This window comes from Triticum aestivum, chromosome 7D (genome assembly GCF_018294505.1).
Source record: "Triticum aestivum cultivar Chinese Spring chromosome 7D, IWGSC CS RefSeq v2.1, whole genome shotgun sequence".
NCBI classification, from domain to species: Eukaryota; Viridiplantae; Streptophyta; class Magnoliopsida; order Poales; family Poaceae; genus Triticum; species Triticum aestivum.
This window is the reverse complement of record NC_057814.1, coordinates 7,932,650-8,004,738: the sequence shown is the minus strand read 5'-3', so window position 1 is coordinate 8,004,738 and position 72,089 is coordinate 7,932,650. Positions and strand designations below refer to the sequence as shown.

Sequence of the window (72,089 nt, the reverse complement as noted above, 5' to 3'; positions counted from 1 at the left end):
ACAGGATCCAAGGTTCCGCTAGCCCCGAAGAACCAAGTCCGGCAACGGTCTGGCCAGTTCATTGTCTCTGGTTCGATCCCTTTATCAAGCAGATCCCTCTCAGACTTGGCCCACTTAGGCCGGGCTTTGAGGTAGCCACCTGACCCCGTGCGATGGTGAAGCTTCTTCTTCACAGCATTCTTCTTGTTTGTCACTGACATCTTCTTACTCTTTTCTGATGTCTTGTGGGCCACAAATGCGGGCCAGTGATCTCTGATCTTCTCATACCGGCCGATGAATTCTGGTGTCTCTTCTTTGTCGACAAACGTTTTCAGCTCATTCTTCCACCTCCTGAATAGGTCTGCCATCTTCTTAAGAGCATGAGACTTGATTAGTTGCTCTATAACTGGCTTCTCCGGATCCTCCTCTGGCGGTAGGGTGAAATTTGCCTTCAGCTCAGTCCAAAGATCATCTTTCTGCATATCATTGACATAAGACACCTCAGGGTCTTCCTTCTTAGGCTTATACCATTGGTGGATGCTGATCGGGATCTTGTCCCTAACTAGAACCCCGCACTGAGCAGCAAACGCATCCTTTGTCCGGAGGGGTTCAATCGGTTGGCCGTCGCGCGCGATTGCTGTGATCTCAAACCTTTCATCCGAGCGCAACTTTCTCTTCGGGCCTCGTCTCCTTACCGCAGTTGTGCTCGATCCGGAGGGCTAGAAAAAAGAAGAAAGACGAATGTTAATTAATATGTGTACATACCAAAACAATGAATGCATCAATTAGCTAGTCAGCACAGGCTTAACTAATATATTTACCTGGCCGGACTCTGTTCGGTCACCGGAGCCGTCACCACGGGCTCCTTCTTGCACCAGCATTGGGTCACCGGAGCCATCATAATCATGTCTTTCCTCCTCCACTCTTCGATCACCGTAGCCTGCTTCTTCACCCTGTTCTTCCAGACCATCATTGTCGTTAAGATACGACAAGATATCACCTCCGGCTAAGATTATGTCCCCCAACACCTCTTCTGCTTGCTCATCTCGTCCGTGCTCCATTGTTTCTGCAAATATTACAACATGGCAATTATTACACAAACATGACAGCAGGTGGATATATTAGTGCAAACGTAGACCTAGCTTATTCCGGGTTTGGGGTGGGCCTAGGCAACGCTTCAAGGGTAGGGGCGCGGCGGGAGGGGGTAGGAGACCGACATCGTTTTTTTCTAGGGTTTGGGTGTCCTCGAGAGTTTTGGTCGAGCGAGAGGGCCGGGGGGTGCTCCCGTGGTATAAGTTATCACGGTCGAGAGGGGGTATACATATCGACCGTCCATCATGTCGAAGTTATCTGGGAGGGAGTTATATATATCGACAACGACGACATACATACACGGGAAAATAATGTTATCGGGGAGGGGGTATATCGACCCCCCCCCACGTGTTGAAGTTATCGGGAGGGGGTTATATCGACAACGACGACATACATACACGGGAAAATAATGTTATCGAGGAGGGGGTATATCGACCCCCCCTCGTGTTGAAGTTATCCCCCCTCGTGTTGAAGTTATCGGGAGGGGGTAATATCGACAACGACGACATACATACACGGGAAAATAATGTTATCGGGGAGGGGGTATATCGACCCCCCCCACGTGTTGAAGTTATCAGGAGGGGGTTATATCGACAACGACGACATATATACACGGGAAAATAATGTTATCGGGGAGGGGGTATATCAACCCCCCCTCGTGTTGAAGTTATCGGGAGGGGTATATATCGACGACGACAGACCCGATAAAACATAAGAAAACGAAGAAGAAATAGAAAGAGGAGAAGAAGAAAGGAATAGAGGAGAGGATTGAAGAAAAAAAAAAGAAGAAAAAAAAGAGGAGAAGAAGAAAGGAATAGAGGAGAAGAAGAAAAAATAGAAAATATTCTATTTTTCTTCTTCTCCTCTATTCCTTTCTTCTTCTCCTCTTCTTTTTCCTCTTTTTTCCTCTTCTTATTTATTTCTCCTCTTCTTCCTCTCCTCTTCTTCTTTCTTTCCTCTTCTTATTTTCTTCTTTCCTATCCTTCTTTTTCTTCTTCTTCCCTTCCTAGCTAGATATATAAAACTTTTCTAAAATTGTAACTTTTGCATATATAAAACTTTTCCATGGATCATCATTTCTCATATATATCGAATATATATCCATTGTCATATATAAAAACTTTCTACATATGAACAAAAAACTTTGTATGAACAAAAAAACATTTTTGACATATATATTCATACATTTTGAACATCTACATACATACAAAAAAATATTTTGTTCACATATACATTATAGCCACATACACACATACATCACATATGAACAAAAAATTAAACTAATAAAAATAAAAAAATATAACCACATATGAACAAAAACATATAGCCACATACATACACATATACATTATATATATATATATATATATATATATATATATATGATCAAAAAACAATTAAACTAATAAAAACAGAGCCGGGGCGGCGGCTCTCACAGCGGGGGCGGCTAGGACGATGGCGACGGTGGGGGCGGCGAGGGCGCCGGGGAGCACGCGCGGGCCGGGCAGGGGGCTCGGGGCGCCGAGGCGGCGCGCGCGAGCAGGGGAGCACGAGGCGGGGCGGCGCGTGGGGGCAGGGCGACGGCGACGAGCACCGGGCGGCGACCCGTCGGGGTAAGGGCGCGAGGCGACGGCGACGAGGAGCGGGCGGCGACGGCGAGCACGGGCAGCCTGGCGGCGTCGGGGGCAACTGGCGAGGGATCTGAAAATTTCCCAAGTGTTGGCTTATATAGGCACACCTTTGGTCCCGGTTGGTGGCACCAACCGGGACCAATGCCACCCTTTAGTCCCGGTTGGTGCCACCAACCGGGACCAAAGGTCCCTTTTCAGTAGCGCAAAGGGCGGGAAGTGGCGGCCTTTGGTCCCGGTTGGTGGCACCAACCGGGACTAAAGGGTGGCATTGGTCCCGGTTGGTGCTACCAACCGGGACCAAAGGCCTTGCGCTGCCCGCGGCCAAAAGTTTAGTCCCCCCTCGCTAGTTGAGAGGGGCTCGGAGTGGTTTATAAGCCCCGCTGCGGCTGCTGTCTCGAACTCCTCTCTATAGTAGGCTTCTGGGCCTAACTTTGGCGCGCTGCCCGTTGAGCCCTCTAGCCCTTGTGGGCCTGTATTTGCAAACCCGAGGCTTGGAGGGCCCAGCGGGCAGCGCCCCAACAATTTTTTTTGCTGTCCGCATCGCGGCCAAAAGTTTAGTCCCACCTCGCTAGCCGAGGGGCGCCCGCACCAGTTTAAATGCCGCGGCGCGGATGCTGTTTCGAACTCCTCTCTATAGCAGGCTTCTGGGCCTAACTTTGGTGCGCTGCCCGTTTAGCCTCCTAGCCCTTCTGGCCCTGTATTTGCAAACCTGAGGGTTGGAAGGCTAAGCGGGCAGCGCCCCAACATTTTTTTTGCTGTATTTAGTTTTTTTGTTTTCTTTTTTGCTTTATTTATTTTGTTTTGTTTCTACTTACAACAAAAAACTTATTTATTTTATTTTATTTTGTTTCTAATTAATTATTTATTTTACTTTATGATAATTCTTTTTGCTATTAAAGTTTCTATCAAAAAAAGTTCTTTATGAATTTTATTTTGCTGTATTTAGTTTTTTTGTTTTCTTTTTTGCTTTATTTATTTTGTTTTGTTTCTACTTACAACAAAAAACTTATTTATTTTATTTTATTTTGTTTCTAATTACTTATTTATTTTACTTTATGATAATTCTTTTTGCTATTAAAGTTTCTATCAAAAAAAGTTCTTTATGAAAATTCTTTTTGCTTTTAATGATTTTGAACAGAAAATACTTCGATAATTTTAGTTGCATCAGTTTTATATGATTTTAGTTTCAATAATAATAGAGGTTTCTTATAATGTTTTGAACAGAAAATACTTTGTTAATTTTAGTTTCATAAATTTTATTAAAGTTTATTTTATTTTGTCGGAACACAAGAAGTCCGGAGTTGTAATAAGTTATTAAAAATAAAAAAGAGGCGCAATGCACGTTGATTTTCTTCAAGCCTTTCGGAATAGTGTAGACTGCACTGCACATAGCTCGATGCAGTCTACCTTATTCCTCAAGGCTTGAAGCTAAGCAACGTGAGCATTGCGCCTCTTCTTCATCGTCTCTGCACTCAGGGCTTATAAACCGCTCCTAGTGCCTCTCAGCTAGCGAGGTGGGACTAAAAAACTGCTTAGCTAGTAAGAAACTCTAGTACCGGTTCGTGCCACGAACAGGTACTAAAGGTGCTCGTGGGGCCACAGCCTCATTAGTACCGGTTCGTGTCACCAACAGGGACCAAAGGGTGGAATTGGTCCCGGTTCGTGCCACCAACCGGGACCAATGGCCTTGCACAGCGGCGTGGTGGTGAGTTTAGTCCCACCTCGCTAGCTAAGAGAGAGCCGCACCTGTTTATAAGGTGCGGTGCGCCTGAGCTGTCGAGCTCCTCTCTAAAGCAGGCTTACGGGCCTAACCTCTCTGCACTCAGGGCTTATAAAGCATTTCAAATGAACTCTGAAAAGGTTGAAAGTTGGCATGGTATCATCATTTCATCCACATAGCATGTGCAAGAAAGTTGAGAGGGTTACGGCAAAAACTAGATGCACTTCTTGTACAAAACGGACAATGGTATCATACTCGTCTATTACAAAGTTGGCATGCTATCATCATAATAGTTGCGGGAGAAAGTCTTCACTTTTTCTTCGCTTGTGTCATTTGCTTATTGCGCCGTAACCATGGATAATCTTCATCGTTTATCAGGATGCTTGGGTCAGCCTTGACTTTGAAGGGAGGAATTTCATGAAACTTTTTATAATCTTCAGACATGTCTGTCTTGCCCTCCACTCCCACAATGTCCCTCTTTCCTGAAAGAACTATGTGCCGCTTTGGCTCATCGTATGATGTATTCGCTTCCTTATCTTTTCTTTTCCTCGGTCTGGTAGACATGTCCTTCACATAGATAACCTGTGCCACATCATTGGCTAGGACGAACGGTTCATCAGTGTACCCAAGATTGTTCAGATCCACTGTTGTCATTCCGTACTGTGGGTCTACCTGTACCCCGCCTCCTGACAGATTGACCCATTTGCACTTAAACAAAGGGACCTTAAAATCATGTCCGTAGTCAAGTTCCCATATGTCCATTATGTAACCATAATATGTGTCATTTCCCCTCTCGGTTGCTGCATCAAAGCGGACACCGCTGTTTTGGTTGGTGCTCTTTTGATCTTGGGCGATCATGTAAAATGTATTCCCATTTATCTCGTATCCTTTGTAAGTCAATACAGTCGAAGATGGTCCCCTGGACAACGAGTACAACTCATCACAAACAGTGGTGTCACCTCTGAGACGTGTTTCCAACCAACTGCTGAAAGTCCTGATGTGTTCACATGTAATCCAGTCGTCACACTGCTCCGGGTGTTTGGAGCGCAGACTGTTCTTGTGTTCATCGACATACGGGGTCACCAAGGTAGAGTTCTGTAGAACTGTGTAGTGTGCTTCAGACCAAGAATATCCGTCCCTGCATATTATTGAGTTCCCCCCTCCAAGCGTGCCTTTTCCAGTCAGTCTCCCCTCATACCGCTATTTAGGGAGACCTATCTTCTTAAAGCCAGGAATGAAGTCAACACAAAACCCAATGACATCCTCTGTTTGATGGCCCATGGAGATGCTTCCTTCTGGCCTAGCGCGGTTACGGACATATTTCTTTAGGACTCCCATGAACCTCTCAAAGGGGAACATATTGTGTAGAAATACGGGCCCCAGAATGACAATCTCGTCAACTAGATGAACTAGGACGTGCGTCATGATATTGAAGAAGGATGGTGGGAACACCAGCTCGAAACTGACAAGACATTGCGCCACATCACTCCTTAGCCTTGGTATGATTTCTGGATCGATCACCTTCTGAGAGATTGAATTGAGGAATGCACATAGATTCACAATGGCTAATCGGACGTTTTCCGGTAGAAGCCCCCTCAATGCAACCGGAAGCAGTTGCGTCATAATCACGTGGCAGTCATGAGACTTTAGGTTCTGGAACTTTTTCTCTGGCATATTTATTATTCCCTTTATATTCGACGAGAAGCCAGTCAGGACCTTCATACTGAGCAGGCATTCAAAGAAGAGTTCTTTCCCTTCTTTCGTAAGAGCGTAGCTGGCAGGACCTTCATACTGCTTCGGAGGCATGCCGTCTTTTTCGTGCAAACATTGCAGGTCCTCCCGTGCCTCAGGTGTATCTTTTGTCTTCCCATACACGCCCAAGTAGCCTAGCAGGTTCACGCAAAGGTTCTTCGTCACGTGCATCACGTCGATTGAAGAGCGGTCCTCTAGCTCTTTCCAGTAGGGTAGGTCCCAAAATATAGATTTCTTCTTCCACATGGGTGCGTGTCCCTCAACGTCATTCGGAACAGCTAGTCCGCCGGGACCCTTTCCAAAGATTACGTGTAAATCATTGACCATAGCAAGTACGTGATCACCGGTACGCATGGCGGGCTTCTTCCGGTGATCTGCCTCGCCTTTGAAATGCTTGCCTTTCTTTCGACATTGATGGTTGGTCGGAAGAAATCGACGATGGCCCAGGTACACATTCTTCCTGCTTTTGTCCAGGTATATACTTTCAGTGTCATCTAAACAGTGCGTGCATGCGTGGTATCCCTTGTTTGTCTGTCCTGAAAGGTTACTGAGAGCGGGCCAATCGTTGATGGTTACAAACAGCAACGCGTGCAGGTTAAATTCCTCCTGTTTGTGCTCATCCCACGTACGTACACCGTTTCCATTCCACAGCTGTAAAAGTTCTTCAACTAATGGCCTTAGGTACACATCAATGTCGTTGCTGGGTTGCTTAGGGCCTTGGATGAGAACTGGCATCATAATGAACTTCCGCTTCATGCACATCCAAGGAGGAAGGTTATACATACATAGAGTCACGGGCCAGGTGCTGTGATTGCTGCTCTGCTCCCCGAAAGGATTAATGCCATCCGCGCTTAAACCAAACCATACGTTCCTTGGGTCAGCTGCAAACTCAGCCCAGTACTTTCTCTCGATTTGTCTCCACTGCGACCCGTCAGCGGGTGCTCTCAACTTCCCGTCTTTCTTACGGTCCTCACTGTGCCATCGCATCAACTTGGCATGCTCTTCGTTTCTGAACAGACGTTTCAACCATGGTATTATAGGAGCATACCACATCACCTTCGCAGGAACCCTCTTCCTGGGGGGCTCGCCGTCAACATCACCAAGGTCATCTCGTCTGATCTTATACCTCAATGCACCGCATACCGGGCATGCGTTCAGATCCTTGTACGCGCCCCGGTAGAGGATGCAGTCATTAGGGCATGCATGTATCTTCTGCACCTCCAATCCTAGAGGGCATACGACCTTCTTTTCTGCGTATGTACTGTCGGGCAATTCGTTATCCTTTGGAAGCTTCTTCTTCAATATTTTCAATAGCTTCTCAAATCCTTTGTCAGGCACAGCATTCTCTGCCTTCCACTGCAGCAATTCCAGTACGGTACCGAGCTTTGTGTTGCCATCTTCGCAATTGGGGTACAACCCTTTTTTGTGATCCTCTAACATGCGATCGAACTTCAGCTTCTCCTTTTGACTTTCGCATTGCGTCCTTGCATCGACTATGACCCGGCGGAGATCATCATCATCGGGCACTGGTTCCTCTTGATCTTCAGCAGCTTCCCCCCTTGCAGCATCATTGGGCACATCGTCTGGTTCCTCTTGATCTTCAGCAGCTTCCCCCGTTGCAGCATCACCGTATTCAGGGGGCACATAGTTGTCATCGTCCTCTTCTTCTTCGCCGTCTTCCATCATAACCCCTATTTCTCCGTGCCTCGTCCAAACATTATAGTGTGGCATGAAACCCTTGTAAAGCAGGTGGGTGTGAAGGATTTTCCGGTCAGAGTAAGACTTCGTATTCCCACATATAGGGCATGGACAACACATAAAACCATTCTGCTTGTTTGCCTCAGCCACTTCAAGAAAATCATGCACGCCCTTAATGTACTCGGAGGTGTGTCTGTCACCGTACAACCATTGTCGGTTCATCTGCGTGCATTATATATAATTAAGTGTGTCAAAAACCATTACAGAACATCATGAATAGATAATTAAGTGACCAAATTAATAGAAGTTCATCATCACATTAGAACCAAAGTACATACATAGTTCTCATCTAACAACATATATATAGCTCTCCAGGGCATCTAATTAATTAAACCATACATTGAAACTATGTAAAAAAATTCAATGCGAAAACAAATGCGATCATAATCGCAACCAAGGTAACAATTGATCCAACAGCATAATGATACCATGCCTCGGTATGAATGGCATATTTTCTAATCTTTCTAATCTTCAAGCGCATTGCATCCATCTTGATCTTGTGATCATCGACGACATCCGCAACATGCAACTCCAATATCATCTTCTCCTCCTCAATTTTTTTTATTTTTTCCTTCAAGTAATTGTTTTCTTCTTCAACTAAATTTAACCTCTCGACAATAGGGTCGGTTAGAATTTCCGGTTCAACCACCTCCTAGATAAATAAAATCTATGTCACGTTGGTCGGTATATTTGTCATAAACAATAAATGAACCAAATAGTTATAAAAAGATAATATATACCACATCCGAATCATAGACAGGACGAGGGCCGACGGGGGCGGATACCAAAACCATCGCACTATGTAATAAGAAGGAATAATAAAAGTAACAAAATTAGACAAGTAACTATCTAAAGTAAGAATTTTTTCCTTTCAGAAAGAAGATAAGAACAAGAGGCTCACCACGGTGGTGCTGGCGACGAGATCGGCGCGGGCGATCGACGGCGGTGAAGACGGGGACCGGACGTGACGGACCGCTAAACCTAGACAAATCTCGGGGAAAATGGAGCTTGGAGGTCAAGTTTCGAGAGGACAAAGATTAACTAGTGTGGCTCAGACATTTCATCGAACACCTCATGTGCATAGTAGGTGAGCTAGAGCACCCAAATGCCCTCCCCTCCCCGGCCAGAAAAAACAGAGCACTCTGGAGTGCTCTGCTGTGGCGATGGGGTATATATAGGGAACTCATTGGTCCCGGTTGGTGGCACCAACCGGGACTAAAGGCCTTTGGTCCCGGTTGGTGCCACGAACCGGGACCAATGCCCCCTTTAGTCCCGGTTGGTGGCACCAACCGGGACCAAAGGCCTTGTGCTGGAACTGGCGCGGTGCGGTGGGATGTTTAGTCCCACCTCGCTAGCCGAGAGGCTTCGACAGTGGTTTATAAGCGCAGCTGCGCTGACCACTTCGAGCTCCTCTCAAATGCAGGCTTACGGGCCTCTTCTGTCACTATTTGCCTGTGGGCCTACTGGGCCTTCTGCGGGCCTGAATCCTGGCCCATGGATGGGTTTCTAGTCGTATTCAGGCCGTGGTGGCCCAGTAGGTGGCATAATTTTTTTCCTCTGTTTTTTTCTCTTTTGCTTTATTTGTTTTGTTTTGTTTCTACTTACAACAAAAAACTTATTTATTTTATTTCTAATTACTTATGTATTTTACTTTAATTATTTTATTTTTATTTATTTTACTGCTGCTATTTTTATTTATTTTACTGCTGCTATTTTTACTTAATTTATTAAGGTTTATTTATTGTAGTTACTATAGTTTATTTTATTTTATTTTATTAAGGTTTACGAGCTGTGGGAGGCACGAGGGGTGGCGACGTGCTGTGGGACACGATGCAGGGGCCGAGGGGGGAATTTAGGGTTAAGTTTTTATACGGGAACGGTTAGACGGGCTTTAGCGGGCTTTCACCGGGCTTGTGGGGTTTTACCAGGTCATCGATGAGAGTTTCCAAAAATGTCATTAGAAATCCGTCATGGATTAACAGGTTTCTTGTAGTGATATGTCGAGCACAATGAGTGGTGATCCTCCGGCCTCCCACTCGCACGCAGCCGCCGCCACCCTCCCGCTCGCTCGCCGCCGTCGTCGTCACCAGTCCCGGCCATGGCGCCGCCGCTGCCGTCGTGCCCCTGAAGACCTATTCATCTTGCCTGAAGGTGATCCTGTGTCAGATCCTCCACTTAACCCGCGTGGAACGGCTCGTGGGTCACTGACAGTGGGTCCCTTGGGCCCACTGGTCAGGTTTGACCAGTCGCCCCTGCCTCCTTCCTCCTCTGGCCGAACAGAGGCTGGGCTCCGGCGATCAATGCCGGCGAACGGCGGCTCCTCGCAGGGTCCTAAGGGCGGGGATGGATCCGTCAGGCTGGGGCGGTCCTCCCGGTGGTCGAGGAGGTGGCGGGGATGGAGGGAGTCGCCGGCGAGCTCCGCGGTGGACGGCAGCTTCAGGAGGTTTGGGGCTTTGGCCTACGGTGGTTCCCCGACGCAGCGGAGGGTTTGGGCGGCTCCGCACGGTCGAGGGGAGGAGGATGGTGGTGCTATACAGACGGGGGGGCTCTGGTTGCGACTGAATGGACCGGAGGGCGGCGGCGGCTGTACTGGCCGGAGATGGGGAAGAAGACCCTCCCTGGTCGATTGCCTGCTATGGGGGTGCTAGGTGGGGTGGCTTGAGGTCGCCTGAGGGACTGGACGGACTCGGGGGCTCCTTATATAGGCGGCCGGAGTCGGTTCCAACGGCGGCCGTGGATAAGAACGGCGAACCGCCGTTCTCTAGCCTGCAGGACGTCGTGGCGGCGACGGGCACTAGTGGACGAGCTCGCGGATAAGCTTGGACTGCTCCAGAGGCGAGCTGGCGAGCGGCTATGGCTCGGGCGGCGCCGTCCATGGCAGGGGCCTGCTGTGGCCGGCCGTCGTGCCCCTGAAGACCTATTCATCTTGCCTGAAGGTGATCCTGTGTCAGATCCTGCACGATACCTCATCACTACAACACGTCGGCGGCGGTGTATGAGGCGTCCATGGCCCTGGTGGCGCCTTCAAGGGAGGACGCATGATCTTCAAGGGAGGACAGGCCATCAGATTCATCCACTTGGTAGCGTCTTTGTTCATCCAGGTTTGACGATTCATCTTTTCATTATCTAGTCTCTCAGGGATGTCAAACGTACCCTCAACAACTAACGTCAGCATTTATTTTATTCTGTAGTGAACCCCCTCAATGAATGCATGTCTGTTGCCGTGGCTAGAGAAAATTCTACATATCCACATCCTGATAACCAACAAGATAAGTAGCAGCTTTGATATGGAGGTATTTTCCTTCACTGCGTGCTTTTTCTTTGTGCCCTTTACTGTACTGTAGTAGCATTTGCTAAATTGCATTGAGAGAATAGGACGGCACAACAAGCTAGGGCTTCAAGAAAACCAACCGCCTTTTTTTTGGGATCAACCAACCAAATTGCTGTAATAGCACGATCCGCAAGACCTAGAAGGGATCTACACATGACATCGGTGGCTTCTCCTCCGCCTGCTATTTGCCGCTTTGACACTGTTGACAGATCCGAGTTCCACCTGCTAGGCTCGAATGGTAGATGTTACGGGCAACTGTATGTGAATCCCACTCCAAGGGATCGCCCTTCTCTATCCCAGATATGGCGGTTATGGAGTTGATGGCTCGTGTTTTTTTTCTCTTTTGCTTTATTTTTTTTGTTTTGTTTCTACTTACAACAAAAAACTTATTTATTTTATTTTATTAAGGTTTATTTATTTTATAAATATAAAAAAATGAACATAGATGCGCTTATAGAGAAAATTCAACCTAAATTCATAATAAATTTCTATGAAATTTACTATGAATTTAGGTCAAATTTCCTGTATAAGGGCATCTAATTTTCACTTTAAGAGAAGCTCAACAAGGCAGAGAGGGACGACCTTATAAACTGATGTGAGCGCCCTTCGGTTGGCGAGGTGGGACTAAACACTGGCCGCAACTAGGACCAGGCCTTTAGTCCCGGTTCGTGGTAGGAACCGGGACTAAAGGATGGTGGGCCAGGAGCGTGGCCCATTGGTCCCGGTTTGTCCCACCAACCGGGACCAAAGGGTCCGGACGAACCGGGACCAATGCCCCCACGAGGCCCAGCAGGTCCCTGGCCGCACGAACTGAGACCAATGCTCACATTAGTCCCGGTTCGTGACTGAACCGGGGCTAATGTGAAAACTGTCCTTTGACCTAAGCCCTGTTTTCTACTAGTGAACTCCGATTGCACCTGCTCTACACTGGTGCTATATGCTTTCTGCGCAAACAATTCCCATGAATCTTTTTCACTCAGACATGCTAGCTTATGGGGTCCAATGGTCTGCATTATAGAGGCCACTTTCCGGCTTCGAGTTGTCACAACTATTACACTTCCTCATCCACCAACAGAACACAAAAGAGGCTGCAGGAAATCCTCCCACTTCCTCTCATCTTCATTCCACACATCATCAAGCATGAGCATAAACCTGTTTTGGCCAATGACTTCCTCAAGTTTGTTTTGCAACAACTCAATCGTGTCAGCCATGTCACATCTACCTCTTTCAACCAACTGAATGATGGATTTCAAAAGAGAAATGACATCAAAGTTGTCAGACACACAGTGCCACATCTTCAACTTGAAATGTTGCTGGACCCCTTGGTCATTATAGACCATCTTGGCTAGAGTCGTCTTGCCAAGACCACCCATCCCAATGATGGGCAGCACCTGCACCCTCCGCTGATCGTGTTGGTCCAACAGCAACCTCACCACCACCTCCTTATCATTATCTCTTCCAAAGATCTGGGTAGCCTCGTCCAGTTTTGAGTGCGTCTGGCGGCAAGGATGTTCCTGCTTCTCCCTACGAACATAATTCTCCAGGCCAAACCTGTTCATCTCCTCAACCAACTTATTGATCTTCTCGAGGACGCTCTTGAGTTTCTTGCTCATTTCAAAACGGAATAGCAGCGGTCTGTGATGCGTGAAGTAGCCGAGTACCTTGCGGGAATTGGACATGATCTTAGATTGGCGGCGTAGCACCTCGTATTGGAAGTCGTCGAGCACGTCATTGGCCTTGTAGGCGACGGACTTGAGCTCTTTCATCCAACTCTTGACATAGTTGTTTGTCTCGCTCCTCTCCTCTGCGTTGGCCAGCTTGCACTCAATGGCTAGCAGCTGGCGCTCCAGCGTTCGGCGGTCGTTGTCGAGGCCACACATGCGGGTCATGGCCTCAACAAGTGCGTCTGTAGCCTTGCCCGCTACGCTTCGCACTAGAGGGAGAAGCAACAATTCTGCCATGATCTTGCAGATCGAAGGAATAGGAAACTGCAGCATATGAAAGAAGACGAGCGGTAAGCATTGACACAACATGAACATCCTTGTAATCCTTCTATCGAGTGGGGAATCATTCTGCTCCTAGCTGCAAAGCATGCCTTACCTCCTCGCAATGCTCCTTTTATTTTACTTTATTTCTTAGTTCCACAATAGTTTAGCTTGTATAGCTCTCGGATGAAGAACAAAACATGAAGAACAAGACAAGAGAAAAACAAGTCCAGGGCATGCACCTCAACACCACTGAATTTGATCTTGTCCAAATTGGTAAAAGAGCAATGATACTGCTGGTTGTTCCGCCGTTCCCCCCTACGCAGGTCCCACGGACGCCAAGGCTGGTAAACGTAGAGAGGTTGGAAGGAAATGGAGATAATATCAAGGTGCGCGTTCCCCTGTGCGGTTGTTGGAGAGAGGATGGAAGCAAATGTTGATAATTAATATGAAGAAATCCAAGAGCTGAGCTGTATATTGAATGATAATATCAAGAAATGCAAGAGATGAGCTTTATTTGCAAATATACATCACTATTTTCCTAATTAAGTTTGATTTATCCTGCAACTTCCATATGCAAACAATTGTTTGTACCAACATCCCAGATGACTCCAACCAAATAATATTCAATCCCCGGGGCCTGCATCATTTTCTAACGTGCAGATAGGACAATAAGGAAGAGCATCTGCTGTGAAGATTGGTTCAGCAGCAATAAACAAGACATTGTTTTCTATCTGTCACTTCTTCTATGACGTACTAGATTGGTTCAGCAGAAATAACGATTCCCCCCCCCCCAAGTTAGCTAGCATATTTCTTTTACAAGTTTTAGAGTGGTTGGGCTTTTTTAGAACCGTTCGTTGATGTCGATCTAACGGCAGACAAATACGAAGTACTGGGTAGTACTCCGATGAAAGTACGCGAAAGTACTAAAACGAGTGGGGCCGGTACTCGTCACAAGGTGGGGACGCGTTTTAATATAGGGGCAGTTTAGTCCTAGGAAAATTTGCACGCGCCGCCCCTCTCGTCGAATGCAAAACCGCCGCCATGGTGCTACACCATCCACAATTACTCATCGACGGCCATCTCCGCCCTCTCCTCCAAGTCCACCGCAGTCATCTCCTCCTTCTCGCCGCTGCAACTTCTCTCCACTCAGGCAACCCCCCCCCCCCCCTGTGACGCCCGGATAATCAAGGTACAGTAAAACTCTGCTAATGGTGCCACGTTACCTCCGTTACTGTTGCTAATCTATCATTAGATCAAAACCCGTCCAGAATTCAAAGTTCAAAATCAAGCAAACAATAAAAGTTTTCAAATATTAAAACTAAAATGTTCGGAGTGAACCAAATATTGCATAGATAATAATGGTGGAGAAACCTAACTTTAATAAAATGTTTAAGTGTTCAAAATAATTAAATAGAGGTTTAAATATTAAAATAAATGCCTTGTGAATTTTATAAAATATTAAACTATTTTAATTTGGGTTGGGAATTAATGTGGCAATAGTATATTTAAAAGTATTAATTTAAGTGCTAGTGATAATTTTTATGAAACTAAAATAAAAGAGGAACTAAAAGAAAACAAAAAAAGTAAAATAAGAAAAAGTAAAACAAAAACAAAACAAAGCAAAGCAAAAAAAATATACGAAGCAAGACCCCCCTCCCCTGGGCCGAACGGCCCAGCAGGGCACCAGGCCAATGGGCTGGCCCAGCCGCGCCCCTGCATAACCCCCCATCCCGCAACCCTAGCCCACTACACCCCATTTTCCCCACGAACCCGTCTCCCCTCGCTCCTCCTCCCAATCGCGATCTGGATCGGGGCGCCTTGCCACTGTGCCCACCGCCGGCGCCCCGTCATCCCTATCCCCCGTCTCCGACCACCGCCGCCTGAGGCCCCGACTCGGCGCCGTTCCCCCCCCCCCCCCCCCGTCGCCCGCCTCGCAGGACGCCGTGCTCGCTGCCCCGACGCCAACCGCTGTCGCCCGGAACCGTCGTCCTCATCCCCACCGCGCCGGACGGCCTCGACCTTCCCCGGCTTCACCGAGCCCTCCACGAGTTCGCAGTGAGCCTCTCCGACGATCCCCCCACCTCCCCCTCAATCTCGTTGCCATAACCCCCCGCTTCGCGCATGACCTGGCCGCGCCCTCGCTCGCGCACGTCCGCCCGAGGCGCGCCTCTGTCCCTGCTGCTGTCGGTACTGCCGCCGCTTTCCGCCTCTGCTCGCCATGCGGCGACCGCCACCACTCGCCATCACTGCACGTCCCGGCCTCCCCGCCTGCGTCCTCGCTCGTCCCGCCCCGCATCGCCCCAGCGGCGCCCTGCCACCCACGCCCCGCCTCCGGCCACTGCGCCGGCATGCACGCCTACCACTGTTGGCCAGGACGGCGCCCTACTCCCCGGCCAGCGCGGCTCGTCGCCGCACCATCCACGGCCTCCTGTCGCCCGCTTCGCCCCACGGGTTGCTCGCCGCGCCCGGCGGCCTCGTCCCGCTCGGGCGGGCTACGCCCACTCCTCGTGGGCTCCCACCCGTTAGCACCGCACCCGCTAAGGCCTCTGGCCAATGACAAACGGGGCCCACACCCTGAGAACAAAAAATAAAAAAATAAAAATAAAAATAAAAAAATAAATATATATATATAATGATTAAAAAATATTAATAATAAATAATAAAAATAATAAATTAAATTAATAAAAATAAATAATTAAAAAATAATAATAATAATAATAATAAATAAAGATAATTAATTAACTTAATTAATCCTGTTAAGTTAAACTAATTAAACTTAATTAACCTAATAACTAGTTAACCTAATTAATCATTGTTAATTAGCTAAACAGTCCCTGACAGGTGGGACCCATCTGTCAGGTTGACCAGGTCAACGGTCAATGTTGACTGCTGACGTCAGCATGACATCATGCTGATGTCATAAATCCATTTTGAATTAAAATTAAATAATTAATTAAATTCCAGAAATTATTAAAATCTTTAGAAAATCATATCTTTTAACCCGTAACTCGGATTAAATTATTTTCAACATGAAAGTTGCTCAGAACGACGAGACGAATCCGGATACGCACCCCGTACGTCCGCCACGCGTCCCTAGCATAGTGAACCTCCAACATTTCACCTCCGGCACCTCTGTCTGAAAACGCGAAACACCGGGAACACTTTCCCGGATGTTTCCCCCCCTTCGTCGGTATCACCTCCTACCACGTTAGGGCATACCTAGCATCGCATTTTGCCTCCTTATGTTTTGTGATGCTTTGTTTGCTCCGTATTTACTGTTTCTTCCCCCTCTTCTTCTCCGGTAGACTACGAGACCGACACTGCTGCTACCCAGTTCGACTACGGAGTTGACGACCCCTCCTTCTTGCCAGAACAACCAGGCAAGCCCCCCCCCTTGATCACCAGATATCGCCTACTCTACTCTCTACTGCTTGCATTAGAATAGTGTAGCATGTTACTGCTTTCGGTTAATCCTATTCTGTTGCATAGCCTGTCATTGTTGCTACAGTTGTTACCCTTACCTGCTATCCTACTTCTTAGTATAGGATGCTAGTGTTCCATCAGTGGCCCTACACTCTTGTCCGTCTGCCATGCTATACTACTGGGCCGTGATCACTTCGGGATGTGATCATGGGTATATACTATATACATTATATACATGACACATGTGGTGACTAAAGTCGGGTCGGCTCGAGGAGTACCCGCAAGTGATTCTGATGAGGGGGCTGAAAGGACAGGTGGCTCCATCCCGGTAGAGGTGGGCCTGGGTTCCTGACGGCCCCCGACTGTTACTTTATGGCGGAGCGACGGGGCAGGTTGAGACCACCTAGGAGAGAGGTGGGCCTGGCCCTAGTCGGCGTTCGCGGATAAATAACACGCTTAACGAGTTCTGGGTATTTGATCTGAGTCTGGCCATTTGGTCTATACGCACTAACCATCTACGCGGGAGTAGTTATGGGTATCCCGGCGTCGTGGTATCAGCCGAAGCTCTTTTTGACGTCAGCGACTGAGTGGCGCACGCCGCATTGGACCGTAAGCTCGCGCTTGTATTAAGGGGGCTAGGTCTGCTTCCGGCCGCGTACGCAACGTGCAGGTGTGCATAGGGCGATGGGCCCAGACCCCTGCGCGCATAGGTTTAGACCGGCGTGCTGACCTCTCTATTAGCCTAGGTGGGCCTGCGACGTGTTGATCTTACGAGGTCGGGCATGACCCAGAACAGTGTGTCCGGCCAAATGGGATCGAGCGTGTTGGGTTATGTGGTGCACCCCTACAGGGAAGTTTATCTATTCGAATAGCCGTGTCCCTGGGTAAAAGGACGACCCGGAGTTGTACCTTGACCTTATGACAACTAGAACCGGATACTGAATAAAATACACCCTTCCAAGTGCCAGATACAACCCGGTGATCGCTCTCTAACAGGGCGACGAGGAGGGGATCGCCGGGTAGGATTATGCTCTGCGATGCTACTTGGAGGACTTCAATCTACTCTCTTCTACATGCTGCAAGATGGAGGCTGCCAGAAGCGTAGTCTTCGACAGGATTAGCTATCCCCCTCTTATTCTGGCATTCTGCAGTTCAGTCCACTGATATGGCCCTTTACACATATACCCGTGCATATGTAGTGTAGCTCCTTGCTTGTGAGTACTTTGGATGAGTACTCACGGTTGCTTTTCTCCCTCTTTTCCCCTTTCTATACCTGATTGTCGCAACCAGATGCTAGAGATCCCGAGGATGATTCTACATGGAGTTCGGCTTCGAGGAGTAGTTAGGAGGTCCCACGCAGGAGGCCTTGCCTTTTCGATCGTTGCTACTTTTGTGCTAGCCTTCTTAAGGCAAACTTGTTTAACTTATGTCTGTACTCAGATATTGTTGCTTCCGCTGACTCGTCTATGATCGAGCACTTGTATTCGAGCCCTCGTGGCCCCTGGCTTGTATTATGATGCTTGTATGACTTATTTATGTTGTAGAGTTGTGTTGTGATATCTTCCCGTGAGTCCCTGATCTTGATCGTACACATTTGCGTGCATGATTAGTGTACGGTCAAATCGGGGGCGTCACACCCCCCCACCCAAGCCCACCGCCTCTTCCATCAAAGCAAGAATCGGCAGATCGAGCTGATGGCCAGCGGCGAGAACACCGACTTCGTGCAGATCGCCGGCGGCGACCAGGTCAAGTTGGCCAGGTTGAGGGAGATCCGTTCTTGGTTTGACAACACAAGGCAGATGAGCTGGACGGCAATGGCCACTCTCAAGAATTTGACGAAGAAGGAGAGGGCAAAGCTTTCCCCCCGCCCGCACAACCGATTCACAAGATTGAGATCCTCCTCTGGGCGATGGAGCAGGCCAATTCATCCAGCAAGTGGACCAGGCGGAGGTGGTGGGCGTTCAGATCCAGGGTAGAGCATCCACTGGATCAGGAACCCACCGTGCACGAGGTGCCGTTCCAGATTGTGCAGCCTCCAACCGAGTCATCGGAGACTCCGAAGCACAAGATGAGGAGGACAGTGGTCGCGACCTTGCTTCCCCGCCGTTCTCCACGCTTCCCTCGCCGCTCTCCTCGTCTGAACGGCGGCGGTAGCTATGTTTAGAGTAAGCTTCCCCACTCCTCATCTTCCTACTGCTCGTGCTTACATCGTGGTGATACTGATAGTAATAGCTCAGAGAGGGAATGCTATATGGCATTTTAATCTCAATGAATTGCATGAATATTTGAGTACATGGATTTGGAGGATGATTATGATGTATGTGAACCATAGGCATCATATGAACCCTACGAAAAATTAGTAATGTTCTAGTGGTAGACACTGAAATATTTCGGTACACACCGGTAGGCACTGAAATATTTCGGTACTGCCCTAGGCAAAATTTGTAATGTTGTAGTGGTGGACACTGAAATATTTTGGTACAGACCGGTAGGCACTGAAATATTTCGGTACTGCCCTAGGCAAAATTTGTAATGTTGTACTGGTGGACACTGAAATATTTTGGTACACACCGGTAGGCACTGAAATATTTCGGTACTGCCCTAGGCAAAATTTGTAATGTTGTAGTGGTGGACACTGAAATATTTTGGTACACACCGGTAGGCACTGAAATATTTCGGTACTGCCCTAGGCAAAATTTGTAATGTTGTAGTGGTAGACACTGAAATATTTCGGTACACACCGGTAGGCAATGAAATATTTCGTTACTACAATTTCAGTACACACCGATGCACACTGAATTATTTCAGTACTGTAGTTTCAGTACACACCGGTACACACTGAAATATTTCAGTACTGCAAATTCTATACAAAGTTGGCATTTTGTCATTTATTTGTGAATTAATCCATGCATCATATGTCCTAACTTTGTACATGAGTTTGGGTCAATTTCATGTCTATTTATTGTTAAAATTATTGTCATGCCATGAAACACAAGACAAGTCACTGACCCAAGCTTGCAAAGATGCCATATCAATGTTGCTGATATGAATATGCATGTTTTCACCAAGTGTTGTGTCTGAATTAGAACTGAGCATTTTTTCTTGATGGTATCCATGGATCTAGAACTCCTATGAATTTGCTCACGTTGGATGTTTTGTTCTCCATCATTTGTACTAGCATTCTGTGCGATTAGATGCCATGACAAGACCCCTGGCAAATTTATTTTCTTGCCTCCAACATCCCATGTGTGTTTTGCAGGAAAAAACCTAGAGTTCACCAGGCTGGCTGAAGTTGTGAGGTTGGGAGGCTGATGGTGCTGCTACTGGCTGATCCTTCTTCTTTCAGCTTTTGTTCGTCCTTTCTCTAGCCGTTGGAGCAGGGCTACTTCCCTATGTGCTGTTAATGTATTAAGTAGTTCCTTCGAATTTGTAGTATTAGTTAGTTTGAATGTGGAAGTACCTTAATTTTTAGGAACGAAATGTTGCTTTGTATGACCAAGGGTTTGATACCTTAGTCTTTGGATAATTAATTATGTGAACTGTTGGATGTGGCGCACAACGAAACGCCTCTACCATTGATACTAGTTCAACATGTCGGTCCAATTAGAGACCAACCACTACCATATAGAACAGTTAGCATTTCATACTACAACCTGGCACGTACAAAACATCACACAGTGGAATAATCCCAGCGAGTAGACCACTAAATACCGAAAACATCACAACATGTCAGAAGTGTTTTAAGCATTTTATCGTTGCAAAAACCTTAGAAAATCCATACAAATGCCGACAACCTTAGCAAACTAGTCATGATTGCTTTTCATGTTGATACAAAGATGTAGAAAAATATTGGGTCCGTTTACAACCTTAGCAAACTTGCTTCTCATGTTTACATCACGGCCGCCGGGTGAAGGAGGAGAAAATCCCACCTACCTAACATGAGTTTTCTCACACACCACGGCCTGCATACGACTACAAACCCAGTGATATGGGCCACGATGCAGGCCCGTGGGTGGTTACAGAATGGAACACCAACAGCACGAGCCCCACGATCACGATAACGACGAGCGCCTCCCTCACGCGACGAACCGCCTCCCCCAGAACTCAAAAAGTCACCTTCTCCTCCATTCCTCCCTCATTATGCAAACCACGTCCATCTACTCCACAAACTGCAACCATCGTCTCTGTCTCAAAACCGCCGTCGCTGGAGAAGGGCAATGGCGGAGGAGCCGTCTACCAAGCGTCACTGTGGCGAGACGTCCGAGCAGAGCATCAAGGAAGACGACGTTCAGGTCCCCGGTGAGAAGCGCGACTACACCACCAAACTTGACAAGGTGGAACTCCATGGCAAAGAGACGCTGGAGGTCGTCTGCACCAGCAATCCAGACACTGCCGACGAAATGCTCACGAGGCTCTTCATGAAAGCCGTCGGCATGTATCCTAGATTCATCGGCGTTGACGTGGAGTATACCAGGGATGACGAACCTCCGCAGTACGCAGCAGTTCTGCAGTTATGCGTGGATGAACTCTGCCTGGTCTACCACATCGCTGCGGCCACAAAATGGTGAGCCATCCTACTCATATACCCTAGTTTCTCAACTACATGTACTAGTGTAGATTGTGAAGTGGACGCACTAGTGTGGTTTCTCAAGTACATGCACTGGCATAGATTTTTACCCTGATGCACTGGATTAGTATCTTAAAATCTTGCACCAGATTAATCACCAAACTTGATATACTAGTGTAGTTTCTGATCTTGATGCATTAGTGTTATGTCTACCGCTGTGGATGCATTAGTGTTATTTTCTGAAGTTGATGCACCGGACTAGATGTATTAGTGTTGTGTCTACTAGTGTAGTTTCTGATATACTAGTGTAGTTTCTGATATTGATGCATTAGTGTTGTGTCTACCGGTGTGGATGCACTAGACTAGATGTATTAAAAGTTGTTTCTGAAGTTGATGTAGTGAAGTAGTTTGCTGTAGTGTTATTTTCAACTGTATGATCCAAAAAGAGAAATAACATCATGTACTTCATGCATTCATCACTCGTATTGTTTGGTTCTAGCACTAGCATTGTCACACTTTGCCACAATTTTTTGCCAAGTTTGCCTAAGGTTAGTTCATCAAAATGAGGGCCACAAGTTGGCAAGCCTAAGGGAATCTTGCCACACTTTTTGTGTGTATGCCATGTGGGACCCAAGTGTGGCTTGCCTAAGGTGTGGCTTGAACCAAACACACACCTAAGTTGGTCAAACTTGCCTAACCTTAGGTGTGGCAATCTTTGGCAAACTTAGTCACAAACCAAACAACTCCTAAATCTTCAAAATTACTACTAATCTTCAATATGTCTCTCCCCTTGAAGGCCCAAGCGCCTCAAGAGCTTCCTCCAGGAGAAGAAGTTGTTCACCTTTGCCGGTTTCAGCATTCATAATGACAAACAGATGCTGAAGATGTCTGGTTTGGAGATCAACCCCGAAAAGTACATCGACATTCAGAAAAACTATAGAGTTCCATATGCCGGCAGAAAGAAGCCGTACGACTCCTTGGCTGATGTTGCAGCCAGCGTCATCCACCCATTTTACCAAAACATGAAGGAGAAGATCAACAGGACCGAAGACCATAAACCGTGGGGGATCAACCCGCTGCCAGACTACCTCATCGAGTACGCAGCGAAGGATGCGTACGCCACCTACAAGGCTTGGAAGATAATAGACAACATCAAATCAGGTGTGGAAATTTCAGAAGCACAGGAGGCTGAGCCCTACTACCACTGCCACTACGCGGCATGAAGAGAGATCAAAGTCTGCCTTCAAGTTGCTAGCGCAGTGTCCTTTTATGATATCTACGTTTCTTTGTTGTTCGGTGTGTCTGAACTTATGTCCTATGGTGTGTCTGAACTTATGATGTGCGGTGGTTGATCTGCCGTTTATCTTAAGAGTTTGCTGCTACTCTGGTTTAGTGTTCCAAGTTGTTAATACTATTTTGGTGATGCATGATAAGCCTTGTACAATGCTTGATGCGTACGGTGGTGCTTAGAAAAATAAACAGGGTTTTTCTGAAGCACCGGTGCCTATTTCTACAGGAGAGACGCCTAGTTAAGCGTCTACCCTGTACAAATAAGCACCTGTGCTTAAGAAAAGCTTCGTATTTTGTTTATGCATTATTTCAAATTCATAGTAGCTTGTGAATGGAACTTTGTGGCAGCCAGCCTCTACCATTGATACTAGTTCAACATGTCGGTCCAATTAGACCTTGTACAATGCAGGGTGCTTAGGAGGGGTCCTTAGAGAAATAAACCAGGTTTTCCTTAAGCACCGGTGCTTATTTGTACAAGGTAGACGCTTAACTAGGCGTCTCTCCTGTAGAAATAGGCACTGGTGCTTCAGAAAAAACCGCTTTATTTTTCTAAGCACATCCCTAAGCACCTTGCATTGTACAAGGTCTTAGAGACCAGCCTCTACCATATATAACAGTTACCATGTCACACTACAGTCTATAAAACATCACACAGTGGAATAATCATAGCTAGTAGAGCATTAGTTACCAGTTAATAATAGTTGCAATCCATCACAAGCAATAGTACCTAGATATGAGTAGATATAGGTACGGTAATACACGACAAGTACTCGCAAACAAGAGCTAACATAACAAGTTCTAAATGAGGTGGATGGTGATCATCATCCTCAAGTCATGGCGACTGGTGTTCGCAACAGTGAGTAGGATGGCCTGTCCTACCCGAAGATTCTTGCCACGAAGGAACTTCTTCCACCCTGCCCTTCTCAAGACAGTGCGACCGTCCGTGTCCACTGCATAGGCACAGCTGGTGATGGAGCCCGTTCTGGTAAGGCGTAGTCCAGCAGCCATGCCTTCTTCGTCCGGGTCGATGCCACAGCTATCAAGTAACCTCTTAGGTAATTTCTGAAAACAGTTGACATGATATATGATCATGTCACGTGCAATTATCAACAAAGCATACACTTCAAGACACATATATCATTGGATTCAACACTGAGCATATATATCATCACATCACTACACTATACGCCAAGCATAAAATTTCTACAGTAATTAGGCATATCATTAGATTACTGCGTACACTAAGCATATCATCGCATATTACTACACTACATGCATGTCATAAAATTCTTCACTAAATGAATTCTAAACTAGGCCTCTCATCACAGTACTACAACATGCATACCATATGAACTACTACACTAACTAAGCATGCATATCATGTAATTACCACACTAAGTAACATGCCATGATATGCCGTTTAACATTCGTCCTTGTGAGGCGGGTCACCAATGGCTTCCCTAGGTAGTCTTCACGTAGCGGAAGCATGTCCCAGAGGTTGCCGATTTCCTCGTCGCCCAGTCTGAGTCCTTGGGCATACAGGTATTCAACAAGTGGGTTCTCGTCATCATCTGAATCGTCATCATCTGAATCAGCACCATCTTCCTCCTCATGAACTTCATCCTCACTATCCGGAATCAAATTTAGATAGATAACAGAAATCCTGGGCCTATCTCTTCTGAAGGAGAAGCTGATCAATTCACCCCCACTAAGACGCATGCGGGCGATGAAACGATCCCAATCATCTCCTCCTATCTGGGTTATCTTTCGCCCCTTCTCGACCTGCATAGTGTATGGGCCCCCAAGAGCGTCGAAGGTCACGGTGTCTCCGATGAGCTCATTGAATGCCAATCTCACATTGCATGGTACGATCTGTGTAAGATAAAAACAAATAACAGACACAATACATTAGTGGAAATAGCAAAAAAAAAGAATGTACTGTCAGAAGGTTCATATAAATTGTTACCGATGCAACAACAAAAGAAGGCTGGAAGTAGATGCCGAACAGCGTGGCAGTAGAAAGGCTGGTCCGGCACCGTGAGTTGCACCGTCCACATGGTGCTTCCTCCATTCTACACAGAACATGTTGAACTCTAAGTTGAATTGTACATAGTACAATACAAAGATCATACGTATAATAAATCATAGTGATAACCAATACTGGCAATGGCCAATCAATCTATTTACTATCATCTACGTAATAAAGCAATGCCAATGACAATGGCAATGCCCGTCTCATCTAAACCTGGGAATAGTTCGGCATCCAAACTAAAACCAGTCCAATCCACGGCACACATCAAAACCAAACCAATCCAGATATTTTCATTTAGAATCTAGACCAAACCGAACTATACATGCTCGTCATCCAACCCAGTCCAAACCGTTTTCAACTTTTGGATTGAATCCACAGGTTCAAACCGTGGACAAAGCTCAGATCCGACGAGCTCCGGCCGGCAACAGCCAATCGGCTCAGATCCGCCTCCGTAGGGAGACGCGGTTGGGGAAGGGAAGAAGAGGGGAGATCTCACGTACTTGCCGGAGTTCGCGGCGGCCGCGCACCGGCAGCGAAGAGAGGGGTCGTCGGGAGATGGCGGCGGCGGCGGCGCTGGTCGAGTAGGGGAGAAAGAAAGATGTGGAGTGGTCGAGACGGGGAGAAAGAAAAATGTGGTACATGTGGTGGCGTGGTTGTGTGGATGACAAGGGGACCCACTTGTCAGACCGATAGCAATTGATGGCAAACCGCAGGAGGTGCACGACCGCGTGCACGACCGCCACGTCCCCACGTGGAATGGGGACGGCCGGGTGGGTGTGTCAAGTCAAATCGGCACCCGCGACTTCTCGATAACTCCAACAGGCAGGAGCAGTGCATTTCTTCCCCAAATCGAGTAGAAAACCCTCGTCCTCTCCCAAACCTAACCACCCTCTCTTCCTTCCTCACCACCTCACCACCCTCTCCTCCTTCCTCACCACCCTCCTCCCTTCCTACGCCTCCCTCCTCCTGTCTTTGACCGACGATGAAATGCGGACGTGAAGATGCGGCGGACGAGCCGGAGGCAACCATCGGAGCAGAGCAGTCTGCTGCCGTGGCTGCAGCCGTGGGTGGAGCGGCTGAGTCCGCCGTAGCGGTGAAAGCTGGCGGTGCAGCGACCGTTGTGCCTGCTCCCGCTGCCATCGCAGTCGTGGAGGCACCCGTCGGCGAGCAGAAGGTCGGGGAAGATCTGGAGGAGGAGGAGATGAGAAGGCTTAAGCGCAAGGTGCATGACGAAATCGAAGAGCTCTACGAGGAGAACGCCATAAAGGAGTTCGACGTAGATTGCAGGAAGGGCAGCGACTTCGAGAAGGATGCCATCGACGAGCTATCTGAGGTAGTACTCTGTTTTTTGCTCTGTTTTTTTTCATGACATTGGGGTTTTTCTTGTTAACTAGATGAGCATCAATTTCACTTGGGCGTGCTAGTTGTACATATGTAGGATTGTAGGGATTTAGCATAGATCTTCATGTTGGATCTGGATTTTTAAATCTGATTCCAGCAGATACTCTGGTTTTTTTCATGGCATTGAGGTTTTTCTTGTTAACTAGATGAGCATCAAATAAATTAGGGCATGCTAGTTGTACGTATGTAGGATTGTAGGGATGTAGCATAGATCTTCATGTTGGATGTGGAATTTTAAATCTGATTCACATTCTGATTCCAGCAGATACTCTGTTTCTTTTCATGGCATTGGGGTTTGTCTTGTTAACTAGATGAGCATAAGTTTCACAAGGGATACATTAATGAAAGAAGTGGGGTAATGAACCCAAATACAAGAAAATGTTCATGGCAGGGATACATTAATGAAAAAAGTGGGTTAAACAATGGATATATGGCAGGATTCTCCATTGGCTTCCCCAGGACAGTGACAAAATGCTGCAGTTCCTGATTCATTTTAGTTTATGTAGATGAATTAATTTGCACACATGTTCATAGATGATCAGTTTGCACACATGTTCATAGATGATCCATTTGCAAATTCTGTACAGATTTCCATTTTGTAAAGGAAGTGATTGCTCCCTTAATAATTATGGGCTGACACAAAATCAAAACATTTCATGTAGCCAATTTTCCCCAGTATATTATCTACATGATCACAGCCACATCTCTCATCAATATGAGCAGTGAGACACCCCATAGCTCCTTTACCAATTTCCTTCTGAAACTTATCAGGGTCTAACAATGTTGGAGAAGCAGTATTGCCGCTGTCAGAAAGAATAATTGTTTCTTCATTCCAGTAGATAGAACAAACCCCCCTTGTGTGAAACATGGAGGAGTATAATGAAGCCATTTTTCTGATTCCAATCAGAATTACACCTGTAACAAGTATCAAATATCATTAAACCAAGCCAGTTCATGAAGTCTTTCATGTGTTAATTATGTACTACTTGTGCACTAATCTATAAATGCAACTATTCCACCGTCCATATTTATGCATGTCAATTTCTTTGGCTCAATTATGTATGTGCACATACGCCTTATTTCTAGCAAATAGATAGTTGCCATGTTACACATGTGTACTTTCAAAACATTGTAATAAAGGCAATGTACCATAATAGATTAGCTGAGTTCTTCTATGTGTACTAATTCACTAATTCACAGGAGGATGACGACGACGTGGACTACGGCATGGACAGCAGGCACAGCAAGAGCCGCTACACCCTGAGGCATCTGATTGCTGGCAAGATCAAGTACCGTTTCTTTGGCAAGATTGGGTGCCCTTTCTGTTGCAAGGTGATCGGTGGCGGCATAGATGGCATGATCCAGCATGCCTTCAGCACTGGCAATGGGCATGGTAAGAACCATAAGGCCAGTACTCTGGCTAAACATGCGGCCTACGCACGCTTCCTCGAGATTGTCAAAGTCAATGAGCCCTACAACCTCCATTGAAGAAGGGAGAGAAGTGATGTGCTGCTAGAGTGCTGGTGCTGCCCCAGGACCGCCGTGTCCTCTTATGTTATCTATGTTTCTTTGTTGTTCGACTCTAAAACTGATGTCCTATGGTGTGTCTGAACCTATGCCGTTTATCTTAAGAGTTTGCTGCTACTCTGGTTTAGTGTTCCAAGTTGTTAATACTATTTTGGTGATGCATGTTAAGCCTTGTACAATGCTAGATGCTTAGGGTGGTGCTTAGAAAAATAAATAGGGTTTTTCCGAAGCACCGATGCCTATTTCTACAGGAGAGACGCCTAGTTATGCGTCTACCCTGTACAAATAAGCACCTGTGCTTAAGAAAAGCCTGGTTTATGACTATGATAGTTATAGCTTGGCATGATTATGTTTAGTGTATAACTCAGCATGATTATAGCTTCACAAAATTAAAGCATGCAAATGATTGCCGATTCCACCTATTGCCAAATCAAGCTTTGTACTGATGATGCATTAGATATTTCTATAAGTAGAGGATGCTCATGATTGCCAAAAGTACCTATTTCCACTTTCTGATAAGAACTAAACGTGTATGAAATGATGCTAAAAGTAGAGCATGAGCATGAGCATTGTATCAATTGATGATCAACTGATGCTACCTATTTGTGTTTGAATGGGCTCAATAAAGCTGGTGCTGGTTTATGCTCTCTGCGTGACCGTGATGGTAACGAAGACACTTGGTTGGCTATGGTCTTGCTGTCAAATTTAAGTTTCAGTTCTTTAAGTCTCTTTGTTTTTGCTGCTTCGTCGGGATCGACTAGCTTTCTCGGGCGTCCACGTGCTCTCTTCCTTTTTGGGGAGTTGGGTGCACCACTTTTGGGGGAGTTGGGTGCACCGGTATCCTTCTGGGAGTTGGATGTGTCGGGTTCGTTGGAACCATCAGGATTGTTGACTAATTGTACGTCGTCTTCTGAACCATCAGGTAGAACTGCTTGCTGGGCATCGTACACCTCCTTCTGTATAAGAGAGAGTGCTGCGTTAGTTCTAATCATGAGACTTATGAAATAAATGATATATTCTTGATGTAGCACTAACCGTTATGGGGAACTTATATGATTCGAGACGAAGCGCGTTGCAATTTGAATGCAGTAAGGCTGTACATATTTTCCACCTGAAAATATCTATCCTTGCCTATATTTGATAACCGACACTTACGTCAGGATAGCTTTCAAGCTAAACAAAGTACAAATGTAAATTAGGCATTCAATTACCTGGTTAAAAATATCGGTCATTTCATCCCCGTTCCATGACAACATGTACTGCAGTGTCCAAACCGCACAGGAAGTCCTGCGATGTTTAGTTAAAGATCAGTAATCTTATTCGTGTAGGCAAACAATAATTTATGAGGCCATGCGTACCCATCGGTCTGTTGTGGTATGTTCTCATAGCGTTTTTTGGTCCATTCGGCAAAATTGATGTTCTTAGCTGGTGATATCAACCCATTCTTGACAGCTTCGTCGATGCAGAACTGAATCGAGTCCACCTAGGGTACGACGAGTTATACATAGGGTTACGGTACTTTGGGAGCTCATGTGCCATGCGGATCAAAAAAGGCAGCAAGAGAACACTTACAAGAGAATCTTCCTTGGTCTTCTCGCAATGATAATTCATGGAGTTCAGAGTCTGAATTTCTTTTTTGTCAAAATTAAACATCATTAGCATCCAATGGTTTTGGTGTATATTCAGTGGGACATGCACCTGTAGTAAAATTTGGGTTGGGTTGAGAACCGAAATTTGTCGTGTACAGTGTGTACATAAACTATGAAAGTGAGGAAAACATGTACCTTTCGGCGCCCTACAAATTTTTCTGCTATACGAGCTAACCATGAGGCTGCACGTCCAACAGGAACCACCCCCTTCATTTGTAACAGCTTTTCGGTTTCTTCAGGGGATATGATTGAGGTAGTATCATTCTCAATTTGGCTAATGCGAGCATATGCCATAATAACCTGCCAAATTTTCAATCATACAATAATAAGAAAGTTGTTGCAGTAATGATGTAGACTAGAGTATAATGGGCTTACATCACCATAAATGTATTTGTCGTCCAAATTTCGCTTCAGTTTTTCTGCTGTGAGGGTAATGTCTCCGATTCTAGCTATTTCAACAGGGTCGTATGTTCCGCGGATGTAAACGGCTGTCTCTACGTCCTCATCCGTGAACTTGTAATCATTACCAAAGACAGGCTTCATCGGAGTTAATTGTGGTTTCTCATTGTTTTCCGTCACATGTCTTGCACTTGGTGTAGTCGAAGTCCCTGCCGTGAATTGGCTAGCCCTAGGAGTTCCTGTCAGGGATGAATTGCACACATTGACTTGATCCTACAAAGAACAAAGGTAGTTCATCATTAGTTTGTTACTTTTAGATATTAACGTGTTGGGCCATAAAGATCACCTGCACGCCTCCTTTCTATGACACTGATTGTCGGTTGCTTGTAAATTCGTATTTTAATTCCTGTAACAATGCAAACAATAATGAACATGAAGGAACATATTCATACAAAATACAAAATGCACAGTATGACATACATGTAGTTCCCTCCTTAAGTCTTTAATTTCGTCCTCGGCCTTCGACAACCTAGGATTAGTGCCAGTTTTAGTCTTCATGTCGATCAAGTCTTCACCTAGCGTCTGGTATTTGACATCAAATCTGTGCTCAATTTCCATTAACTTCCTGCCTACCTTCTTTTCATGATCAGCTAAGTGTGCATTCATGGCTTCAACTACCATGTCAATCTGTGTAAACAAAATAAAACCCCGTTGATAACAATAGCTAAATGAATGAGGCTCCATGACACCTATTTGTGATATTGCAAAAACAAATAGTCTTTGGAGTACATACTTGTTGGCTACTAAATTGCTGTCCTTGTGATGGTGCTCGATACGAATCATGTTGATGCACATGTTCATCATTTTTTCTTGGAAAATTATTAGAATTCTCAGACGGTCGTTGAGGAGCACAAATTTCCATGACAGCCTTTTTTTATAAAATATAATGAACCATTAGTATCAAATAAAAAAATCGGATATAGAAAGTTCAATTGTAGATAGGTACCAGCCCGTTATGAAGACCTCCTTTGTCGTAAGCATCGCTTCTTAAAGTAGCCGTCATTTCGTCCCATCGTGCGATCAATGGAGGGGGTCCAGAAGCATACATCAATCGGCCACTACGCACGTGCTCCCAGTACCAATACTACACAATAAATTAGTTCATCACCATACAGATATGCAACAGAACAATAATTAAAGGACATTAAGTAGTGATCTAGCACTAACCTGGAGCAGAATTAGATTTCCTTGTAGATTTACGTGATCTCGATTTCTAAACTTGTGAACGGACTTGAAGAAGTGATTAAGTGTGAAACATCCCCAGTTAAATTTCCGAAGGTTTTGAAGATCTGTAACAAGGTTGAGAAATTTCGAGTCCACATAATGTTGTGCTGTTGGTGCTAGAACAGTACCAATTGCGTACAGAATGAACCGTCTCAGGAAATCGCCGTCTGGGGCTTTGGAAGCTCGGATCGCCGTTTCAAGGTCAGAAATCAAAATTTGCCCATTGTTTGCATAGGCGGTAAACAATTCTGTGTCGGTTTGCATTTCCAGATGTGGCTTTATATCCTCCCCTTCTATCGGAATGCCAAATATACACTGCACGTCCTCTTTTGTTATAGGAATTGGCGTTTTTCCGATGGTAATGGATTGGGTGTCCATATCTATGCTCTTGGCTAGTCTAACCAACATTATGCGCCGTAGAGTCACTTCATGCATCTGGGTTAGACCGCCAAGACTGGTTTCTGATATGATGTACATTTTTGTGGTCTGGTGACAACAGTTTCATGGTTTTTCCGAACCTTGTCTGTGAGCATACTAACTTCATACGACCATGCTTTTCGCCGAGTTCCTGTTACATGCCATTAAATTATACTGAGTACACATGAATTATGTGTACGAAACGATTGTACACAAACAGTCAATTACTTACCGCATCGGTAATTTCGGAGATGGGCTTTTCTCCATTATGAAGGTTCGTATCTGAAACTGACATTGCTGGCTCATATGCAATGATAAAATCCGGCTCAATTAATCTGAACAAAATTGGAAAATGTATAACAAAATTAGCAGCGAATTAATTTTAACAAAATTAACTGGGTCATTTAACATATGATCCACTTATGGGTTTAAGCATAGAACCTATTTGGGTGCAAAACCTATGAGGGTTCAACTACTAAAGGAGCGGCCGACAACGATTATAAAGAGTTACGATCAGGTAATACCTTCTCTCGGAGACGGTGCCGCCGAGTAGATGGTGGCGGTTAGTGCGTCGCAAACTATAAGTGCCGGTATAGCGCGGTCGACGGCGCAAAGGAAAAACGGCGCGTTCACGCGGGGAGGAGGCGGCGAGAAGAACACTGACGTCCGACCCCTCAGATCACGTTGGCGGTGGGCGGCGAGTGGTGGCCGCCGACTCCTGTATTCCGTGGGCGACCGGCGTCTCTGATCTGATCTTGCAGCAGTCGTGGGAGGTGCGGACGGCCCGGGTGGTTAGAATGCGGAGCTCTAATCGCGGGATTTAGGGAGGGGTGGGCCGCGTGAGTTATGTGAGATTTGGATAAATGATATAAAAAAATAAGAAAATCTTGTCAACTCGTTTAGGGGTTTAGGGTTATTAGGGTTTAGGGGTTTAGGGGTTCAGGGTTTAGGGTTTAGTGGGGGGGGGGTTAGGGTTATCAGGGTTCAGGGTTTAGGGTTTAGTGGGGGGTAGGGTTATCAGGGTTTAGGGTTTAGTGTTGACATGCAAGCCCGGAAATGCGCGTGTCAGAGATCGTACTTGCGTGTACATGTACTAATGATCCCAAACTTTCTTAATGGCATCCCATGACCACATAGAGAATGCATGCATAATGGTTTCCATGTGGGGCAAAATTTTGAATGTTTTTACGGTTTAGTGGGGAGGGGGGTTAGGGTTATCAGGGTTTAGGGTTTTAGGGTCGACGGAACTATGTTTGTCTTACAGTGGACGTAGCACACACACCGGACATTCGTGGAGCGTTGGTCTACAATGGATTCCCTCCGGTAGCATCGATCCGGTCCGTTGACTGGCTCGGCCGACAAACTTCGTGCCACATAGAGCATGCATCCATCCACTGGACCGGATCGATGTTGGGTTGGTTTCATACAGGTGAGGAACCCAGCTAGTGCTTTCGGGGTGTTGACATGCTAGGCCGGAAATGCGCGTGTCAGAGATCGTACTTGCGTGTATAATCCCAAACTTTCTTCATGGCATCCCATGACCCCATAGAGAATGCATGCATAATGGTTTCCATGTGGGGCAAAATTTTGAATGTTTTTACGGTTTAGTGGGGGGGTTAGGGTTATCAGTGTTTACGATTTTAGGGTTGACGGAACTATGTTTGTCTTACAGTGGACCTATCACACACACCGGACATAGGTCGAGCGTTGGTCTACAATGGAATCCCTCCGGTAGTATCGATCTGGTCCGTCGATTGGGTCGACCGACATACTTCGTGCCACATAGAGCATGCATCCATCCACTGAACCGGATCGATGTTGGGTTGGTCTACATGTACATGTACAGGGACCGGAAATGCGCGTGTCAGAGATCGTACTTGCGTACATGTACTAATGATCCCAAACTTTCTTCATGGCATCCCATGACCCCATAGAGAATTCATGCATAATGGTTTCCATGTGGGGCAAAATTTTGAATGTTTTTATGGTTTTGTGTGTGTGGGGGGGGGTTAGGGTTCAGGGTACATGCCACATTGTTCAGATTGTCCAATTAACACTTTGTATAGATTTTTTGGGTAAAAAATGAACGAAATAATGCAACTAATCTGAACGTAACGTTTGGCATGTATCAAACCAAGTAGCCACTATTCCTCAAAAAAAACCAGTTAGCCACTAATTGCGCCAAACATATCACGTAATTACCAACGAAAATGGGTTGACAATTATTTCTGAAAATTCTTGGAAGGAATTTATTACTCTTCCTTTTTTAGAGAACAATAAGTTTCTGGCTCGGGCTTCTGTGATATGTGGTTGGACCCGCGGTCAGTGCACATGTTTTGGAAGCCCCCAAAAGATTGTGCTCGTTAAAAAAAACTTGCATCGAAGCGCATTACTTCAAAATAACTAATTAACCCTACAATCACGGATATATACCTTCCCATTCTACCGCATATCAACCCTATCCTAACCACCCCCATCTACCTTGTTTCTCCTCACATAGCCATCGCCGGGATCGCGCCATCGCTTCTCAAGCGACCACGCCGACGCCGGATTAAAAAGGTCTCCTCCACGGCTCCTCCCATCTTCGATTGCAGTGCTGATTATTTTTTCCATTGATTCGACCAAGAAGTCATTTCCGAAGAGATTTGAAAATACAGCCTTTGCCATACTTGAGTAGTTCTGGTGTAATTGGAGTACAGGATGTCATGCAAGAGCTTTTTGATTGATAGTTTGTAGTAGTTGTTCGTACGAACTGGTTATGAATATATTTTCTCGGTGGTATTGTTAGGAATTAGTTGGATGAGGTTGTGGATACAGTTTTCATACTATGGGTATATGTGTTGTTGTAGGGACCATGGTCTTAGAGGCGCATAACAACCGTGCGGAGTACGACAAGTCTTTACAAGAAACAGCGTGTGTATAATTAATCGATGCAAATGCAACTTTACTACAAAACTGACACTCCTACAGCTAGCTGCAGTGGACTACTGGATTGGAAAACACCCCTTGATAGTTGAATAACACTGAAAGCCGAGTACCCAGAGTATTTGGCTACGGCCCAAAAAATAGTGTGACTCGGTCAGCGGAAACTCATGGATAGCTGGTTCCTATTCAGCGCCTTAAGCGCCGTTACAGGCATTCCTGCTAACGGGCGCACACCCCTCTCCCCTTCCATCGGCACAAATGGGCCGGCCCATCTCCCCTTTGGTTATATGGTTTCTATACAGCAAAAGAGGTACCCTAGGTCGAATCGAACACGAGACCTCCTGCTTCGATGGATGTGGCACTAACCACCGCGCCACCGGACCCGCTCGGACAAATTACATCTTTTGTTTTCTTTATTCTTTCCTATTTTCTTTTTCCATTTCTTTTTTTCTTTTTTCCTTTTTCTATTTTCTATTTTATTTTTTCTTTCTTCCTTTTTCAAATAGATTAACGTTTTACATTTTTCTATGAACTTTTTCGAAAATCAATAAACCATTTTTCAAATTTGATAAACTTTTTCCAAAATCGGTGAACTTTTCATTTTTTTGATGAACTTTTTTTGGAAATTGATGAACTTTTTTTAAATTTGATGAACTTTTTCCAAATTTGACGAACTTTTTACAAATTCGATGATCTTTTTTCAAATTTGATGAACTGTTTTGCAAATTCGATGAACTTTTCCATTTTTTGATGAATATTTTTTGGAAATAGATGGACATTTTTCAAATTTGGTGAACTTGTTCAAATCCGTCAACTTTTTCTACAATTCGTTGAACGTTTTTTCTTGGTGAACTTTTCTCATATTCCGTGAATTTTCTTTCAAATTTGATGATCTTTTTCTGGAGTCCAATTAACTTTTTTCAAAATTGGTGAAGTTTTTTTCAAATTCGATGAACTTTTTTCAATTTTCTTGAAGTATTTTGTATTACGTGAACCTTTTCCAAATGTTCATGAACTTTTCACATCCGTGAACTTTTTTGAAATTTGTGAACTTCTCTTAAATTAGTGAACTTTCAAAACCGTGAACTTTTTTCTCAAATTAGTGAACTTTTTTGAATACATGAACCTTTATTTTAAAAAAAAATTCTTGACGTTCTTTTTATTGTTCGTGAGTTTTTTTTTGAAACAGCGCGGATTCATTGCTGCAGCAATTTTGTCTAATTTTTATTTGCTGGATTCGCGTGGTACCGGGCCGGCCCACCAGGGTGCTGCAGTGGGCGTCAATTGGGTTTAGCGGCGCTGAAGGCGCCCTATAGGAGCTCTCCATGGATAGGCGGAAACAAATGGACGACTCACCTCAAGCTACATTGTAGTGGGCCAGCCCATTAGTTCGTACGGACAATAGTTCAGTTAGTTAGTTAGGGCATGTGCGGCTATCCACCAGCTCCGTGGAACTACAGGATCTGGGGAGCACCAATTTTCCACCTCCATTATTTTAGCCTGCAGCTCCGCCAGCTCCGCACGCCAAGTCTGGAGCGGAGGGACTCCAAACATTTTATTTCTTTCTTCCTTCCTTTTTTGTTTTCTTTTTTTACTTTTATTTATATTTTGAAATATTCTGAGTCTATGTATTACAAAATCTAGTTTAATTATATTTTTAAAAAATTGCCACTTATTCAAAAAATGTGTGTGCTTCATAAAAAATTTTGTTCACACAATTGTAGAAGTGTGCATAGCATTCAAAAACAATATAACCGCTTCATCTAAAAATTGTTCACTCATTTCAAAGATTTTCCTGACAATATTTAAAAAAAACATGAAAATGTAAAATTTTGTTTGCGTAATTTCTGAAAAACGTCCGTACCATTTAAAAAATTGTTGATGAAATTCTAGTAATCTTTGAAAGTAGGTTTCATGATATTTCAAAAAAATGTTCACGGACTTTTAAAACACTATTCTTGTAGTATTAGGAAATCATTCATAACAAATAAAAAATGTGTGTGCAATTTTTTTAAAATGTTCTAACATTTAACAAGCATTGCACTTTTTAAAAGAATGTTCATGGAATTTATAAAAATTGCTTAACACGTGTTTAATTTTCGTTCACTTTGTATTTAAAAGATGTTAATTATGTACTGAAAAAATGTTTTTACAAAAGGGCTTAAGGACATAATTAAGCATCATGGGTCCATACAAACACGCCTATATAGAAAATAAAATTACATTCAAATTCTTGAAGGTGTCGAAGTCTTCTTCCTCCTGCATCCACCGCTGGCTTGTTGTGAGCATAGCTCGACGTTGCCTCTGAGCCTTCGCCTCGGCAAAAGCAAACTTTTAAAACCAGGGGCTTGTAGAAGCAGTGGCTGGGAAGTCATCGATGTAGACTAGGAGATGCCCACACCCATGATTTGTGAATTATATCATCACCACAAAGAAGAAAACGCCGACAAGAGTGTGTAGAAACTCTGAAGACTATGAAAGTGGTCAGAATCCAGATAGATCCACCATAAAACCTGAATGAATGGGTCTCGAAAGACGCACCAAAGACATGACTCGCATCGCACTCCATCAGTGATAAGGACAACAACTTAACCGGGAAAGAGCATGGAGGACATTATTCTTACATTGGAACATCAATGTCGTCTTATCACCCCAAACTAAACTTGAAGACTCCCTAGAGAAAATTCAAAAAAAAAATCACTCATGTCGCTGCAAGATAGATCTGGTTTTGATGTTGAGCGCGCTACCGTCCAGGCATCTAGGACCATGCACCACCTCCCTCTTCTTCAATGCCCTAGCCAGGCCAGGTCACCGTTGAAGAATGCAGTGCTAGATCACCAATGGCGCCATTGAGTGCTGCCTGACGAAGACCATCACTAGAGCACACATTTCTTTTCATGCCGCATCAACCTTCCAACTCCTCCGCAAGAAGGCTGCGCCCAATCAAGACAAACCCGTCGCCGCCATCGCATGTGCTTTCCCCTTTGATGTGCCCTAGCGGCGGCGAGAGGGGAGTAGATGAGGTGGCATCTAGGGTTTTGGTAGCCCGCTTGGTCCTCTCCCATGTAATAAAAAAATGTTCAGTTTGCATTTTATAAATTTAAGCATGTATTTCGATATATGATCGACGGTAAGTTAAAAAATGTTTAGCGTGCATATAAAAAATGTGCAACATGTATACAAGAATGTTCAACATGTATTAACTAAAAATTCGACATGTATCTAAAACAATAAAAAATAGAAAGAAACAACAAGAAAAGAAAAAAACAAATAGGAAAATAACCCGATGAAAACCCAATAGAGAAAAGCACAAATAAAGAACATAATCCGCACAGAACCTTCCAAACTGGGTGCAAGATTCCACAAAGCTGCATTTAGAAGCGTCCCAAAACCTGGGTTGGCCCACCTCAGTGATCCCTGCAGGCGAGGCTACCATCACCCAGTAAGCGAGAAATAGCACTGGTGGTATTTTTTTGATATACTACTTACAAGTAGCTATTTCTTTTTTTTAGGGGGACAAATAGCTACTCCTTCCGATCCATGTTACTTATCTTTTACTTAGTATACAACTTAATATTTGGTAGGAACAATAATTTATTTTTGGGATTGAACACCAAAAACAAACAATCACCAAGGCCAGCCCGCTAATCCCAGAAGGCTTCAAACCCACTGGCTTTCCATTTTTTTTGTTTTAGTTTTTCATTGTTTTTCATCGGTTTTTCTTCGTTTCTTTCTCTGCATTTATCGTTTTCTTTCTTCAGTTTTCTTTGTTTCTTTCTCGGTTTCTAATGCCTGTATTTTCCTTATTTTTTCTTCTTTTTTGGTTTTGTTTATTTTTCCTTGTTTTCACCTATTTTTCTTTTGTTTTCTCAGGTTTTCCTTATTTTGCAATAGACATTTTTGGTATATATCTAATACATTTTCTAATACATGTTCTATGATTTTCAAATACAAGCTTAACATTTTTTGTATACATGGTCAATATTTTCTCAGTACATATTTTTTTCACATTTTTTCAAATGAGTGATTAAAAGTTTTCAAATACAAGAGGAATATTTTTTATATTCATGGTCAATATTTTTCTATTAATTTTGTAAAAAAATTCAAATGCTTGATTAACATTTGTAAATGCAAGAGTAAGAGTTATAAATTAATGTGTCAACATTTTTCTATAAAGTTGTCACATTTTTTTAAAAATACTTGATTAACACTTTTTCAAATACAAGAACAATTTTTTGGTAAATGGTCAAAAAAAATCTATGCGCATTTAACATTTTTCAAATGCTTCATTTACATTTGTCACATAGATGGTCAATATTTTTTATATACACATTAATATTTTTCACATACTTATTCAACATTTTTTCAAATACTTGATTAGCATTTTTAAATACATGATCAATTTTTTTCATATGCATTGTATTCTTTTCGTATACATTTTCAAATTCTTGGTTAATATTTTTAATGTTTCATGTAGAGTTCTTTATGTAATATATATACTTAGAATATTTAAAAGTATAAACAAACGTAAAAATAAAGCAAAAAAAGAAAATATGAAAAATAATCCAGAGAAAAAGATAGGTTGTAACCTCACTCACGTATGGGCTGGCCCATCTGGGCCACCCCTTTCACACAAGGGTTCCTAGGTCTCGTTACAAGCGAGACTTAGGAGCGCCCATCCTTTGTTGTCTGCAGTTTAGTTTGATAATCTATATCTACTACTCTCTACGATCAAATTAATTGATGTTGTACTAAAGCTATGTCAATTACACGTGTAGTTCCATCTACAACTAGTAATTATCTCTCGATACCACATATTAGAAGCATTGCCGACCTTTTATTTATATATATGTAAATTAACTGGGGCACCTAGGTGCCTTCGCACCTAGCTTCCTCTAACCCGTTAGTGTGAGCTATACCCGCTAATGCATGGTGTGCATAAGACGGCGGTTCCCCCTCCAGTTCGCGGCGCGCACAGCGGCAAAGATGGGGGGAGGACGAGAGAGGCCTCCTCTCACAGTTCGTTCGTCACTTCCTTCATGTTGTGTAGTTGTTCAGAAATTCCAACCTGCCGCAGCCTGCAGGTAAACCGAATCATTGTGTTAGTGCCATTGCATGCTATCAACTATATAATTGAACGCCGAATTCGATGTGGCAACGTTTGACAGAAGGGAGATATATTTTCCAGGTGCAAGTTACTATCTCTAGTCTGAATAAGCAATTTCTCCAACCGTTACAGAGGTAGCAAATACAAATAAATATGGCCAACCATTTTGTTGTTTCGTGGCTTCAGATTAAGTAGCCGTGTCATTTAAGCAATTTCGACATTTGTTTATGTAGGAGAACAGATCCCACTGTGTGCTCGGTTGATTTAACCATTGGCAGTGTTGGGGATAGATATATTGAGCAGAGATGGAACGTAGTACCTTACAAATTTTTGGTTGAAGAAGAATTGGTGACTTGTGATTGTCCTGCATAAGAAGGTTGCCAGATAAGTAATCAAGTTCATTATGAAGATGGTAGTATATGCTATGCAAGAGGGAAGTGGAAAGTCGTGGTCAGATTTTGTTTGCCTGAAACACCGAGTCATTCATGGCTTTTATGGATCTGTTGTATCAGTTGGTGGCATCAGAATTCACGCGTAAACGCGGTCTGAATTCCTACTTTTGCAAACCTGAAATCATTTGCATATTGGCAATCTGCAGCAAACCACAACTGGATGTGCTTGACGTCTGCAGATGGGGTATCTGCTGATAGTAAGTAGCAGATGTTCAGAACTCCACACTTACACAGTTAAATTGTTAACACTAAGCAATTACAGGAAGTAGTAGAGACGAAGCAACAATATTACCTTTCATGAGATAGTTCACCATATTAGAACAAGGAAAATACTTGGGGAATAAGCACCTCAGTTATAGTCAGCCTCAGAGTCATTGTCTCACGTAAATGAGTCTGCATAGGAGGGGGCATCAATGCTCTATGCTGTCAGACTCAGACTCAGACTTCGAGTGAACACAGGAGGGGAGGAGCCTCCTTAGAAACTTCTGTCTGCTGGATTCTGATTCTTGTGCCTCGATTCCCAACTCAGGAGTGGAGGAGTATTCTCCAATGCTCAGTTTTGGGACCGAGGAGACCAAGTGGAAATACTCCCCACCTTCTCTGCATCGTCTTTCCAACTCTGGGCAATCATCTATGGATAAATCTTCGAGGGCAGGCAACAGCTCCAGGAGACCATGTGGGAATTTCTCCATATCTGGACAGCACTCAATCTCCAATGACCTAAGAGAAGTGAGGCCATGCATCCCGTCAGGCAGCACTTTCAGGCCACTGCAGCCATCCACAAGGAGACTCTTCAGCTTGGCCAGATTTCCAAGGTTCGAAGGCAGTGCCACCACACTATGGCAGTGTGCAATCACCAAATCCTCCAAGGACAGTGGAAGGGTCTCCTCCTCAGATGATGAACTATTCCCCTCCAGATTTTCACAATTAACGATATACAGGGCGCGGAGGCTATCCAAGCACTGGAGCTCCTCTATTGGCCAGTGGACAAGATTGATGCATCTATAAATCCTCAGAATTTCCACGAATGGAAAGCATTTCCAAGGCATAAGGTGTGATCTAGACACTCGGGAGCCTGTGACCAAGCTGTTGGGCCCTTCTAGATTCAAACTCTTAAGTTTTTTAATAGGTCTTTGACTTTCGCTTTGCTGGGGGTCTAGAGGCAACATGGCTATGTCCTCCGGAGAACCAAGAGTTAACCTGACAAGAAATGGCCAAGAGCCCAAACGTATGCTCATAAAGCCTAAACTGATTGCAGTACTATGGACTCCAACTATTGTCAGCTCGCTGACAATGGGGGTCACTGGAATACTAGCAAGCTTGGGGCAATTTTCGATTCTTAGCTCTTCAACTATCGGGAACATTACCAGGCTATCACCAGGCTCTCCCACACTGTTTTCTGCCCATATCTCCAGGCTTGGTAGCTCAATCAACATCATCCTCTTCAACCTTGGGAAAATTTCCAGAGGGACAACGCGTCCTCCACCTTCCACATCAAGGTTACTACATAATGTTGTCAGGTTATCCATCTTCCGTAAGGACAAAATCTCCAGAGAGATGGAGAGCCATACTACAGGTATACTCTTGCATCTCGGGCAGTCGGACATTTCGAGTTCTCTCAAGCAGTTAAACATCTGAGGCTTTCTCATCCACTGTGATATTTCTAGGCCACCATATCCACATATCTCCAATATTTGGATATTACTATGTGGTTCTAAACACTGGAGCACTTCTTCCACATCTGTAGGCTCATCACCTATTTCTTGGTCCCAGGAGAACAACAACTCACTTAGATTTTGCTTCTGACTGAGATTGGCTTCTTTTGCATTCTTCCCACTCTTTATCTTGCTCAAACTCAACAATTCCAACCTATTGCTAACGTGTTGCAAGTCTTTGAGCTGCTCTATTCCAAGGCCATCTCCAGTATCCACAACAAATGTTGTTAATATCTGAAGGTTGTTCAGTAGACCAAAGTTTGGAGACATACTTTCGAGACTATCACAACCATAAAGATAAAGATGGATGAGCTTTTTCAGTCCTGTCATGTCTCCTGGTAACTGCCGCAAGTCCCAACAATCTGTGAGCCTCAATGTTTGCAAGTTATACAACACACCTATTGAATCTGGCAACCTAATGATGTTAGACCCAGAGAGGTCAAGATATCGTATATGTTTTGCATTTATGACCTTGCAATTGGCAACTGAATAAGGAGAGCAATGCAATGCTCTTAGTGATCCTGATACCTGCAGCAACTCTTTAAAATCCTTGTGTGATTCTGAAGGAGCTAACAAAGTACGGAGGTTTGTTCTGCCTTTGCATAACCCACTAATTTGTTTCAATTCATAATTTGACATTTGCATGTGACAAACAAATTTTAACAATGCTTTCTTCTGAGTCAGTTCTTCTATACTTGCACATTCATCTGTGACATCTTTTGCTAGATCATGCATTAAATCATGCATCTTACAGTTTATAGTCACATAAGTTTTCGTACCATAACCGTGTGTGCGCTCATGCTTATCTTGGAGGAAGGACCTCCAAACCAACTCATCAAAAATGAATTCTCCTCTTTTTGTCAAATCCATTGTTCCCATCCCTTGAATAAAACCATTTGCCATCCATAGTTGGATCAACTTGTCCTTGTCCATCACATAGTCCTTGGGGAAAACTGCTAAGAATGCAAAACATTGCTTCATTTCAGATGATAGGTGTGTGTAGCTCAACTTTAGGATGGACATGATCTCATCTTTCGCAGTAACAGTATCCCTAATATTTCTTTCTTCGATGGCCTTCCATTCTTGTACTTGTTGATATGAACTTAGCAATCCACCCATTGTCTTGAGAGCAAGAGGCAGCCCCCTGCATTTGTTGACAATACGTCTGCCGATGCTGACCAACTCTGCTTGCTCCTGGTCTAGGCAGTTGCTATATGCTTTCTGTGCAAACAATTCCCATGAATCTTGTTCACTTAGACATGCTAGCTTATGGGGTCGAAGAGTCTGCATTATAGAGGCCACTTTCTGGCTTCGAGTTGTGACAACAATTACGCTTCCTGTTCCACCAACAGAACACAAAAGAGGCTTCAGGACATCCTCCCACTTCCTCTCATCTTCGTTCCACACATCATCAAGGACGAGCATAAACCTTTTTTGTCCAATGACTTGCTCAAGTTTCCTTTGCAACAACTCAATCTGTCAGGCATGTCACATCTTCCACTTATAGCCAACTCAATGATGGATTTCAAAAGAGCAATGACATCAAAGTTGTCAGACACACAGTGCCACATCTTCAACTTGAAATGTTGCCGGACCCCTGGGTCATTATAGACCATCTTGGCAAGAGTCGTCTTGCCAAGACCTCCCATCCCCATGATGGGCAGTACCTCCACCCTCTGCTGATCCTGCTGGTCCAGCAGCAACTTCACCACCACCTCCTTATCATCATCTCTTCCAAAGATCTGGTAGTGTCGTCCAGTTTTGAGTGCGTCTGCCGCCAAGGATGTTCATGCTTCTCCCTACAGACAGAATTCTCCAGGCCAATCTTGTTCATTTCCTCAACCAAGTTATTGATCTTCTCGAGGACGCTCTTGAGTTTCCTGCTCATTTCAAAACGGAAGAGCAGCGGGCTGCGGCGGGTGATGTAGCTGAGCACCTTGCAGTAAGTGAATATGCCAATCTTTGACTGTCGGCGCAGTGCCTCGTACTGGAAATCATCGAGCACATCGTCGGCCTCTTAGGCGACAGACTTGAGCTCCTTCATCCAGCTCTTGACATAGCCATTTGTCTCGCTCCTCTCCTCAGCATTGACCAGCTTGCACTCGACGGCTAGCAGCTGGCGCTCCAGCTTTCGGCGGTCATCGTCAAGGCCACACATCCGGGGCGGTCCCCACGAGAATCACCGGCGTTGGAGGGGCCGCTCGACAAGCCATCGCCCGACATGGCGAAGGCCGAGGCGCTCTCCGCCGCGCGCTGAGCCTGAGACTCCTCGGCCAGGATGACGCGGGAGAGAACGGTGTCGAAGGGGAGTGTCTGGTCGCCAAGAACGACCCGAATTGTTTCGAGGCGCTTGTCGAGGCCGTGCAGGAACTATGTGGTGAGATCCACCTCGGTGACGCCGTGCTCGATGTCGGCGAGGGCGTCGGTGAGCTGCTTCATGCGGCGGGCGTACTCAGAGACGGAGAGGCCCCCCTGCTTGAGATTGCGGTACTGGCGGTTGAGGATCATAAAGCGGGTGGCGCGGGTGGCGAGGAAGTAGTCCTTGATCTTGTGCCAGAGGGCAAAGGTGGTGGTGGCGCCGACGACGACATGATCGCACATGGTGTCAGAGAGAGTGGCGTAGATCCACAAGACAATGTGGGCATCCAGCTCAAGGTAATGGGAGGGGGCGTTGGGTGGTGGTGGGTGCTCGATGAGGAAGGTGACGCCATAGCGAACCATCACCATGAGGAAGAAAGTCTTCCATTTGTGGTAGTTGTGATCAGCAGGATTGAGAAGGAACTTGATGTGGTTGGTGATATGATCGTGGAAGATGGAGCCGTGCGTGGTAGGAGCAGGTGGGGTGGTGGAGGGTGGGGTGCCGGAGTTGAAGAGGGGAGCAAACTGACATCCAGAAGCGGCGGAGGAGTTGGAGAGGAACGAGGGAGCGGTGCCGAAGATGAACGGCGGGGACGAGGCAACAGAGGAGGCCGCAGAGGAGTTGGCGGCCGGCGCCGTGGAGGCAGAGAGAGAGCCCGGCGACGTGGCAGCCGGCGAGGAGTCGTCGGAGAGGGGAGGCTGAGTGCCGGCCATGGTGTGTCCTGGAGTCTGATACCAAGTTGGAGAGAATAATATTTCCCTTGATAACATCAGTTACAGAGTACAAGATTTTTACATGGGAGAGGCGCAGTCACGCCCTACAAAATAGGCACGCAGGCCTGGCGTGATGCGATCCACAATTACAGGAGTGTAAAAAATCGGCTACAGGCGCTGTCCCCGCTCCCCTTCCGCCTAGGGTTTCCACGCCGCCGCCGGCGGCTCCCCCGTGCGGAGCCGCCGCCGCGGCCGGAGCCCGCCGTCGCCGCTCGCCTCTCCCGCTCCCCCGCTCCTCCCTCCACCTTCTCCCGTCCCCGTACCCCCCGCGTCGCCTCCCCGGGCGAGGCAACCGGGGGGCCCCGACGCCGCTCCCCTCCAGCGCGCCCCCAAGCTCCTCCCTCCTCCCGCCGCCGCCAGCGTGCGCCGCCGGGCCTTGCCCACGTGGTGCCGGCGGCGGCGGGCCTGCCTGTCCCCGCGCGCGGCCTCCTCTGCTCGGGCGATGGTGGCTGGCGGCGGTGTTCTTCGTCTGGCGATGGTGCGTCCTGGCAGCGGGGTCCGCTGGGCGCGGGCGATCCTGATGCGGCGGCGCGGCCGTTGGCCGCGGGGCGCGCGGTGGTGCGGCTAGCCGTCGGCCTCCGCTCCGCCCAGATCTGGGCTCTTCTGGGCCCCAGCTGGGTTGGGGCGGGCCGGCGTTCCGGCGTGCGGCGGCGTGGCTCCCTGGTGGTGGTGGCGCGGTGTCGAGGGATGCGGGTGGTGGCGGCTTCGTCGGCCGATGTGCTGCAGGGTGGCGGTAGGGGTTGTCCAGATCCTTTGGGGTCCGGCCGGGCCTATGTGGGCCTGGTAAGCTCCTGTCGTCACGTCCGGTCGGCTCCGCGTCGGCGGTGGTGGTAGTCCCCTCCCATCGGCTGAGTTGCGGATGCCCCCGAGCCCGTTGGCTCCTCGTCCCTCCTCCAGGTCTCGTGTCGGTGGCTCAGCGAGACGACGATGATGGTTCACTGACTGTGGTGGCACATGTTGGTGGGCGGCAGTTCTGGTGGAGCACTTCCGATCGTCCGGGGTTGTGGTGGTTGTTTGGGTTGGGAGAAATCCCTGGTGGCTCGTCCATCACCGACGCGGTGACGCCTGCGGGCGCCGTCGAACCTTCCTTAAGGGCGTCCGATCTGCTCCTTCCCCACTGCCCTCTGCGTACCGGGGGAAACCCTTGGACTTGTCTGGGCAGCAGCGGCGTCGTAATCGCATTCCTTCCTGAAGGTGTTGCTCGGTACATGACGCCTCGGAGTGCTAGAAGCGCGGTGGTACTTCTCCTGTGGGTGCAGCGGTCACTGGTCATCTTTGTTTCGTCGACCTACGGTTGTCGGCATTTGTTTCTCTTTCTTCTTCTCTCTTTTTTTTTGGCTTGTTTGTGCTGCGGTCCCAGCAAGCTCGTTGTATCGATCGGTTGGTTGCTTTATAATCTAAACCCTTTTTCGTAATTATAGGAGTGTACAACAATAATCCCGTTACAGCCTATACAAATATCTAACATTCCCACGCCGTCCGTCACAATTCTCTTTCTCTCCGGCTCTCCTCCACGAACGCCCACCCCACTTCGTGGCCCACCGTGGTAGCGCCGCCGCCGCCGCCGCCCCGCCTCCGGCGTGCGCTCTGCCGAGGAGGACTGCAGTTGCCCCCTTCCAGGTCGCGGCGCGCACAGCGGCAGGGCGAGAGAGGCGAGGCGAGCCTTCCTTACTCTTGCAGTTCGACTACCGTTGCGTACGTCCTCCGTGGTATGGAGGCTTTCAGAGATTCCCACCTGCAGGTATACCGAAAACTTAGTAGTATTCAAGGTCTGACAGGACTTGTACGTAAGGCTTCGGATTAAGTAAGCAGCAGTGTCACTGAAGCAATTTCGGTATTTATTTGTGCAGGTGAACAGAGCGCCCTCCGCTCGGTTGATTTGAGCACTGCTGGTGCTGGGGGTAAATTGAGCAGAGACATGGACGGAGCGCACCTTCCAAATACAGTACTACAAATAATCAGTCGGTTGATCGATTATTTACGAGGCACTCAGGTGCGAGTCACTATCTAGTCTGAATAAGCAATTTCTCCAACAGATACAGTAGAGAGGAGAAGCAAATGCAAATTCAGATATGCTCGACCCATTTTATTTTCGGCTGCTTCAGATTAAGTACTAGTGTCATTTAAGCAATTTTGGCTTGTATTTTCTCCATTCTAAAATAGATGACCCAACTTTGTACTAAAGTTAGTATAAAGCGGAGTCATCTATTTTGGAACGGAAGGAGTATTTATTTATGCACAAGGAGAACAAAGTATATGGTGCCTGGTTCATTTGAGCACTGCCGTGGATAAATTGAGCAGACAGCCTAGAACTGGGTGTGCCTTGGCGTCAGTTAGTTGCAAATGTTCAGAACTCCACACACTTGCAGAGTCACAAGCTTAGCATATTTACTTCCGGGATATTATCAGCGGATCCTGGCAATGCAAAAGAGTTTTGGAATCCATGCAAAAAGATAGTTGAACCAGTTATATTTGAGCAAGGAAGAGACTAGAATGGGGGTTTAATTAAGCAACTCAGTTATGGTCAGGAAGAGACTTGGTTGGATGTGGCGAGGAAAGGAGCAGAGGGCGATGCATCTGCCGAACCCCAAGTACGTGGACGCCAACGACAACATGCACCTCACCACCCAGGCCCAGGTCCGGCTTAGCAAGATGCTCGCCGATGCATACATCGCCACACTATGATGATCCAGTGCGTAATCAGTGTGCGTGCCTGCCTGCCTGATTAGAATGGTTCGCTGGAATACTAGCTATCATTGATTCCATGGAAGAGTTAGTTTGGTGATGAGTAGTTGTGAACAACAGCTGAATACATCTGCTTAGTCGGATCTAGCAGCAGGATGCTCCATGTGAGGCTCCCAAAGGTTCCAAATCATGGAAGAAACAATCTCATCAGCACTATGATATTCCTGTTGTGCAGAAGAAAAATTCTTCGTTTTATCAAGTTTATTTACCTGAAAGGAAGACTTGTTACAGTGCAACTCTGACACACACGAAAAAAAATACAATTTTGCACATATAAATTGGAATCAGACACAATTCATCAGAAACTCTGTCAGAAAGGCAAAAATAAATTCTTTGCAATGAAGCCTCATGCTTTATCACAAAAAGAAGAAGAAGAAGCCTCGTGTTTGTACTAACTCAGGCCAAGAAAAAAAAAAGGGAACAAAGAACTGAAATGTTTGCAAGATGCCTAACAATACAAGGTTATGACTTGCAAACACATTAAAATTGGCAGGGGAATTGGGAGCTACTAGAGGCACACCTGCTTCTGCTGTATATAGATTAAAGCAATGAGCTCGTGTATGGAATACTACTACTGCTGGCCGACACAAAAGAGAAGTAATGACCATTGGGCCTTCTAATCCCAGAGGGAGAGCTTCGATCCCACTGGGCCTCCTCTGCCCACGGCGCACATCCTCTAATCATTCCGCTCGTGTCCGTCAGCCGGAGGTTGCCTGAGGTCGCCCCACAGCAGCGGAGGAGGCCTCCTTCCATCAGCGCAGCGGAGGGGCAGCTGCCGAGGAGGACGACAACTGCCCCTCACGTCGCGGCGCGCAGAGCGACAAGTTGCGGGCGGAATCGGATCGACCATTGCTTCCTTCATGTGGTGGGTGGTGGGTGCTTTCTGAGATTCCCACCTAGGGATGGCAATGGGTACCCATTACCCGCGTACCCCGTGGGTAAAAACCCTATTAGGGTAAGGGTATGGGACAAAAAATTACCCATGGATACTTAAATGGAAAAATATTATACCCATCGGGTGGAGAGGGTACGGGTATGGGATCGTATAACCCATGCCCGCGTACCCATGTACCCATCTAAAATGTTTATAGGTGGGTTTCCGTTAATATCTCAATGTATTCATTTCCCCTCCTAATCACGCTAGGTAAAAACTCTAATGTGTATTCAAATTATCTCTATAATTTATCATGATTTCGTGAACTTAAAGTGTATGCATATGTGTTGTTGTTTAACATTTTTATATGTCACTTTATAGGCAAGTACTTTTGTTTATGAGAATATGTTGTTGTTACAATATGTTGTTGTACATTGTTGTTTAAGATGTATTGCTATTAATAATTTATGATTATATGTTGCTTTTTACGACTATTTTCTACTCAATTGATGTGTTGTAAACGCGGGTATTTTTACCCGCGGGTACCCATATACCCTGCCGGGTGACGGGTATGGGAAAAAATTATACCCTTGACGGGTATGGGTATGGGTGATGGGTAAACTCACGGCGGACGGGTAAGGCTATGGGATAGCTCCACCCGTACCCATACCCTGCGGGTGCCATCCCTATTCCCACCTGCGATGTTATCACCAAATTCGATTCATCGCCTTAGCTTGGCATGTTACCACCCAATTCGATGTGAGAAACATTTATTTAGACAGAAGCGAGATTAATTATTTACCAGGGCACTCTTGTGTATACCGGTTTACTTCGCAGCAGCTTGACGCCTCAGAATCTACCAATCTCCTTACGTGGGACAGAGGAGAGCAAGTGGAAATACTCCCCACCTTCTCTGCATCGTCTTCCCAACTCCGGGCAGTAATATATGCGTAAGAACTCGAGGCTAGGCAACCGCTCCAGGAGACCATGCGGGAATTCCTCTATAGCTGGACAACTCCAAATCTCCAATTCCCTAAGAGAAGTGAGGCCACACATCCCATCAGGTAACGCTCTCAGACCACTGCAGAAACCCACATCGAGACTCCTCAGCTTGGCCAGATTTCCAAGGTTCGAGGGCAGCATGGCCAGACTTCGGCAGTATGAAATCTTCAATACCTCCAGGGACTGCGGAAGTGTCTCCTCCTCAGATGATGAATTGCGACCCTCCAGGTTGTCACATTCTTCGAAACGCAGAGAGCGGAGGCGATCCAAGCACTGGAGCTCCTCTGCTGGCCAGCGGACAACATTACTGCATCAATTAATCATCAGCTCTTCCACGAACTGAAAGTATTTCCAAATCATAAGGTGCGAACTGGACAATCCGGAGCTTCTGACCAAGCTATTCGGGCCTTCTAGATTCAAATACTTCAGTTTTTCAAGAGGCCTTTCACTTTGGCTTTGCTGGGGATCTAGAGGCAACATGGCTATGTCATCCGAACACCAAACGGTTAAGCTGACGAGAAATGGCCAAGAGCCCAAACGGATGCTCGTAAAAACTGAAGCGACTGCAGTCCTGTGAACCCCAACTATTCGCAACTTGCTGACAAAGGGGATCACTGGAATGCTTGCAAGGTTGGGGCAATATTTGATCTCTAGCTCGTCAAGCACCGGGAATGTTACCAGGTTATCACTACGCTCTCCCACACTATTTTCTCCCCATATCTCTAGGATTGGTAAGTCAATCAACTCCATCCTCTTCAACTCGGGGAAAATTTGCAGGGAGGAACTGCGTCCTCCACCTTCCACATCAAGGTTACTACATAATGTCGTCAGGTTATCCATCCTCTGTAAGGACAAAATCTCTAGAGATTCTGAGAGCCATACTACAGGTACACTCTTGCATCTTGGGCAGTCGGAAATTTTGAGTTTTCTCAACTAGCTAAACATCTGAGGCTTTCTCATCCATTGTGATATTTCTAGGCCACCATATCCATGTATCTCCAACTTTTGGATATTACTATGAGGTTCTAAACCCTGAAGCACTTCTTCTGCATTATCTGTTTCTTGGCCCCAAGAGAACAACAACTCACTTAAGTTTTTCTTCTGACCAAGATTGGCTTCTTTTGCATTCTCCCCACTCTTTATCTTGTCCAAATTCAATAGTTCCAACCCATTGCTAAGGTGTTGCAAGCCTTTGAGCTGCTCTATTCCAAGGCCATCCTTAGTATCCACAACAAATGTTGTTAATATGTGAAGGTTGTTCAGTAGACCAAAGTTCGGAGACGTACTTTTGAGATGATAACAATCATAAAGATAAAGGTGGATGAGCTTTCTCAGTCTTGCCATGTTTTTTGGTAATTGCTGCAGCTTTCGGCAACATATGAGCCTCAGTGTTTGCAAGTTATACAACACACATATTGAATCTGGCAACTTAGAAATGTTAGAGTAAGAGAGGTCAAGATATCGCAAATGTTTTGCATTTATGGCCTTGCAAATGGAAATTCGATAAGGGTAGCAATGCAGTGCTCTCAGTGATGTCGATACCTGTACCAACTCTTTAAAATCCTTGTGTGAATTTGAAGGAGGTAACAAAGTACGGAGGTATGTTCTGCCTTTCCATAACCTACTCATCTTTTCCAATTTAGCCTCTGGCATTTTCAGGTGACAAACATATTTTAACGATGCTTTCTGCTGAGTCAGCTCTTCTACAGTTGCACATTCATCTGTGACATCTTTTGCTAGATCATGCATTAAGTCATGCATTTTATATACTATTGTCTCATGTATTGGTTTATTAACACTGTAATCATATTTCACTACTACATTCTGATCCTGGAGGAAGGACCTCCAAACTAACTCACTGAAAATGAATTCTCCTGTTAGTGTCAAATCCATTGTTCCCTTCTCTTGAATAAAACCATTTGCTATCCATAGTTGGATTAACTTGTCCTTGTCCATCTCATAGTCCTTGGGGAAAACTGCACAGAATGCAAAACATTGCTTCATTTCAGATGATAGGTGTGTGTAGCTCAACTTAAGGATGGACATGATCTCATCTTTCCCTCTAACGTTATTGTCCCTAATATTACTTTCTTCGATGGCCTTCCATTCTTGTACTTGTTGATATGAACTTAGAAATCCACCCATTGTCTTGAGAGCAAGAGGCAGCCCCCTGCATTTGTTGACAATACGTCTACCAATGCTGACCAACTCTGATTGCTCCTGCTCTACACTGTTGCTATATGCTTTCTGCGCAAACAATTCCCATGAATCTTGTTCACTCAGACATGCTAGCTTATGGGGTCCAAGGGTCTGCATTATAGAGGCCACTTTTTGGCTTCGAGTTGTCACGACTATTACACTTCCTGGTCCACCAACAGAACACAAAAGAGGCTTCAAGACATCCTCCCACTTCCTCTCATCTTCATTCCACACGTCATCAAGCACGAGAATAAACCTTCTTTGGTCAATGACTTGCTCAAGTTTCCTTTGCAACAGCTCAATCGTGTCAGGCATGTCACATCTTCCACTTACGGCCAACTCAATGATGGATTTCAAAAGAGCCATGACATCAAAGTTGTTGGACACGCAGTGCCACATCTTCAACTGGAAATGCTGCTGGACCCCTTGGTCATTATAGACCATCTTAGCAAGAGTCGTCTTGCCAAGACCTCCCATCCCAATGATCGGCAGCACCTGCACCCTCCGTTGATTCTGCTGGTCCAGCAGGAACTTCACCACCACCTCCTTATCATCATCTCTTCCAAAGATCTGGGTAGTCTCGTCCAGTTTTGAGTGCGTCTGCCGCCAAGGATGTTCCTGCTTCACCCTACAAACAGTATTCTCCAGGCCAAACCTGTTCATCTCCTCAATCAACTTATTGACCTTCTCGAGGACACTCTTGAGTTTTCTGCTCATTTCAAAACGGAAGAGGAGTGGGTTACGACGGGTGACGTAGCTGAGCACCTTGCAGGAAGTGGACATGCCAATCTTTGACTGTCGGCGCAGCGCCTCATACTGGAAATCATCAAGCACGTCGTCGGCCTCGTAGGCGACGGACTTGAGCTCCTTCATCCAGCTCTTGACATAACCATTGGTCTCACTCCTCTCCTCAGCGTTGGCTAGCTTGCACTCAACGGCAAGTAGACGCCGCTCGAGCGTTTGGCGGTCGTCCTCGAGGCCACATATGCGGGTCACTGTCTCGACCAATGTGTCTGTGGCCTTACCAGCCACACCACGTAACAGAGGGAGAAGCAGCGACTCTGCCATGATCTTGACGGTCGGAGGAATTATAAACTGCAGCATATGAAAGAAGCCGAGATGTTAAGCATTGACAAAACACGAACAGCCTTGTAATCCTCCTATTGAGTCAGGAATCATTATGCTCCTAGCTGCCTTACCTCCTCCCAGTCCTCCTTTTATTTTACTTTGTTTCTTAGTTCCACAATAGCTTAGCTTGTATAGCTCTCGGAAGAAGAATAGAACATGAAGAGCAAGAAGAATAGCAGACAAGTCCAGGGCATGCACCTCAACACCACCAGATTTGATCTTGTCCAAATTGGTGAAAGAGGTTGTTCCGTCGTTCCCCCCTGCGCAGGTCCCACGCACGGGAAGGCTGGTAAACATAGAGAGGATGAAAGCAAATGGAGATAATATCAATGTGCGCGTCCCCCTCTGCGGTTGTTGGAGAGAGGATGGAAGCAAATGTTGATAATATCAAGGAATCCAAGAGCTGAGCTGTATATTGAATGATAATATCAAGAAATGCAATAGCTGAGCTTTATCTGCAACTATACATCACTGTTTTCCTAATTAAGTTTGATTTATCCTGCAACTTCCATATGCAAACAATTGTTTGTACCAACATCACAGCTGGCCTGCATCATTTTCTAACGTGCAGATAGGACAATAAGGAAGAGCATCTGCTGTGAAGATTGGTTCAGTAGGAATGAACAAGATTCTATCTGTCACTTGTTCTATGACGTACTAGATTGGAGGCGCGGCACACGGACCTGGTAATTGATCGATTTCATATTCTTGTTTTGCTGTATAACTTAGTTTTTTTGTTGGATACTGCTCCAGGACAAATTGAACACCAAAGATCGCATAACCAGAAAGAATTTCTGAGGACCAATTGAGTTTTTTTGTTGGATACTGCTCCAGGACAAATTGTACAAACCTATATTATGCCAATAAAATTCTGAGGGCCAAACGAAACTCAATTCCCTACTTGAGATTTTTTTTCTTGGCACGCTAACTTCTACCTCTAGAGTTTAGAGCATGAAACAAATATCAGTTTTTAATGATGGCTGCAGGAGCACATACGTAAACTAAAAGTAATATTATTGCTAGAGAATGTCTGAGCTGACTTGAATTCTGCTTCGTGTGTAAACACCAGCAATTGTTTGCTGAACTCCGTAACTTACTTCAGGGTTGCATAGGCATTCTTCTGCAACTGCACAATGAGGTATGGTGTAGATCAAATCTATGGTCATCGGGACAAACAAATATAGTACTCCATCAGTAGCATATTCTTATTATGGATGAAGTATGATATAATGGTGAAAAACGGCAGCAGCCAGTGCAAGATGATAAAGCTGGATGGTCTTAAAATGAACTTATTGTCATCACCATCAGTAGCATATTTCTTTCTATGGATGTTGACTGATAAGCAGCTATTCAAGCATTATTAGTTAGATGAGCAAGGAAGTTCAGAAACATATAGTATAAGATAACATGATAACGTCATAACTACTCCCTCCCTGTCACACAAAACCTCCTTGCATATGTCTAGGCTGATGGTCGTTAATCAAGGGTAGTTGCTCATATGCTTTAAGAATATACACTCTTGCTCATATATGTCTAGGGCTCTAGGCTTACGCCGGTTTATTTAGAGCATTTGTGTGTCACTGCCTCACTGGTTAAATTAATATATGTAATTTTACGCACGGCAAAATTTTGTTTATGCATGCTAGTTTGGATGGGTGCACCTTTGGTTGGAAAGTACGCTGGCGTTGTCGCTGATGTCTTCGTGACCATCAAAAACTAGCATGCATACATAAATTTTTGCCGTGCGAGGGCCAGTGCACCTTGTCTCGATGCGAGGCTATACTATTGAGAATTTAATCGCGGCTGCCACAAGAGAAACCACGTGAGACGGAGACAGAGATGAAGCAAAAGCCCGAATTCTTCTCCGGGGTCTCTTTCGAAGAGGAAAACCACCGCCAAACCTTGTCATGATCGCCACTATGTTGCTCTCGGATGAGACGACGGTAGAAATAATGCGCCGCTCCTTGACATGTCCAGTTGATAATTAATCTATCTTTTGATGTCTGCAGATTATTTTAATAATCTATCTACCTGCACTTATATAGGTGTAGTTCCATCTACAGCTAGTGCATTATTTGCTGCATCCATGCAATACCGCGGACTAGAAGCCCAATCTATTCATCAATTGTCAAGGTGGTAAAAGAACATCAGAAGTAAAAAGTACATCCAGGTATGTAGACCACCTAGCGACGATTACAAGCACTAGAGCAAGCCGAAGGCGTGCCGCCATCATCAACGCTCCCTCACCGGAGCTGGGCAAATATTGTTGTAGTAGACAGTCGGGAAGTCATTGTGCCAAGGGCCTATAGGACCGGCGCACCGGTAGCAATAGTCATCGATGAAGAGAAAGATAGATCGGAAGGATCCAACCTATAGACACACAACCGCTGACGAAAGAAGACCCGGTCCACGTGGATCCACCGAAGACAAACAACGATCGAAACCTATGAGATTCGGCGGAGACAAACCTCCACACACACCCACCAACGATGCTAAAAGCACTGCTGGAACGGGGGCTAGTCGAGGAGAATCTTATTCTAACTCCAGAGAGCCACCATCGTCTCGTCTCTCTGAGTAAGACACAAACCCTAACAAAACTAATAAAAACATCAAAAACTGAAGCCCTCCAGTCGGCAAAGGCTGGGATCCACCACACCTCCATAACTAGGCAACAGAGGACGAGGAAGACCAGCGGCGCAGCCGATGGGAGGCATAGAAATAACAAGCGTCGGTGGCCGGCTAGGTTAAGGAGACGGACAGGTTGGGTGCGAGGGTTGAGGAAACATGATCTTCCGTGATGCGCGTAAGGATCCTAACCACATATATTCAACATGATTTATGTTGAACCATTAGAATATGTATTCCCCATTGCAAAGAATGGTCATTTACCTAGTAGATACCAAATAATGTTTGAGGTTTAAAATACCAGTTTATGAGAAATGAAATAAAGGAATTATTTACCAGGTGCATGACGTAAACGGAATTGTTTAACAGGCATACTGACGTAAAAGGAATTATTTACCAGGCGTACACGTAAGTCATAAATAAAGAAAATCTTTGAGGTTATTTAAAATAAAAATTAAGAAAAAAATTTACCAGGCGTACGTGTCATACGCTACAAGAATTCAATTTCAATATCCATTTGGGGTTGCTGAATGTGCAGATCGCGCAGGTTGGGGTGGATGTGCTCTCTTTTTTGGCACGCCTGCTAAACAGCCTGGCGCTCTTATGAGTTTTTCGTGAATACGCAAAGATTGCGTATCATTTCATTGATAGAAGAAAAGAGAATACAAGGTATGAGACAACACATGCACGAACACAAGACGACATGACATGGTGCCCGGAGCAGAGGGGCATGGGTGCTCAGCCCAAACAAAGAAAAACAACACGGCATAACTCTCCAAGCCCTGAGAAGCAACTCGAACCTAATGAAGACAACCAACAAATCCTACTCCATCTTCGGGGACGCCACGAGTGATCAAGACGACGCCTTCATGAAGGGAAACGACGTCAAGGACGCCGTTGTCATCCGGCCCAAGAGTTCGGACCTAGGGTTTCCCCTGATGCTTGAAGAGGGGCAAATATGTGGACCATGGCAACGCCGCCGAAGCCAACACCGGACGTCACCGGGAGAGCGCGGGAGAGCAAGCCAAGACCGCCGGGACACCGGCAAGCCGAAGAAGCTGGAACAGGGACGCAACTCCTGGAGTTTGGAGCATGTCGGCCGCCATGGAAAACTTGCGCCATCACTGCATCTTGCGCGGGGGTGGGGGTGGGGGGTGGAGGCGGAGGGCAACGCTGCCCGAGGGCAGCCGCGGGAAGCCGGCAGGAGCAGCCAACGCAGGAGCCGCCGCCAAGGGAGACCAGAGGAGGAGCGCTCTTATGAATTGGGGTGGTTACATTAAGCTAAGCCATGTGGGACTAAAAATTACTTCTCTGTCGGTTGTTCGTTCGGTTCACATGCGGCGTATGTGTGCGGGCCCTCTCTCGGAAAGCCAGAAGCCTTACCATGACATAGTGGCCCATACGTCAGTGAAGGCCCACACCTTGTTTTCAGCAGGGCACAACTCTGATCCGTCTACACATATCTGTCTCTATCCGTCCTGGTGCCCCGGCCGCCTACCACGAACCCCCAGGCGCAGAGGAAGTTTTCTGTCCCCTAGCGCAAGGCTAGGGTTTTTTGTCGTGCCCTATCGCCGTGAGTTCTTTTCTGGGTTCGATCTGATCTCCTCAGAGCGATCGCGATGGAGACAGATGAAGGAAGTGGTTCTGCAGATCCGGTGGACAGGCTCCTGGAGCGGCTTCACCTCCATGAAGAAGAAGATGAGGGTTTCGCGTGGGAGGAACTGGCGGAGCCGCCGGCGAAGGTCAAGTGGCTGGCGGTGGCGAAAGTGCACACGTCTAGGGGCTTTAGCCCGAGCGCCTTGTTTGCAGACATGAGATCTGCTTGGAATCCTGCAAAGGAGGTGATCTGGAGAAGTGTTGATGATAATCTGTTCACAGTGCAATTCGGCTGTCTGGGAGATTGGAATAAGGCGATGACGATGGGGCCGTGGTTTTTCCACGATCACGCTTTGATGATGGAGGAATATGACGGGTTCGCTAACCCTAGATCGCTGGTCTTGAAAAAGATCACAGTTTGGGCTCAGGTGCACAAGTTACCGGACAATTACCTTCATGAACAGGTTGTGAGGGGGATGTGCAGGCCCATGGGAGAGATTAAAGATGTTCAGATCAAGATCCCAGCGGGTTTCGTGGGCAAATTCGTCAGAGTAACGGTCAGTATGAGGGTGGATAAGAAGATCACACGTTTTGTGTCTATAACAAAGGATGAGAAGGAGTGGTACCAAGTTAAATATGAAAAACTGCCTACGTTATGTGGTTTCTGTGGTCTAATGGGACACTGGCATGAAGAGTGCAGCAATGGGGAGCATGACGAGGATACCCTGGAGTGGGGAGATTTTATATTGGCAGATGGAGGACGCGGGAGAGGAAGAGGAAGGGGTGGAGGCTAACGACCAGGGGGACCATCAGATGCTGCAGACAACCCTTTTGGGAGGGGTCGAGCCACTAATACAGTAAATCCTTTTGGGAGGGGGCGTGGTGCTGATGGTGCAGATGCTGGAGGAGGTAGAGGAAGGGGTGAGTATGATTACCATGCCCCGTGGCGTTTCAATGCTCTGGGGAAAGTTAACCCTGGTCAGGGTCAGACCAATCAACCAGCATCTGGGAGCGATGGTGTGCTTGGCAAGAGAATAACTGTAGATTCAGTATCCACTCCCGTGAGTGAGCCCGCGGTGATGGAATCAAAGCTATATGGTGCAATTGTGGTAGCACATAAAGGTGCGGCTAACACAGAAGATGAAGATCTGCGTGTAGGGGAAACAAGCGTGGCTGATCCTATGAGCACCCCATAAAAGAATGCCAACAGAAAGAAATCTAGGGCTGAGGATGGTACTGCAGTGAGGATTGATATGAACGAGACTGTTGATGATGCATCGGCGGCTCCCCTCGAGGGAGACCGCCGGGTGCAATGAGTATCATATGTTGGAACTGCCACGGTTTGGGCAACCCTGCGACAGTTCGAGAGGTTCGCGAGTTAGCGACCAAATTTGCCCCGGCCGTGCTGTGCCTAGTAGAAACTCAACTTCTGAGTGCACGTGCTGAAATTTTAGCTGCTTCTTTTGGTTATAATAAATCGTTCTCGGTTAGTAGTAGTGGAAGGAGTGGTGGTATTGTAATCTTTTGGAACGATGAAATAAATTGGAGGTTTCTAGTTACTCGAAATATCATATTGGCGCAAGGGTCTTGGAGCTGGGCCCTGTCCCTTGGAGGCTCTCATGTGTATATGACGAAGCGCAGGTCGCCGAAAGGCACAAAACATGGACCACTTTGTGTAATTTGGCAGCGACGACAGGTGACCCTTGGGTGGTTATAGGCGATTTCAACGAGGTTCTCAAGCATTCTGAGTATGAAGGAGTAGGTCAGAGAAGTCAGGCCCAACTTGACAAATTCAGAGACGCCCTGGATGTATGCGGTTTGGCAGATTTGGGTTGTGTGGGGAAACAATGGACGTTTAAGAAAAAGGTCGCGGGAGGGTCGTACACACGAGTGCGGTTGGATAGAGCGGTTGCAAATTCAAGTTGGTGCTCTCTGTTCCCAATGGCGAGTGTGACACATGTGACAGCAGCGTGCTCGGACCACACGCTAATATGGCTGCAGTTTCTAAGGATCTGAAGACAAAGAAGGGGGCGAAACCTTTCAAATATGAGCTGATGTGGGAAACCCACCCGGAGCTGAAAACCTTTGTTGAAACTGGGTGGAAGAATGAACCAGTAAGCATGACGGTGTTTGAGCTTCAGGAGAAATTGAAACAGCTTGCAGGGAACCTAGCATCCTGGGATCGGGACACTTTCGGCAATGTTAGAAGGGAGATCAAGCGCATGAAGTAAGAGTTGGAAATCCTACGAGATGTTCCTGGACGTTAGGGGCCAAATGCACAAGAACTAAAAATTACCGAGCACCTGGTAGAGTTATACCACCGCGAAGAAATACTCTGGAAACAACGGTCGAGGGTGGAATGGTTGGTACGAGGAGACAAGAATACAAGATTCTTTCATCTGAGGGCCACGATGAGAAGGAGAAAAAACCTCATAAAATCCTTGTTGGGAGCCAATGGAGATGTGGTTACAGAGATCAATGAGCTTGAAGAGATGGCAATCAATTTTATACTCAACTATATACGTCGGAAGGAGTGCACAATATGCATGAGGTGCTAGATACGGTCCCAACAAAGGTGACGCCACAGATGAATGAAACCCTAACACTAGTAGGAAAAGAGGCTTTTACCCCGGTTCATAAGGGCCTTTAGTCCCGGTTCTAGAACCGGGACTAAAAGGTCGTTACTAATGCCCTAGACCTTTAGTCCCGGTTCTTACACGAACCGGGACTAAAGGCCGTCCACGTGTCCGGTGCGGGGAGCCCAGGCAGGAGGGCCTTTGGTCCCGGTTGGTGCCACCAACCGGGACCAATAGGCAGGGCCTTTTGTCCCGGTTGGTGTCACCAACCGGGACCAATAGGCATCCACGCGTCAGCAGCTGGCAGGAGCTGAGGTTTTTGTTTTTTTTGAAAGGGGGTGGTTTAGGGGTTTTGGGGGGTTAATTTAGGTGTTTCATATATTGTGTTAGCTAGCTAATTAATAGAGAGAAGTGTCCTCTCTTATCTCCGTGCTTGGTCGACGCTACGTACTATATACGTATGGAGAGGAGTAGACACGCTAGCTAGTAATCAAATGAAGGAAACAGAAGATCGTCATGAACATATGCATACAGAGAGAAGTGATATCGACCACCTCTCCTTCTCCGAGATATTGGTCGAACAACAAGTTCTCGTATATCTATCCGACACTACCGGCTACATATATACAATAATTATCTCTTACAATACAATCTCCTAATTAAATTGTAGGAACACAGGGTCCACATAGTATTCTCCGTTTTCAGCGATCACGTGGTCAAGGAAGAATGCCGCCAATTCCTCTTGAATTCCTCGCATACGATCTTCTGCTAGGAGTTCATCCCGCTTCCGAAACATCTAATTTGAAGAAGGGGGTCAATACATATATATATATGAATAAATGAAACTCAACACAAATGATGGTAATAAAATAAAATTGTGAATATTATTGCTTACGCACTTCATATTGTTCTTCAGTGTAGCCCCGCTCACAGGTCGTGTAGCGGATGGACTCGCAAACGTAGTATCCACAGTAATTATTCCCGGGTTCCTGCCACAACCACTTTACAAGAAATAGAGGTCAATCAAACTGATAAGCAAGCATGCTAAATGGTATTGATGAAACTAGCGCTTGAATCACTAGGAGATGCGCGGAACATGCTACTATAGTACTTACTTTCGGGTGATTAAATTGCAGCTTCTTCGGCAGTCCCGGAGCTTTTGAGGTGAATTTTCTCCAAACCCTGCCAGACAAAGAAAACAATTACTTGATATCAGGAAATGAACAAAGTTGCTGATATGGTGGATAATGATCGATTTAACTTACTTCTCGAGCATTTGAGTCATGTTCGCATAGTCCTGGGGATCTTTTCGTCTCGAGTCTAAGACGGTTACTACTCCCGGCTCAAGCTTAATCTCTAGGAGAATATAGTGGAAGCTGCGCATGCATGCATAAGTCATCAATTACATTACCATAACCTGGACTAATAAGGGAAACCGAATATGCACAAGACAGTAACACTCACTTGAAGTTGTAAGGAAAGAGTATTATATCTTTGTTTTGATTTAATACCAACGATTGTAGCAAGTTGGCCTCGGCTTCTTTGGGATGTTTTTCAACCGTATATGCATCTATGAGATTTGTGTTAATGAACCCAATATCACCGATTTGTCTTTTCTTCAATTCGGCGATCTTCAATCTGCATAATATAGTGAGGATAAGTATAAATACATGCAATGAAAGAGCTGACCTATATAGAGAGACTTAATGACAGAAGTAGTACTACTTACAGACAGTAGCAAGTGATCGTTGTTTTATCGAGGGCCTTTTGATTGTAAAACTGGAAGAAATCCTCAAATGGAACATTCAGCAGATCAATTCCAACGAGGTCATGCTCCGGTTTAACTCTCAGCGTCAAAGTATCCATCCCATCAGACTCTCTGCAGGTTTTCATGTACCAATCATGTAGTCTTCGCATCATCGTGCTTAGAGATCTTTCATCTTTGACGAGAGGCTTCCCGTAATGGTATTTGTGTTCGTCCACCTCCATGATTTCATAATGTACATCGTCGGGCAGGTAATCTCCAAGATTGCTATAACCGGGCACCATACTCGGATCATTAGCGACGATGTCTTTTGACACCTTGAGCGGGGGGCACGATTGGTTCGCTTGTTCGCCGAGCTGGGCAATTTTTTTCCCAGCTCGTCGTTCTTTCATCCTTTTATCACTGACAGTACTTCCCGACCGCTCCGCTTCGGCATATGTCTTTGCAAGAACGCGCTCATAGTTGCCTCTCGGCGGAGACTTTGGTGGTTTTGTCAGGGCAGCCAGAGTGCGCTTTGCTTTCACCGGATCTACCTTCTCCTCCGGAGGTGGATGTTTCTTTGCTTTCACCCCTTCAAAGAAGTTCTTCACTTCGGCTCGCACGATCTTCGCGTTCTCCTCCTCGGTCCTCTCGTATGGTAACTTCTCTGGAGTCTTCAGAGAAGGACCGAATCTGTATTGCCTCCCGCCTCTGGCAGCTGTACTGCTAGACGCCGGCAGAGCAGACGGAGCGGCTGCGGCTGTCTTCTTTCCTTGCTTACGAGGCGGAGGAGAAGGACTACGACGCGCCGGAGCAGCCGCAGCGGCGGCGGGTCTCTTCCGCCCTTGCTGACGAGGCGGAGAAGGAGGAGGCTGGCTGCTCTGGCGCGCCGGCGCTGGCGGAGAAGGAGGCGGAGTGCCGCCACGCGCCGGAGAAGGAGGCTGAGTGCCCTGATCACTCGCCGGAGGAGGGGGAGGAGGCGGAGTGCCCTTACTCGCCGGAGCCGTCCAGTTCGGAAGCTTGATGAGCTCCTTCCGCCATAGGCATGGAGTCTTCAGAGCTAAACCCAGCCGAGTCTCCCCTTCACCGGTAGGGTGGTCAAGCTGGAGGTCCTCAAATCCCTCCGTTATTTCATCCACCATCACCCTAGCATATCCTTCTGGAATCGGCCGGCAGTGGTAGGTTGCGCCGGGTTCAGTAGGTAAAACAGAGCCAACAGCCGCCTTGACTTTGAAGTTCTGCCATTCCGCCATAAGGTGGCAATGTTGAGACTCCGTGATAGCATCCACGGGGTAGCTAGCAGGAGCCGCATGCTCCAGCTGAAGCAGCTCGGTGGAAGCCACGCTGCTTCTCCGCTGAGATGGCGGTGTAGCTTCGGGGGCAGTTTCGGCATCTCGATTGCCGTCTCGTTCCTCTAGCGCTTGAACCCTTTCGTGCAGCTTCTGAATTTGGATCTGCTCCACTTTTTTCCTCCTCTCCTGGGTTTTGTAACCGCCCGCGTCCGGAAAACCAGCCTTCCACGGAACGGAGCCTGGCGTGCCTCGTGTCCGTCCAGGGTGCTCAGGATTCCCGAGGGCCATTGTGAGCTCGTCGTTCTCTCTGTCTGGAACGAACGTCCCTTGCTGCGCTGCATCGATATAGTGCTTAAGCTTCTTGACGGGTATTGCAAGTTGCTCGTCCGTCCAACGACACCTCCCTGATACAGGGTCCAAGGTTCCGCCAGCCCCGAAGAACCAAGTCCGGCAACGGTCTGGCCAGTTCATTGTCTCTGGTTCGATCCCTTTATCAAGCAGATCCCTCTCAGACTTGGCCCACTTAGGCCGGGCTTTGAGGTAGCCACCTGACCCCGTGCGATGGTGAAGCTTCTTCTTCGCAGCATTCTTCTTGTTTGTCGCTGACATCTTCTTACTCTTTTCCGATGTCTTGTGGGCCACAAATGCGGGCCAGTGATCTCTGATCTTCTCATACCGGCCGATGAATTCTGGTGTCTCTTCTTTGTCGACAAACGTTTTCAGCTCATTCTTCCACCTCCTGAATAGGTCTGCCATCTTCTTAAGAGCATGAGACTTGATTAATTGCTCTATAACTGGCTTCTCCGGATCCTCCTCTGGCGGTAGGGTGAAATTTGCCTTCAGCTCAGTCCAAAGATCATCTTTCTGCATATCATTGACATAAGACACCTCAGGGTCTTCCTTCTTAGGCTTATACCATTGGTGGATGCTGATCGGGATCTTGTCCCTAACTAGAACCCCGCACTGAGCAGCAAAAGCATCCTTTGTCCGGAGGGGTTCAATCGGTTGGCCGTCGCGCGCGATTGCTGTGATCTCAAACCTTTCATCCGAGCGCAACTTTCTCTTCGGGCCTCGTCTCTTTACCGAAGTTGTGCTCGATCCGGAGGGCTAGAAAAAAGAAGAAAGACGAGTGTTAATTAATATGTGTACATACCAAAACAATGAATGCATCAATTAGCTAGTCAGCACAGGCTTAACTAATATATTTACCTGGCCGGACTCTGTTCGGTCACCGGAGCCGTCACCACGGGCTCCTTCTTGCACCAGCATTGGGTCACCGGAGCCATCATAATCATGTCTTTCCTCCTCCACTCTTCGATCACCGTAGCCTGCTTCTTCACCCTGTTCTTCCAGACCATCATTGTCGTTAAGATACGACAAGATATCACCTCCGGCTAAGATTATGTCCCCCAACACCTCTTCTGCTTGCTCATCTCGTCCGTGCTCCATTGTTTCTGCAAATATTACAACATGGCAATTATTACACAAACATGACAGCAGGTGGATATATTAGTGCAAACGTAGACCTAGCTTATTCCGGGTTTGGGGTGGCCTAGGCAACGCTTCAAGGGTAGGGGCGCGGCGGGAGGGGGTAGGAGACCGACATCGTTTTTTCTAGGGTTTGGGTGTCCTCGAGAGTTTTGGTCGAGCGAGAGGGCCGGGGGGTGCTCCCGTGGTATAAGTTATCACGGTCGAGAGGGGGTATACATATCGACCGTCCATCATGTCGAAGTTATCTGGGAGGGAGTTATATATATCGACAACGACGACATACATACACGGGAAAATAATGTTATCGGGGAGGGGGTATATCGACCCCCCCCCCACGTGTTGAAGTTATCGGGAGGGGGTTATATCGACAACGACGACATACATACACGGGAAAATAATGTTATCGAGGAGGGGGTATATCGACCCCCCCTCGTGTTGAAGTTATCCCCCTCGTGTTGAAGTTATCGGGAGGGGTAATATCGACAACGACGACATACATACACGGGAAAATAATGTTATCGGGGAGGGGGTATATCGACCCCCCCCCACGTGTTGAAGTTATCAGGAGGGGGTTATATCGACAACGACGACATATATACACGGGAAAATAATGTTATCGGGGAGGGGGTATATCGACCCCCCCTCGTGTTGAAGTTATCCCCCCTCGTGTTGAAGTTATCGGGAGGGGTATATATCGACGACGACAGACCCGATAAAACATAAGAAAACGAAGAAGAAATAAAAAGAGGAGAAGAAGAAAGGAATAGAGGAGAGGATTGAAGAAAAAAAAGAAAAAAAAGAGGAGAAGAAGAAAGGAATAGAGGAGAAGAAGAAAAAATAGAATATTTTCTATTTTTCTTCTTCTCCTCTATTCCTTTCTTCTTCTCCTCTTCTTTTTCTTCTTTTTTCCTCTTCTTATTTATTTCTCCTCTTCTTCCTCTCCTCTTCTTCTTTCTTTCCTCTTCTTATTTTCTTCTTTCCTATCCTTCTTTTTCTTCTTCTTCCCTTCCTAGCTAGATATATAAAACTTTTCTAAAATTGTAACTTTTGCATATATAAAACTTTTCCATGGATCATCATTTCTCATATATATCGAATATATATCCATTGTCATATATAAAAACTTTCTATATATGAACAAAAAACTTTCTATGAACAAAAAACATTTTTGACATATATATTCATACATTTTGAACATCTACATACATACAATTTTTTTTGTTCACATATACATTATAGCCACATACACATATACATCACATATGAACAAAAAAATTAAACTAATAAAAAAAAAACATATAGCCACATATGAACAAAAACATATAGCCACATACATACACATATACATTATATATATATGATCAAAAAACAATTAAACTAATAAAAAAACAGAGCCGGGGCGGCGGCTCTCACAGCGGGGGCGGCTAGGACGATGGCGACGGCGGGGGCGGCGAGGGCGCCGGCGCGCGGGGGCGGGACGGGGCGGGGGCGGCGAGGGCGCCGGCGAGCACGCGCGGGCCGGGCAGGGGGCTCGGGGCGCCGAGGCGGCGCGCGCGAGCAGGGGAGCACGAGGCGGGGCGGCGCGTGGGGGCAGGGCGACGGCGACGAGCACCGGGCGGCGACCCGTCGAGGCAAGGGCGCGGGGCGACGGCGACGAGGAGCGGGCGGCGACGGCGAGCACGGGCAGCCTGGCGGCGTCGGGGGCAACTGGCGAGGGATCTGAAAATTTCCCAAGTGTTGGCTTATATAGGCACACCTTTGGTCCCGGTTGGTGGCACCAACCGGGACCAATGCCACCCTTTAGTCCCGGTTGGTGCCACCAACCGGGACCAAAGGTCCCTTTTCAGCAGCGCAAAGGGCGGGAAGCGGCGGCCTTTGGTCCCGGTTGGTGGCACCAACCGGGACTAAAGGGGGGCATTGGTCCCGGTTGGTGCCACCAACCGGGACCAAAGGCCTTGCGCTGCCCGCGGCCAAAAGTTTAGTCCCACCTCGCTAGTTGAGAGGGGCTCGGAGTGGTTTATAAGCCCCACTGCGGCTGCCCTCTCGAGCTCCTCTCAAATGCAGGCTTACGGGCCTAATGTCACACTGTGCTGTCTGTGGGCCTATTGGGCCTTCTGCGGGCCTGAATCCTGGCCCAGGTTGGGTTTCTAGTCGTATTCAGGCCGTGGTGGCCCAATAGGTGGCAGTTTTTTAAAAAAAATCCAGTTTTTTGGTTCTGTTTTTTGCATTATTTATTTTCTTTTGTTTTTTGCTTTATTTTTTAATTCTTTTTGCTTTTAGGTCAGCAAAATTATAAACTGTCTGTTAGTGCCATTAGTTTTAGAAAAAATATAAACTTTCTATTAGTGCCATTAGTTCTTTATGAAAATTCTTTTTGCTGTATTTAGTTTTTTTGTTTTCTTTTTTGCTATATTTATTTTGTTTTGTTTCTACTTACAACAAAAAACTTATTTATTTTATTTTATTTTGTTTCTAATTACTTATTTATTTTACTTTATGATAATTCTTTTTGCTATTAAAGTTTCTATCAAAAAAAGTTCTTTATGAAAATTCTTTTTGCTTTTAATGATTAAAAATAAAAAAGAGGCGCAATGCTCGTTGATTTGCTTCAAGCCTTTCGGAATAGTGTAGACTGCACTGCACATAGCTCGATGCAGTCTACCTTATTCCTCAAGGCTTGAAGCTAAGCAACGTGAGCATTGCGCCTCTTCTTCATCGTCTCTGCACTCAGGGCTTATAAACCGCTCCTAGTGCCTCTCAGCTAGCGAGGTGGGACTAAAAAACTGCTTAGTAAGAAACTCTAGTACCGGTTCGTGCCACGAACAGGTACTAAAGGTGCTCGTGGGGCCACAGCCTCATTAGTACCGGTTCGTGGCACCAACAGGGACCAAAGGGTGGAATTGGTCCCGGTTCGTGCCACCAACCGGGACCAATGGCCTTGCACAGCGGCGTGGTGGTGAGTTTAGTCCCACCTCGCTAGCTAAGAGAGAGCCGCACCTGTTTATAAGGTGCGGTGCGCCTGAGCTGTCGAGCTCCTCTCTAAAGCAGGCTTACGGGCCTAACCTCTCTGTACATGCCTGTGGGCCTACTGGGCCTTCTGCGGGCCTGAATCCTGGCCCATGGATGGGTTTCTAATCGTATTCAGGCCGTGGTGGCCCAGTAGGTGGCATAATTTTTAATTTTTGGCCTGTTATTTTTCATGCATTTACTAATTATTTTGAGCTATAAGACCCTAAAATTGAAAAGCATTTCAAATGAACTCTGAAAAGGTTGAAAGTTGGCATGGTATCATCATTTCATCCACATAGCATGTGCAAGAAAGTTGAGAGGGTTACGGCAAAAACTAGATGCACTTCTTGTACAAAACGGACAATGGTATCATACTCGTCTATTACAAAGTTGGCATGGTATCATCATAATAGTTGCGGGAGAAAGTCTTCACTTTTTCTTCGCTTGTGTCATTTGCTTATTGCGCCGTAACCATGGATAATCTTCATCGTTTATCAGGATGCTTGGGTCAGCCTTGACTTTGAAGGGAGGAATTTCATGAAACTTTTCATAATCTTCAGACATGTCTGTCTTGCCCTCCACTCCCACAATGTCCCTTTTTCCTGAAAGAACTATGTGGCGCTTTGGCTCATCGTATGATGTATTCGCTTCCTTATCTTTTCTTTTCCTCGGTCTGGTAGACATGTCCTTCACATAGATAACCTGTGCCACATCATTGGCTAGGACGAACGGTTCGTCAGTGTACCCAAGATTGTTCAGATCCACTGTTGTCATTCCGTACTGTGGGTCTACCTGTACCCCGCCTCCTGACAGATTGACCCATTTGCACTTAAACAAAGGGACCTTAAAATCATGTCCGTAGTCAAGTTCCCATATGTCCATTATGTAACCATAATATGTGTCCTTTCCCCTCTCGGTTGCTGCATCAAAGCGGACACCGCTGTTTTGGTTGGTGCTCTTTTGATCTTGGGCGATCGTGTAAAATGTATTCCCATTTATCTCGTATCCTTTGTAAGTCAATACAGTCGAAGATGGTCCCCTGGACAACGAGTACAACTCATCACAAACAGTGGTGTCACCTCTGAGACGTGTTTCCAACCAACTGCTGAAAGTCCTGATGTGTTCACATGTAATCCAGTCGTCACACTGCTCCGGGTGTTTGGAGCGCAGACTGTTCTTGTGTTCATCGACATACGGGGTCACCAAGGTAGAGTTCTGTAGAACTGTGTAGTGTGCTTGAGACCAAGAATATCCGTCCCTGCATATTATTGAGTCCCCCCTCCAAGCGTGCCTTTTCCAGTCAGTCTCCCCTCATACCGCGATTTAGGGAGACCTATCTTCTTAAGGCCAGGAATGAAGTCAACACAAAACCCAATGACATCCTCTGTTTGATGGCCCATGGAGATGCTTCCTTCTGGCCTAGCGCGGTTACGGACATATTTCTTTAGGACTCCCATGAACCTCTCAAAGGGGAACATATTGTGTAGAAATACGGGCCCCAGAATGACAATCTCGTCGACTAGATGAACTAGGACGTGCGTCATGATATTGAAGAAGGATGGTGGGAACACCAGCTCGAAACTGACAAGACATTGCGCCACATCACTCCTTAGCCTTGGTATGATTTCTGGATCGATCACCTTCTGAGAGATTGCATTGAGGAATGCACATAGCTTCACAATGGCTAATCGGACGTTTTCCGGTAGAAGCCCCCTCAATGCAACCGGAAGCAGTTGCGTCATAATCACGTGGCAGTCATGAGACTTTAGGTTCTGGAACTTTTTCTCTGGCATATTTATTATTCCCTTTATATTCGACGAGAAGCCAGTCGGGACCTTCATACTGAGCAGGCATTCAAAGAAGATTTCTTTCTCTTCTTTCGTAAGAGCGTAGCTGGCAGGACCTTCATACTGCTTCGGAGGCATGCCGTCTTTTTCGTGCAAACGTTGCAGGTCCTCCCGTGCCTCAGGTGTATCTTTTGTCTTCCCATACACGCCCAAGAAGCCTAGCAGGTTCACGCAAAGGTTCTTCGTCACGTGCATCACGTCGATTGAAGAGCGGACCTCTAGCTCTTTCCAGTAGGGTAGGTCCCAAAATATAGATTTCTTCTTCCACATGGGTGCGTGTCCCTCAGCGTCATTCGGAACAGCTAGTCCGCCGGGACCCTTTCCAAAGATTACGTGTAAATCATTGACCATAGCAAGTACGTGATCACCGGTACGCATGGCGGGCTTCTTCCGGTGATCTGCCTCGCCTTTGAAATGCTTGCCTTTCTTTCGACATTGATGGTTGGTCGGAAGAAATCGACGATGGCCCAGGTACACATTCTTCCTGCTTTTGTCCAGGTATATACTTTCAGTGTCATCTAAACAGTGCGTGCATGCGTGGTATCCCTTGTTTGTCTGTCCTGAAAGGTTACTGAGAGCGGGCCAATCGTTGATGGTTACAAACAGCAACGCGTGCAGGTTAAATTCCTCCTGTTTGTGCTCATCCCACGTACGTACACCGTTTCCATTCCACAGCTGTAAAAGTTCTTCAACTAATGGCCTTAGGTACACATCAATGTCGTTGCCGGGTTGCTTAGGGCCTTGGATGAGAACTGGCATCATAATGAACTTCCGCTTCATGCACATCCAAGGAGGAAGGTTATACATACATAGAGTCACGGGCCAGGTGCTGTGATTGCTGCTCTGCTCCCCGAAAGGATTAATGCCATCCGCGCTTAAACCAAACCATACGTTCCTTGGGTCAGCTGCAAACTCAGCCCAGTACTTTCTCTCGATTTTTCTCCACTGCGACCCGTCAGCGGGTGCTCTCAACTTCCCGTCTTTCTTACGGTCCTCACTGTGCCATCGCATCAACTTGGCATGCTCTTCGTTTCTGAACAGACGTTTCAACCGTGGTATTATAGGAGCATACCACATCACCTTCGCAGGAACCCTCTTCCTGGGGGGCTCGCCGTCAACATCACCAGGGTCATCTCGTCTGATCTTATACCGCAATGCACCGCATACCGGGCATGCGTTCAGATCCTTGTACGCACCGCGGTAGAGGATGCAGTCATTAGGGCATGCATGTATCTTCTGCACCTCCAATCCTAGAGGGCATACGACCTTCTTTGCTGCGTATGTACTGTCGGGCAATTCGTTATCCTTTGGAAGCTTCTTCTTCAATATTTTCAATAGCTTCTCAAATCCTTTGTCAGGCACAGCATTCTCTGCCTTCCACTGCAGCAATTCCAGTACGGTACCGAGCTTTGTGTTGCCATCTTCGCAATTGGGGTACAACCCTTTTTTGTGATCCTCTAACATGCGATCGAACTTCAGCTTCTCCTTTTGACTTTCGCATTGCGTCCTTGCATCGACTATGACCCGGCGGAGATCATCATCATCGGGCACTGGTTCCTCTTGATCTTCAGCAGCTTCCCCCCTTGCAGCATCATTGGGCACATCGTCTGGTTCCTCTTGATCTTCAGCAGCTTCCCCCGTTGCAGCATCACCGTATTCAGGGGGCACATAGTTGTCATCGTCCTCTTCTTCTTCGCCGTCTTCCATCATAACCCCTATTTCTCCGTGCCTCGTCCAAACATTATAGTGTGGCATGAAACCCTTGTAAAGCAGGTGGGTGTGAAGGATTTTCCGGTCAGAGTAAGACTTCGTATTCCCACATATAGGGCATGGACAACACATAAAACCATTCTGCTTGTTTGCCTCAGCCACTTCGAGAAAATCATGCACGCCCTTAATGTACTCGGAGGTGTGTCTGTCACCGTACATCCATTGCCGGTTCATCTGCGTGCATTATATATAATTAAGTGTGTCAAAAACCATTACAGAACATCATGAATAGATAATTAAGTGACCAAATTAATAGAAGTTCATCATCACATTAGAACCAAAGTACATACATAGTTCTCATCTAACAACATATATATAGCTCTCCAGAGCATCTAATTAATTAAACCATACATTGAAACTATGTAAAACATTTCAATGCGAAAACAAATGCGATCATAATCGCAACCAAGGTAACAATTGATCCAACGGCATAATGATACCAAGCCTCGGTATGAATGGCATATTTTCTAATCTTTCTAATCTTCAAGCGCATTGCATCCATCTTGATCTTGTGATCATCGACGACATCCGCAACATGCAACTCCAATATCATCTTCTCCTCCTCAATTTTTTTATTTTTTCCTTCAAGTAATTGTTTTCTTCTTCAACTAAATTTAACCTCTCGACAATAGGGTCGGTTAGAATTTCCGGTTCAACCACCTCCTAGATAAATAAAATCTATGTCACGTTGGTCGGTATATTTGTCATAAACAATAAATGAACCAAATAGTTATAAAAAGATAATATATACCACATCCGAATCATAGACAGGACGAGGGCCGACGGGGGCGGATACCAAAACCATCGCACTATGTAATAAGAAGGAATAATAAAAGTAACAAAATTAGACAAGTAACTATCTAAAGTAAGAATTTTTTCCTTTCAGAAAGAAGATAAGAACAAGAGGCTCACCACGGTGGTGCTGGCGACGAGATCGGCGCGGGCGATCGACGGCGGTGAAGACGGGGACGGGACGTGACGGACCGCTAAACCTAGACAAATCTCGGGGAAAATGGAGCTCGGAGGTCGAGTTTCGAGAGGACAAAGATTAACTAGTGTGGCTCAGACATTTCATCGAACACCTCATGTGCATAGGAGGTGAGCTAGAGCACCCAAATGCCCTCCCCTCGCCGGCCAGAAAAAACAGAGCACTCTGGAGTGCTCTGCTGTGGCGATGGGGTATATATAGGGAACTCATTGGTCCCGGTTGGTGGCACCAACCGGGACTAAAGGCCTTTGGTCCCGGTTGGTGCCACGAACCGGGACCAATGCCCCCTTTAGTCCCGGTTGGTGGCACCAACCGGGACCAAAGGCCTTGTGCTGGAACTGGCGCGGTGCGGTGGGATGTTTAGTCCCACCTCGCTAGCCGAGAGGCTTCGACAGTGGTTTATAAGCGCAGCTGCGCTGACCACTTCGAGCTCCTCTCAAATGCAGGCTTACGGGCCTATTCTGTCACTATTTGCCTGTGGGCCTACTGGGCCTTCTGCGGGCCTGAATCCTGGCCCATGGATGGGTTTCTAGTCGTATTCAGGCCGTGGTGGCCCAGTAGGTGGCATAATTTTTTCCTCTGTTTTTTTTCTCTTTTGCTTTATTTGTTTTGTTTTGTTTCTACTTACAACA

General features: G+C 46.2%; 2 pseudogenes; both read right to left on the bottom strand.

Annotated features, from left to right (window-relative positions):
- Window positions 1-40,134: 40,134 nt before the first annotated feature.
- Window positions 40,135-43,597, bottom strand: LOC123170577 (putative disease resistance protein RGA1; annotated as a pseudogene).
- Window positions 43,598-49,039: 5,442 nt separating this feature from the next.
- LOC123170576 (putative disease resistance protein RGA1) lies at window positions 49,040-53,685 on the bottom strand (annotated as a pseudogene).
- Between the last annotated feature and the right edge of the window lie 18,404 nt (window positions 53,686-72,089).